Here is a 57302-nt window from a genome sequence, read left to right on the forward strand (position 1 = left end):
GCAAGGACTAGGTCGCGACAGCCTGTTGGCAGTGGAACTTGTAGTTTAATCGCACACAGGTCTCTGGAACAGAATTCAGTGAGCGGTTGTGCAATAATATTGTTAGTAGTTAGGATACATGCCCTAGGGACGGCATGTACCGCGGAGTAATAGAGCTTACCTTTCGTGTCGGAGAGCCCGCGTATGTGTCCGTTGCCCGTCCAGGGTTCTTGTAGGAGGGCAATGGCTGTTGGCAAACCTACCAGACAGCGTCTCAGTTGGGCCGTAGCGGCCACGCTGTGCTGGAGGTTTGCTTGGAGGACACTAGTCGGTGTCCATGTTGTTGTCGGTGGTGGGGGCGGCATCTTGCATCTCCCCTCCCTCCTTCAACATGTCGACCAGCCCCGACTCTATCCAAGCCGACAAGTCCTCACCCTCGGATGATGTCCCGGCTGGTCCCTCACCAGTGCCAAGGAGTTCATCCTCCGAGAGTTCGGGTATCGTCGGCTTGGGTAGAGCTGGGGGGGCAATTCTCTCCCCGGAGACAGACTTACTCTGCCCGGAGGTGCCCGCGGCCAGTTCACTGGGGACCTGTGCTCCCGTTACCCTTAGGGTGGAACCCTGCAGGGTGGGAGGCTGGTCCAGGTATTTGCCTCCGGGACCCCTGAACCTGAGGTAGACATTGCCCACTCCACAGTTCAGGGATCTGCCCCTCTCCATGAAGGCGGGGACGAGGTCTTCGGGGATTGTAAAGGCGACAAACCACCCCTGGTCTTGCCGCAGTATCTCGATTATGGACCAAGTGTCAACCTTGGCCCATTCGTTCTGGTACCTTAGACCGTCAGCTGCCTGACGGACGTCTTCCCAGGACGAGTTGTTGATGTTCGGTATTAGGAGCCCGCACTTAACTCTCCTTGCCATCTCCGACTGGCGAACCGCCTTGAGGGAGATGTCTGGCAAGGTTAGGGCCTGGACGCATCGCTGAGACCAGGCGGCCGAGTATTCGTCTTCTGCGAAGACCCTCAGCTGCCCTTCAGCGAAGACAGGCTTGCCCTTGAATTTAGGTGGCCTGACTCCTACCAGTTTGTTTCTCGCCTCCGCCACGATTGCTTGGTGCAACCCGCGGAGGATGGCGTTAGAGTGTTCAGCGGTGATCTTCCCCGACTTCGCGTCAGTAATGACGATCGTCATGTCAGATGCCGCTGTTTGTGCATACGACAGCGGTTGGCTTGGGCTCACTAGTCGCTGCTTTTTGTTATCTCCTTGCGGGGAGAAGGAATCGTCTCGCGTCCTTTTAGCAGCGGCTCGTGCGAACTTGCCGGGCCGTCGTTTGGGTGGAGCTGCGGCCGAACTCATAGGGCTACTGGCCGACGTTCCAGCCTTGGGGGGTAGGGTGGAACCTTTCCCCTTTGGCGGAGGCCTGCCAGCAGCATCCTGCTTGTTCGGCGCCGGTTTGGGTGCCGGCTTCTGGGAAGTCTGCGCGCCCACACCGGTTGCAGGGTGTGTTGGTGTTTGTGTGCTGCCCAGCTGCTGCTCTCGCGCTAGACGAGCTGCACGCCTCTGGTTCTTGTTTTTCTTCTTCTTCTTAGCTACCCCACCTTGACATTTAACAGGGGGGGGTGGGTTAGAAGAAGAGTTCGCAGGTCTGGCGGGGTGGGGCTTCCCAGCAGGGGGTCGCTTCTTGGACCTTCGGTCCACTACCTGCCAGTCCTGGAAGGAGTTTGGGCCAGTCTGTTCCCCAGATGAACTGGGTTGCGGACCGGCCGGGGTTTCGGTCTGACGCACTGTCACTGGAACAGCTTGTCTCGCCTGTGTGGCTTCACCATTAGCGATGGACGCTGCTGGATCAGCTTGGGGGTTTTCGTTAGACCTGTTATCCATAGTTCGTAACGATTTTCTTCATCCTCATCGGCTCCCACCCTACAAGGGCCCCACCTCTGGGAACGCCTACTCACACATATAAAAGGTGCTTTCAGTCGTTAGGACACCGACTCGGGTATAGAAGTGAGAAGTTGGCTAGTTGCGCGACATCGGAAATGTGTAAGGGTGGAACGTAGGGTCGTCCAGGTCAGACGCCCTCCGCCCGATTCACCTATACGCACTTCCTCAGCATGGCCTTTCACCACCGCATCAGCAGCCGAAACTGCCTCTGCGGCCCCCTCACTTCTCGCCGTGAGCCCACCTACGGTTCCTCACTAGACCATTTCCCGGACTGTGGCTAGTAGCCCGGGCTACCGTTTTGCCCGAAATTAGGGCCAAAGCAGACGTGTTGCCACGCGGGTTGGCTATGGCTCAATCGCCAGGATCCCGTCATCCTTGCTTACGGCGCTCAACTGTGCAGGTCCTAGCACAGGCAGGTTGTATATAGGTCGTCAGTAGTAACCTGCACCTACTGACAACACCAGTGTGGATGTTAGCCGCCACTAGAAAGAGGCACGAATGCCAGTCGCTAGTGGCGTTGCCCAGGGTGGACCGGGGGTGACAGACGGCCGGCAAACTTCCCCCTGTCTCCCGCTCGGGGAGGTCATCACACCACTCCACCCTGTTGACTCTTTACCTATATGTTCAAATAATTTGACGTTGTCATGGCAGTATGTAAATAAACATGTCAATGAAAAAGTGTGATCTTATTTGAGAATGATAATAATATAATACATAAATAGAATACCTCCGCTAAACGTATACTGTATCGTGTTACTGGGCGTCGGTAACATAGTGAGGTGAGTTTTCAGTTCTATCGGCACTCCCGGAGTGCAACCGTTGTTGCTTGTTTACATTTTGTTACAACATATCTAAAGAAATATACTAGGTACCTATAGATACGCCACTGATTATTGTTTTGCCCCATCAGACAAATTTCGACTCAAACTCAGTAACATTGTCACATCTTCACCACATTATGACTTCACCTAGATGCGGTCAGATGATTACTTTACACATAATGGCGTCTTCGGCGTGGCTGGCCTACGGGCGCGTAACACAATGCCTCATTACAGCGATTACGAAAAATACCGGCGTTTGAAAAAAAATACAATGAGGATGGCACGATTGTAAAATAACAAGCTATCTTAAGACCAGACCACACAACAAACCAGTAGTAAAGAATATACATTTTTGAAATGTTTTCATAATTCCACAGTAATACTATGAAAAGGAGTATTAATATTTCAATAAGTTACAGACGCGTTAGTACTAACGTATCGTACTTACGTAAATTACCTCTGCACATCCACACAATTATATGTGCATCAGGTACACAAAAAAGTGCCAATTCATATCCTATTCTAATGATAATTCAGGTGATTATGATAATGTTCTAATGAATCATTATACCTACAGATAAAAAAATCTGCAGCTGAAGTAATTATATATGTAGAGATATGAAATTTAGAATTTACATAATTATCAGTTAGTTTTTTTTTATGTTTTAAAAAATATGGACATAGATGGTAAAACATCAACAACAAATCACCTTAATACCTATGACTAAAGTCATCATCACAATTTAATCACAATCACAACTAACAGTAAATATTTCAAAAATCTTTATAAATATTTATGAGAAAAGAAAAGTTCCTTTTTTAACTGTAATGTTAATTTGTATCAATTTAGCACATATTTTAATAAATATTCGGCATAAAATCAAATGCTGGATTTGCTGGACAATTTTTACTCATGCTTATTATCATCATCTAAGTATGTTACAAAAAGAAAATGTATTTCTCTTCATTATTTTTCTAAGACCATTGGATATCTTCGGGATAGAACTTAAAACTGCCGCCTATGCTAAAACCAAAACAACACGGTATGTATTAGAACAAATTAAATTATTTTCAGAAAATGTTTTAATTTGTTTTTATTTCAAGTAGAAACACTACTATATAAATCATAAATTTTTTCTTAGTATAAAATGGTATGTCAGGTATGTTTTATAATTAAATTTTTTGAAAAAAGAATGGTTACATTTTGGTCCGCCATCCATAATAAAGTAGGTAACTGAAAGCCTTGGAGGATATAATCAAACGGAGACGCCATGTCTGTAATTTTCTGTACAAAACAGTCTGCCGATTTTTGCGGGGGAGGGGAACGTCAAATGTATGCGTAACGTAAAAATAGCCATGTCAGATAAACATCAGTCCATACATTGTGTATGACCGTTGGCCGCCTATTTTCGACAGAGGGGAAAGCCTGTTAATGGCTACTCCGTTTAGTTGTATCCTCCAAGCTGAAAGCATTTAAGAATCACACAAACTTGACTTATATCGACCGGGATATGAACCGTGATTACATTTTGTATTGTTTGTTAACTGCATAGAAATATCATATGCTCGAAAATAATACAACAGTTAATCACGGATCACATCCCGACCAATATAAGTCTAGTGAAGCTAACCGCGTATCATTCAAAACTGTCACACCTGTCCCACAAACTAAAAAGGGTGGCTTTTTAACCACAACACAATTAAAATTCCACTCTCATTTTAAAACAACATGCTTAAATATATCTATGTCAGGTACAGAGGTGGTGGTGGCGAGAAGTGGCGCCGCCTGGAGGAGGCCTATGTCAAAGACAGTCTGGCCTTAGAAGAAGAAACAGAAAAAGAGTAAAAACATAAATAAATAAATAAATGGATAACTTGCATAGTGTAAAAGAGAATGTAACAAAATGAATATGTCAGGAATAAAGGCAATTTCAATTCAATTCATGTCTGATACTAGTTTGTACCCCATTAGTACGTACAAAACGTTTTGCTGTTGCTTGATGGCTGGTAAAGGCTTCTATTTTATAAACAAAAAGTTTATAAAATTGACATTGAGTACCTAACACTGTCTAGTGTAACATTAAAAAGTATTTTTCTTTGTAATGCAGAGCCACCAGGTTTTTTTTATAAGAATAAGAAATATTTATTAGCACAAAAAGAACATAAAACATAAATAACTATCTATAAGTTAATGGTTGGTTTGCGTACCGTCCCCAGATGAGAACCTTTACTTGTTTTCAATAAAACTAAGGGAAATAAATACTAATAGGTAAAGTTATGCACTCACCTTATATGCAACACAAAACAGCACGAGTCCCGATGCTCCCAATCATAAAGTTTGTCACAGAACTCTCACGTTTTTAGACTCCTTTAAACAAGGTTAATCCAACTAACAACAAAAACACACACATTGTTTATTTATTATTAAACTTAACGTATTTTGAGATAAACACGTAAATAAATGCAGCTGCAGTTCAGCTTATGAACTGTCAAGTTGACACTTTGACAGTTGTGTCTGTTGTCACCATGGTGACAGCTAAAAGGAGTTTTTCAGACGCACTTAACCATCACTTAACTGACTTGGTGTTCGAATTTGTTCAAGACATAGAAAAAAATGTGTGTAGGTATTTCACTAAAATCTCAATTTTACACATTGACTTAAATAGCATGGAAATTTAGTTTCAGGGGTAACATTTAGATGGCGCTTTATTCAAATTAGCTATGAGTAAATTATATTACAGATATCTGCATAGTAAGTGCATAGTTGTTTTCTTTCGTATTTTCTCGGAAACGTTCGTATTTGTAATGCTACTTCCATCAACCTCAGTACTTTTTGTACCGAGACTGACTGAAATAGCAAGACACTTTCGTACGTTTCCGTGAAAATACGAAGGAAAATAATTATGCACTACATCTGTATGTTATTATGTTTTAATAATATTAATAGGTAACATTATTTTAATTCACAGCAAATATCTTTATGTTTAAATTATCTCGACATTGCTAATTTTTAATTTTAACTGTGTTTACCTAAGTACCTATATTATTTCTTGTAGGTACCTAACTGTTGCGACATGTTAGATAAGTTTAGGTATATATAATATGGATTTCACATGTATCAATACGTCTCCGGCCAACTAATTAACCGATAAGGATTATGTACCTAACTATTTTATCAAAATTAAAGGAGAGTGAAGTAAACACTGAGTGTTATTCTTTCACTGGACATAGTTTGAGCAGGATATAAAATGTAAGTCACTCACTTCACTTTCTTCACTTTAAATATTTTTGTAGGTGATATTGGCAGTGGTCAGGAGTCTAGTTTTCTTCCTGACCACGCTAACTTTGCACAAGCTTATATCCCTAATAAAGTTCATACTTGACTTGACGTAGCACTTGTCATGGAAACTTAGCGTGGTTGTCCGACTCTACTAACGTGTAGTGTACATAGTACGAACCTATTTAGTAAAAGTAGATACCTATATACAATATAGAATATGTTTTTGAGTGGGTTTGTTTGACGATCACAATCCGTTCGATTCGATACCCTGGTCGACAAAGTCCTATTCGATTCAACCAATAAGCAAATTTCTTTGTTTATGTTTACACACCATAGTGAGACTTAGTGAAATGCGTAGAGCGTAGGTCGGTATCATAAGTATTTTCTAATAAGATTAGTTCTAGTTTAAGTTAATTAGTTCAAATTAAAAAACCGGCCAAGTGCGAGGCGGACTCTCGCACGAAAGGTTCCGTACCGTAACGTAAAAACGGCAAAAAAATCACTGTGAATATTTGGTGTCTATTTTATAGGGGTACTCCACACTTTGTTACAGCAAAATCGGTGCTTAAAAAAGTTGGCTAAGATGGACTCTATCTACATAATATGTATTATATACTCGTATATATCAATTTTTCTTTTGTTTACAGGGCAGAGGAGCCAACAGTAATCACAGTCTGGCTACTGACAGTAGAGATTATAACGACTCTGTTTAGAATTGTTTTCGAGCTAGTTCGAGGCATTTATCTCTCATTCGTGCCACCTGCTCCGAAGGATGTTTCAGGAGAAATTATACTGGTATGTAACTATCTCCGTGATTGTTATGCTATTTAGGGTTCCAGCTAAATTGGACATTCCATAGCGTAAGTATGGAACAACCAATTTAGCTAGGACCCTAAATAGCGTAACAATCGCGAAGCGTGATGGTACCTACCATTCCATAAATTCAGTATGTAGCTACATCGCGTCATCTGACCATTACTGAACGGTGCTTTTTTAATTCAGAGGCAAAGAGGAATTACAAACTAATCTTAACCTACATAAGTAATTACGACAAACATACGTTAACGTTTATTATGTTATTAACGTTAGCTGTCGATGTCTTTATATTAGCTGTATTCGAGCCACAAAGCACAAATTTAGACTTTATGAATATTATCAAAGTATGTATCGTATCAATCGCAGGTGTCCGTACTGACATAGATTCAATCTTGATGATAACAATCGTATAAAAATATTTCAATGACACACACAGCATGTCATTGATCGACGAAGTCTTAAAGTAAGTACCGTTCGGATTCAGAGTACACCAGTTATTGCTGTAGTACCAGCACGAAGTTAGTGCCGACTGCATTGCTGCCGCAAATGTCAAATATCCGGGCAGCAACCAGTGGGGAGACACTCCTCGGGCAAACTCGGCTCCGTTCGGCACAGCATTGCTCTGAGCAATTATTAGGATTGACACAACTTGACGTCATGGCTTGAATTTTGATAAATAGCCGAAAGGGATAGTGCCATAAGTTATGAAAGGGATATCATGATTCGACCCTGAATCGCTGTGAAATTTCGGTTTTGTAGGAAGTGTCCTTTCTGTACGGTAGTACTATAACTTATTCTATGCAGCAACATCGATTTGACACCCTTTGGGGTGGTGATGCAGTCGGCAGCATTGCTGCACCAGTATCGACATTACTGGCGAGTGCATTGCTGCTACAAGCCAAAATCAATATTGCTGGCTAATGTATTATCGCGTTGCAATATTGCTGCAGTGGGTAGGTAATCTAGTGTAGTGTGAATCCGAACGATATCTTTATTTGTTTTTGATAGGTAACTTTGTTGTTTTGAGCTGACGCCAGACTTATCGCCAGACATTAGGCGGTCTAGCATGACTTGCGTTTTCACGCGCGAGTTTTACTTGAAGTCGCACTTGATGTAAGGACTCGCGCGCAACGGCTCAGGACCGCTTCGGCCTCAGTTTCATTTCGTCATCTCCATAAATCGTCCACAGTGCCATGTCGTCAGCCTACAATTCCTAAATCGTCACCTTCCTAACTTGCCTACTTTCTGATATCGTCAATACCCCATTTTGTCTAAATTCCTATTTTGACCATAGTGCCAACTCGTCCAATATCTGATATCGTCAATATACCATTTTTGTCTACGTTCCTATTTCGACCAAAGTGCCAACTCGTCCGCGTTCTTTTATTTGAATTGAGAATGTAGAATTAATACTGATTGTCACTTAAACTGTCAGAAGCAGCACACATTTTATTCAAATAAAATATTTTTTCTAGCTCAATAGGTATCTAAGAAAGACAGATAAATAGGTAGTTACAAGTGTTTTTTTTTTCAGAGATGGACAACGAATATAGCCAATCAATACTACTTGGATTTGTAGAGGAAGCTTATCAAGCTGAAACACAAGAGTTTTTCAGGTTGAGATCAACCGATTCTACACCTGACCTGTACGTACATCGTGGCACACAAACACTATGTAGTTGACGAGTTGGCACTGTGGTCTAAATAGGAATGTTGACGAGTAAGCACTATGGACGAATTAGGAGTGTTGACGAATCGGCACTGTAGTCTAATTAGGAATATAACCAAGTTACTACAGTGGCCCACGTAAGAAAGCGGGCGAGATAAGAAAGTGACGATATAGGAATGCTGGCGAATCGGAACAGTAGACCAAATGCGAATGAGAACTACTTAAGAAGTTGCCGAAATGAAACTGAGGCCGAAGCGGTCCTGAGCCGCGAGAACGCCAGTAACGTAACTGATGCTAGACCGCCAGGGTGCGTACTGCGTAGACAAGATGCCAATCGTTCACGCTCCGTAGCGTAGCGTAGTTATCTCTTTCTCTCTCTCTATCACTCCTCCTTATTGTTGCGAGAGAAACAGTTGCGTTTCGTTCGCCGTATCAAAGATTATTCACACTATAGTATACTTCATAACGTAATATACTTCATAACCTAGTATACACGTTACATACGCTATACTTAGGTACATAGGTACTGTATATCCGGGTCAACAAATTTTAGGCAAGTACCTACATTTAAATAAACATTTCATATGTGAACCTACAGAAACATGTGTAGGTATAACTACTGAAATTAAAAAACGCAAGGAAGTAAATAATAGAGATTAAAATTGTTTATAAAAATCTCCGATCAAATTTGAGTGTCCTATAACATAGATGGCGCTACTTGGGTAATTCTGCATATAAAGCCCATATAAGAGCCCAAAATCAAAACTTTATTTTGCGTTATTTTCATATTTAAGAAAAAACTTTGATCCCTACAGAATTCCCGTGGTTTGATGGTCGAACTACACTAATTAAAATTCCCAGCCCAAGACTTTTCGTACTAGACTGGCGAACCACGTGTCCCAAGTAATCTATTGTTTGAATAGTTCGGACTGAACTCGCAATTTTAACTGCATATTAAACCATTTTCCACAGATAACAGGCGCAGGACACGGCATGGGCCGCGAGGTGGCTATTAGGTTCGCCAAGCTGGGAGCTACCATCGTGTGTGTAGACATTAACAAGGAGGGCAACCAGGAAACTGTAGACTTGATCAAGGCGGCTAAGGGCGCTGCTCACAGATTCGAGTAAGTTGCGAAACCTGGCTTAGGTACTCTAGCGTTCAAGGCTAAGGGCACAGCTCACAGATTCGAGTAAGTTGCCGAACCTGGTTTAGGTACTCTGGCGTTCAAAAGTGCATGGACATGTTTCAACCGTACCGTACTAATATTAAGCATTACGGTCGACATCTATCCATGCACTTTTGAACGCCACCTGGCGGTTTAGCATGAGTTGCGTTCTCGCGCGCGTCTCCATACATCTTGCGCGACTTCAAGTATGGAGTCGCGCGCGAGAACGCAACTCATGCTAGACTGCCTGTTGCCACTGTACCTGTTATTTGTCTATATATTCGTAGTAGATAGATAGTGCGTCAAAGCTAACCCTGCACTTACTAATTTGGCAGCGACCAAAGGAAGGAACAAAGTAAAGGAGGGTTTTCTAGAAATTGTTCATATATAATGATAGTTTACATTTATGCCAACCGCAAAGTCGGTCAGTTAGCTTGGACGCACTGTTTTGGATTTTCTGTTTAAAATCAGCCAAAGGAGAAAGACTATCACATAAAAAACTCCTTCAGGGCAGATGTCACAGACCGCGACGCAGTATTTAAACTAGCCCAGCGAGTAACAATCGAAGTCGGTGACGTCACGATCCTGGTGAATAATGCCGGCATCATGCCCTGCAAGCCGCTGCTGCGGTGGTCGGAGCCGGAGGTGCGCTCCACCATGGATATTAACGTCAACGGGAACATTTGGGTGAGTTAACAGGTTGTTTTTCACACTGTACCCCGGGCCGGATCTAGGGTAGAGCGAGTGGAGCGGCCGCTCTAGGCGCCAAATGGTAGGGGGTTGCCAAAACGGCAAATACTGTGAAAACAAACATCTAGAAAAACGGACGGGTAACTACGGAACCGAATACAGAGCATGGAACGCCAAAACTTAATCTCGCTCTACCCTGATCGAGTGCTCGGGCCGGCGCTGGTACTGTACCTCCTCAACCTAAGCCTACCTAAGGGCGGTATTCCACCTGTACAATTTCTTGGTCCAATTTGCCTTGCGTCTCACTCTCTCATTAAGAAAAACGTGAGACGCAAATTCACATTGGACCAAGTAAATGGGCAGGTGGAATACTTCCCTAAGCCATGATACTAAGGTGAATATGGGCAATGAGCATTGTCAAAAAAAAAGTGAATGTACGAGTGTAGGTACTGCTTATATTTTTTATCGAAAGACTTTTGGGTTATCTTTACTTGGAATCACGAAAGCTATCGATAAACATGACCAAAACGAACAAAGTAACATGAAAGGAATACAGTTCCGTGACGTATTTTAATTTAACAGGCATTTTGAATGGACCTTTTCAAAATATAAATTAATACCTAAACAAATTGATAATCGAATTATGTAATAGTCAAATGAAAAATATAATCATTATTACTCCACGGTAAGGATGGTCTAAGGGCTAAATAGGTAAACAAATAACGATAAGAAATTATGTGTAAATAAGCAGTTACGTAAATTACTAAGGCAACTATGTCGGTAAACCTAATTAATATTAAATGACGATGATATCTTGTCTAGTCCTTATCAAGTTATTATTTGTTATCAAAGTTTTAAAGGGCGATTTAAATAGGATTTTGCTGAAAATCTGTTTTTTTGTTGAAGACGTTTTTTAAATCAGCCCGATTGTTTAATATTATTATTAACAAAATTTCCTTGTTTGTGAATATTTTTCAATAGATAATCGTGATTCCTTAGTAACTATTTGGTTATAGGGCGTAACTAATAAACTATGATGTAAATTAAGTATTTCCTGATCTCAGCAGACAAATACATGGGGCCACTGTATTATTTATTACAAAATCACGTTGACTGTAGGTTTTTCTGACAATACAGCATTACATAGGCACAGTCAAAATTGATGATCAAACGAACTTCTTGAAGTGAAGTTCGATCGAAATTATATGAGTCACTTCATTTGAAGATATAATTATATATTAACCATGTAGTTCCCCTATTGTACAGGTAGCATCGCACACATTTAAGAGTAACTATTTTGATTAAAACTGTCAAAGCAACTTCCGCCCACATCCGGTTACCGCTCACCGGCATGCCGCTCTTCATTATTTTTAGAGAAGGCAGAAACCAAAACTTATATCAGGGTTCTAGGGCGGGAGGGACCTTATATTATATCTTCAAATGAAGTGACTCATATAATTTCGATCGAACTTCACTTCAAGAAGTTCGTTTGATCATCAATTATATTTCGTCACTTCATTTTTCAGATATAATTATATATTAACCATGTAGATGTTTAGAGATATAAGTTTTGGTTGAAAAAAGATAAAAGTGTTGGTTGTCTTTTTCTTTTAACTTTTTTTTTTTTTGTCTAAGTTAGGAGATTCCTCCTGACTATCGCATGGGCGCCGGGGCGTCCCGATTGAATTTATTTTTCCTCAGTTTATATTCCACTGAACGCAGTATTTTTAAATACTGTTCGTTACGTACACAACGCACTGGCATTAGAAATATATTATTAAAAGTATAGTAAAACATTTAAAAACAGGTCCTAGGTTTATTTTATTTATAACAAAGGTTATTTATTTATTATTTATTAAAACGAGTCATTCAGGTGGAATGTGTTTGTTAACCGTGGTGCTAAACCGGAACGCCAATTCTTATTTGGCCCAAGTGTACGCAATATATTAGGCTGCTAGGTACTCATAAATAGTGTCATTGGTATGAGATAATTTATGCCTATTAAAGTTCAATATTTCAAAACATTCGTTTGTAAATTAATCGCCGTGCGTGTAGAATATTGACTTTTTTTTTTTTTTTAAATTTAATTTTTTATTCTTGAGATTTATTTTATTATGTTGTACCCATTTTGGATGTTATGTTTTTAACTTACAATTAGTGTCCCAAATATACCACATATGCCACCAAGTAAGTTATATGATTTAAAACCGTATTTTAGTAGTCGTTTAACTTTAAGTTAAAATAATACGATCTGATGATCCTTTTTCATGAAGCCATGATACTACCTTTTCTGATTTATTTACTGCTATCCTAAAGGAATCCAGAAGCACGAGAAACTAAACTGAACCAAAATTAAATCAATGCTTTAGCAAACAACTGTATTAACGGGTTGTGTTTTTAACTTTTTAGGCAATCAAGTACCCAATTTATTATCTAAATATTTATCTATTACTATAATATCGAACGCCGTGTACTGCACACCAAGTTCAGGACATAATATGTGTACATTATACACAAGTTTACTGTGCAAATTGAGTCATAAAGCATTGTTAAAAAGCACAAAGGAAGTTTAGTGATGCAGGTTCAACAAAGGTCCATATTAGGTATAGCTAGGTTAAATTTTTTGAACACATTACGATGTTAGAACAAATCCTAATAATCCCGTTTCAATTTGTTGATAAAACGTAGGTAATTGATAAGAATTCTACTAATAATTTGTGGTCAACTTTACATTTAATTTAATTTGATTTGAAAAGGTGTTATAAACTCTTAAAATGTCCCTTTGTGAAAAAAGGTTTTAAAGTTCGCTAGCGGTCCTTGTCCGCGATGTGGAATTAGAGGCTCCGAGCGGTACTACTTGATATCAAAAACAGGCTCGTCTAAGAGTCATAACGTAATTTAGGCTAACGATACAACCATACAACCCAGCGTTACCTCCATGCAGGACGGGATACGCTGTGGCTGTGATATCGTTCCCCGCGTCTTGACGCGTCGGCCGTGTGATGTTTGAGCAGACAGCGACACTGAGAAAATTTAGTTATGCACACGCATGTCAACTTATAGCAGCTCCTGCTGAACAAATTGTGACACAACGGACATTCTAAAGACTCACGCGGCCTAGCGCGTTTCAAGACTGTCAACTTCAAACTAAGTTTTTTTTTTTTTTTTTTTTTACATATATAACGTGTCTAATATCGTTAGGTCCTCTGGATCTATCCAAGAAAAAAAAAATATAAATTTTATTTTAACCAAATTTCAAAATCCATCATGTTTGCGATCTATAACAAATACCGATATGAACGTGCATAATTATGCTTTCGGTTCAATCATGCGCTATCACATGTGTAGCATTACCAAAAGGTATATTAAACAAAAATCATTTATAAGACTATACTGCTACTCAACTTTCGTAGTAATCTTTCAAATAATTTGCTCAAACTCGAATGGTTATTATTGCGCTCATATTACATATATATAAAAGATGATCCAAGGGCCAAGGTCCATTAATGGCACCAGAATAAGTATATGTATGATCCAATTTTATAAACTTAATGTATACTGTTCGAGTTACTGAAAGTGCAATTGTGCATAGTACTTACCTAATAACCAGTTAAAACCCGAGTAGGTAAAGTCAGCGTACCTACTCAACAAACATCATTTGTAATTAGCTTACTGTACATTTGTACATAACTCCATGTGACGAGTCTTTACATTTGAATAAAGATATATTATAGGGGATGAACCTCTGTTTATCATTTTATAATATTATTGACAACAAGGAATGAATGGCCATATTTGCATAGATATCGGTGTTGCAACTGTTGCAGCTTCTATTCCCGCAGCGCGAACTAAACAGGTACCTATTTACAGCAATCAACTACGAGAGCAATCCGCAGAATTTGAGGTAAGTAATAAGCAACAAAACTCAAACTTATGCCTTCTATTTTTATCCAAATATTCGCTCTGTCGGAAATAAAATATTGTTGGCATAATAAAAATATTGTATTTGCTGTATTGCTACTGTGGTTGTATTGTGAGTTTAGAAAACAAATATTATGTTTAGTGATTTCATCTTGACGCCATGACATATATTATGAATGTGCTATATTAATAACATATGCTGTATTAATGACATAGTGGTATGGTTAGATAGCAAAAGAAGTATAAGTGGTGGGTCCCACCAACTACGGATAATACATTTATGATATGAAGGTAGGTACCTACATATATTTTAAACTTGGCAAAAGCGTATTGCATAGTAGGTACCATCGTATTGTCAGCATTGTATTGACAATGGCTGGAGGGGTACCGTGACCGACACATGAAACTTATTGAACCATACCATACATTCATTTGTTTATGTTTTACGGTTTCTATTACCTATTTAATTATTTATATTTTTAAGGGCATACTCTGAGGGTAATCCTTTAAAGGATAATCGTTTTGAAAAATGGAATATTATAATATGAATAGGTTACCTAGTTAGGTACCTAGTTACCCATTATTTAAAACAATAAATATCTGTGACATATGTGAACAAATATCTTCATAGTGCAACTCGCCAAAATGTACAGAAAACCGTTTTTATTATTATTCTCAGATGGATGGTCATGGTACCTACTCTAAATGACGCTTGACACTTTGTCAGCTTCGACATGAACTGATGTATTAATGATGAAAAAGGCGTAAAAAGTGTTTCGTATTCAGTACTCACAAATTGTTCAAGTGGGTTTATTAGATAAATTATGATGAATAAACTCATGTTCCTCTAATTCAATTGAATTAGGTGTACTCCTTATAGTTGGATGACTCAAATGAATAAATCATTTTATTTCACTTTAAAACAATATCTCAATCAGACAATAAGTAATACTTATTTACTGACTTCGCCTATAAGCGATCTTGACATTATAAATATATTTTTATGTACTCATTTGGTTGACTCTTTTTTATGCAGTTTAATGTAAGAGTAAACCGAAGTTGTTAAAGTTTCATCGTCACCAAAATGTATGCACCACTGTCAGCGCACCACTTCATTTGTTTAATTGCAAATTGTATGTCAGAAAAAATTACTATAAAGTAATAATGTGACGTGATGTAGGTACATCTAGCAATTCCCACTTTTAGAGACAAGTTATAACTACCTCCTGTATTAATATTATTTATGTGGGTACATGTAAGCAATGTACTACTGTGTTAATTATAAAATATGTGAGATAGTCTTTATTGTTGATTCACATTAGACCTCTGGGCGCATTAGGGTTTCTGTTTATTATACTTTGAGGGTTCATACTATTTCTTAAATACCGTTCTATGGGTTAGGTGTGAGTAAAATTTATTATGTCAAACATAATTGGATATTAGAAATTCAAATATATTTTTATATGTTAGGCCATCTAAAAACAAGTAAAAAGAAAGCCTCCCTCGGCTCTATAATAAAGCATATTTACCATTTTAAAGGCAATACATTTTTCACATAACATAATTCGTAATTCTTTATTGCAACCATGGTACCATGGGTACCTACTATGAAAAATGCGCCAATATGAATATCTATAGGCCCTCTGTTTCGTTGTGCGATCTTATGCCTTCGTGTTGGTTCACGACCAACCCCCAGGCGAAATCGGTGTTCGAAATATGAACAGACTTTCCTTCGTGTTGGTTCACGACCAACCCCCAGGCGAAATCGGTGTTCGAAATACGAACAGACTTTCCTTTGTGTTGGTTCACGACCAACCCCTAGGATGATTTATTCCTTCGTGTTAGTTCTCGACTAACCCCCAGGATTTATGTATGTCCTTCAAGTTGAAGGATTGCCCAACTATATTAATAACAAATATTTTTTATATTGCACAACGAATAAAATGTAATCTCACAGCTAACACCATAGTACGAAACGAAGATCGTTATTAAAAAAGCAATGTGGTCTTGTGTCGAATATTTCGGCAACTAGACCGACGACGTGTGAACGCTACCACGCACAAATAAAGAATGAAGAGCGGCATGCCGGTGAGCGGTAACCGGATGTGGGCGGAAGTTGCTTTGACAGTTTTAATCAAAATAGTTACTCTTAAATGTGTGCGATGCTACCTGTACAATAGGGGAACTACATGGTTAATATATAATTATATCTGAAAAATGAAGTGACGAAATATAATTAAGATAGTGGCGACCAAAGCGGCCAAATTTACTGTACGCTATTCTTTATTTCCATAGAAATAAGGATGTTTACCTACTGATTATATTTGGCCACTTTGGCCGACGTTATTTTGTATGTCGAATTATATAGGTATCCCCATCAAAATCCATATACTTACCTAAGGTTAATGTGGGAAGACTGGCATATAACATTTTTGGTAGGGAAGACCGCCGTCAACGTCATAGGACCGTTTGGACACGTACTTCGCTCAGACACAGTCACAAAGGAGCAGCGTCGCTCCTTATGTGGTCTACCGACCTTCTGGAGTGGGGTATGTGAACAAACGCAAAAGTAAGAAGCGACGAAAAAGCTTGTAAACGATCTTACCTGATAGACGATTTTCCTCACATCGACCTTTACCAAACCAATTCAAGACCACGGTTTTTTAAAGTACTTACAACCCGAATATGCTTCCAGATGCTCCAAGCCTTCCTTCCCACCATGCTGGAGCGTAACTACGGCCACATCGTAGCCATGTCGTCCATGGCCGGCATGATGCCCGTGCCCAACCTGGTGCCCTACTGCGGCTCCAAGTTCGCTGTCCGAGCCATCATGGACACACTGGCTCTGGAGCTTCAGAGCCAGCCGAGGGATGCTAGTGGAGTAAGTCGCTTATTCCACAATTTCCACAATATATGCTCATAGACTTTAGAACTTTCCCCGCTAGTACTGCTTGCCTCATACTTGAACGCAATCACGGCAAATACTTTTCTATTACTCAATGACGCGATATCTTAATCTCGCCTTTATATTGTTAGTATGGATTTACAAAGCAACACAATTTTGTCAGCATTGACGTTCCTGTTAATTCCAGCAAAGGTACGTCTTATGGGTTGAAATGTTAAGTCAAGAGGTGTTAATTATATTACGTAGGTATTCATCTAGCGTTTATCCAGATGACATACCTAGATACTCACTGACTCAGTTACTGTACTCCTTGCAACCCAAAAAAAAATCTAATGTTACTCTGGTGAAATTACAAAATCGTGTAACAATATCGTGGAGCGTATACGATTTGGAATAGTTTTCAAAAAAAATCAAGAGTTGGTTGATCATTAAACTTAATTTTAAACTCCCTTTAATTATGTTCCAGCTCAAGTTCACCACCATCTGCCCCTTCGTAGTCAACACGGGTCTCTGCCACCGGCCGAAGTCTCGCTTCCCCGCGCTCGTGACAACCGTGGAGACTGCCGATGCTGCTGACAAAATCGTGGACGCTGTCCGACGGGAGATTAGAGAAATATCCATACCTGGCCACCTGCATTACCTTGCTAGGGTAAGATATTCATAACCTATTCTGAAAGTCGTAGGTGCTTTCTAAAGAACAAAGTCTTGCTTTCCCTCGTTCATTAAAACTGTGGAGATCGCAGACCAGGGCCGTAGCCAGAGTTGAGCAGCCGTAATTATAGGTAGGGAGCAATACCTATATTATCAAAGTGGATGGTATTTCTTAAGGTAGGGAATGGGATTTTATGGTAGGGCAATGCCCCATAATGCCCCCCTGTCTGATTCTATATCCGTCAAGAGATTACAGAGACATCCAAACCTGGTGACCTGTTTTACCTCGTGATGGTAAGGACAGTTATAGCGTAGAGGATTCTAAATATCATAGGTGTCTGAAAAGACCAATGTCCTGTTTTTCCTCACTAATCAAAACTGTAGAGACCGCAGGAGATGCTGATAAAATCTTAAATTGCTGTACGACGAGAGATATATCTGGATAATCTGCATTATCCCTTCCCTTCAGGATAAGGATAGAGAGATCTCACGCACAGACTCTACACGCAGCGCGGTCACTCTGGCTAAAATATCTTTTTCTACTCCAGCACTTAAATGTGTCAATTAAATGACTGACAGTGATATCTAAAGCAATGTCATTTGAATGCTTTGTCTATAGGCTCATAAGATGACTGCTAGCAGTCATCTTATGAGTATAATACAACTGCTTTATTTTTTTTAAAGATACAAGTTCCGATCATCTTGATTGAAAGAGGTATGTTTTCATTTACAATAATAACTCTTTTTTTTTTAATAATAACTTTTTTTTTTTAAATAATAACTCAATTTTTTTTAAATAATAACTCTTTTTTTTTAATAATAACTTTTTTTTAATAATAACTTTTTTTAATAATAACTTTTTTTTTTTTTTTTTTTTTTTTTTTTTTTTTTTTTTTTTTTGCTGCAGCTGTCATAGAAAAAGTAATGTATGCAACAGCTCATAATTGGTTCTTAAAATTCTCGGGTCTTTTTTTACAAAACTCGACTACGTCTCGTTTTGTAACTTCGACCCTTGAATTTTAAGAACCCTTATTATATCACTGTTGCATAAACTACTATTATAAGACTAGCAAAAGTCATTTGTTAAAAAAACCTTTTTTTTTCAGTACTTCATGTGGCTCGTGCCATTCCCTGTCATCAAGATCATCAATTCGTTTATAGACGCTGGCGTCAACCCGCACGACTAGAAGAGTAACTAATTAAAAAAAAGAAAGACTGGAAAGGCTAGTTCAGACTACGTTAGTATAGCTGGTCAACCAAATCTTGTCAGTAAAAAAAGGCGCGAAATTCAAATTTTCTATGGGACGATATCCCTTCGCGCCTACATTTTTCAAATTTGCCGCCTTTTTCTACTGTCAAGATCTGGTTGACCAAGTATAATTTAGTCGAGTGGCGGGTATTTGATTTGTCACTTTGCATTCCTAAAGGGTATACTTATGCTGCACATGGAGCATATGTATACCCTTTACTTTACTCTTTACTTTAGGCATGCAAAGTCACAAACACTCGCCACTCGACTAAATTACTAATGTAGTCCGAACTAGCCTTAACAATCGCGGTAACCAAAGTTTAGAAGAAAGTCAAGCAAGTCAAGAGCCAACCGATCCCACTACCTCGAGTTACCAAAGCCGACCAAAGCTTACCTGACTAATAATGCCTAGCGACATCTATTTTAATGTAAGAGTACTAGACTATTTTAACGAAACAGAAGTCACAAATTAGCACTTTTTTTAAGTTAGAAAAAACTTCTAGATACTAGATTGTAACTTGTACCGGTAGCCATGGTAACCCCAGATTTAACCGGTTAACCCCGGGTTAGTGGAATGGTGCAAGTGGCGCTAAGTAGATTTCATAAGTAATTTAGACTTTACAGTACCATTCGTGTTTAAAGTAGGTACATTTGCATATCGCTCGCGGCTTTTTAGTGAAAAGAAATTACAAATATCTTTATTCACATGCCCGTTTATTATTATTTTTAAACTATGCTAGTTCTATGTACCAAAGAGAATTTATATACATAATGCGAGTAGACTTCTTACGAACAGCCATGTACATATTTTGTTTCCATTTATGTAGTAGATCTAGGTAAAACCAATAAATATTATGATTAACTTATTCGTAGTTTTTTTATTATTATTCCAATAGCTGTGTGGAGCAGACTACAAAAGTACACATTACGGGAAGTTTCCAAAAAGATGTGAATTATGATTAAGTTATTCGTAGTTTTTTTATTATTATTCCAATAGCTGTGTGGAGCAGACTACAAAAGTACACATTACGGGAAGTTTCCAAAAAGATGTGAATTTATTGGAATTATGGTTTTATTTTTAAAATAAAGAATAGAAGTTTATAATTTTCAAAGAGTACCTAATTTGGGAACCAAAAAGATTTTTTTTAAGTCAGGATTTAGGGGTAGAATTTTAAGTAATAATTTCGTCATGAACTATAAGTTATAAATGAATCAAAAAAAATAAGTATGTCATATACAGGGTGCTTCCTGTAACAGGAGCAATAAATTATACTGTAGGCTGTACTCCTCAAACTGACCAACATTTGTTCAGCAACTTTTGAAAATAACTCATGTTTTGATTTTTATTACACTTTAAAGTTTATTCTAAGACGCAATGTATCGCAAATTTTGTTATGTTTAAAGCGTGACAAGCAACGTCAAACAAACTGATGTCAGCGTACATTGTAGGCAATATTTATTTTGTATGAAAAGGAGGAAGTCTAAAGGATGCATACTTTTTAAAGGTTGCTGAACAAATGTTGGTCAGTTTGAGGAGTACAGCCTTTAGTTTAATTTATTGCTCCTGTTGCAGGAAGCACCCTGTAGATAGTCAAGCAGATCTTGTCAGTAGAAAAAGGCGCGAAATTCAAATTTTCTATGGGACGATAGCCCTTCGCGCCTACATTTTTCAAGCCGTCTTTTTCTACTGTCAAGATCTACTTGACCATCTATATGTCTTTGATTTGGATAAAGATAGTACCTAATACTTACCTATTACGAGTCGTAGGTAAGAAGGTAGTCGTAGGCTACGACTAATCTTGCCCAAAGCGGTGAACTTTTAAATTATTCCGTTTATTTAATAAATTATCACTATTTATCACATCTTTATCAAGTTATCGCTTTTCCAACTCACTATCACTTTTACGCTATAAGGCATATGATCATCCGTCAGAAATTAATTCTATGCGAGATAATAAGGTACGAGTAAAAGGCACGCCACGATCATATAGAAGAATTTTCAACACAAACATGTACTATGTACCTACCTAGTCCTGGGTATGGCCACCGTATTGCAACTTTGTTAGTTATGAAATTTTGCGATAAAATTGTGTTTGTTTTAAATCCATTACGTCAAGTGCCACTTCAAGTATGTATTAGTCACGTACCTACTTAGGCCATCTGCTCTTTGGTCTGCCTGAACCTCGGCCTGCACCATCAATGCTGTTCCGTGGGTCCCACTCGGTAACCATTTTGGCCCACCTTTCAGGGTGCATGCGGCAGACATGTCCCGCCCAGTGTGGGTTAAGCTTAGCGGTCTTGGCACCTACAACTACAACTCGAGTTCTGGAGCGCAGTTCCGTGTTTCTGATTCGATCAGTTCTGCGAACACCTAGTATACTGCGCTCCATCGCTCGCTGGCATACCTTGAGTTTGGACTTAAGAGCCTCCGTTAATGACCAAGTTTGAGCGCCATAGGTTAGGATAGGCAGAATACACATGTCGATGAGTATTAAGTCCCGAAATTTACATTAAGTACCATCGCCCACACTGTTAACTGACAGTTCGTAAACCTTATTACCGATGGACAGTTAAGAGTGTTGCTGTGTACAAAAAGCACTACTACTAATAAATACTACACAATAAACTTACATTTCACAAGATGCCCTAAGTTTCCATCCTGTGATTATCTACTTTACACTGTAGGTAGGTTTTTTTAGGATTATGGATGTCTTTTCAAATATATTACGGTAAACGATAACACGCAGAATTTACATTCGGAGTTTGTACTATGCACATACCTGACGCTCATTAAGTGTAAGGCCTGAGTGGACGCTCGAGTTGGGCGTGCAGCGGGGCGGGGCGTGCGGCGTGCATGTTAAACAAATGCAAGCGTATAGGAGCGGCCTTAGTGCACGCTGCGCCAAATCACGTCGGAGCCCGACGCCACGCTGTACGCCCCGCCGAACGCTCCGCTTCGAGCGTCCACTCAGGCCTTACACTAGGCATATCTTTTTTGAACTCTGCTTATCAGTATTATCGTACAAGCATTGCTTAGGCACAGTAGTGTATTTAGACCGGCTACATAAAAATACGGAAATGTAAGTACTTGTTTATTTATTATTTTTTAATCCGAAAGACTAAGCTATTCTATACTCGCCGACTTAGGTTATCTCAGGTATTTATTATATGATGGCATACCAGGTAAGTTGGTAACTATAAAAAATAACCGGAAACAAAGAAAAACACTAACTTAACTTAATGGTATTTGACTACTAGCAAAGATAATAGAGTGTATAGAGAATTATTGTCATAGTAAATTTGTTGTCACAGTAAATTTACTGCCATCTTTCGACACAGGTTTAAAACTAAAAATGAAAAAGATTAAAAATATAAAAATATGTATATATTTATGTTTAAATCTTTTTTCATTTATTTATTATTTTTAGAACGCCATATTATTATGACTTTGACTCATATTCTTTCACTGATATGCGTTAAAATGGTTAAATATCAAACGGTATCGCCATTTACACGAGTAAAGGCCAAAGGTATGGCGCCATCTATTCGAGCATAAGTTTTTCTTGATTTTCTGAGGCAGGTTTTTTTTAATTTCTTAGACTTTACTTATCTAATTCTGAGTTACATAATACATATAGGTACATATATACCTTCAGGTTAACGTCCTTATTATCTATGTAGGCAACCGATATCTCTGAAGAACATACTAATCAACCTCATCAAGTTATTACTTATCTTTTCACCAAACATAGATTATAACTTTTCGTTTTTTATTATTTAAGTTCTTTTCTTTTTTCCTTTTTTTGCGCCGTTGGTACAGTACCGATGTCTACCGTCTCCAATTCTCCCTCAATTGCTCAAAGGTTAACTGCAAGAGATCCCTTAAAGGGATAAGTTCGCCTTTGTACTAATGACGAATGTTATTTTTCCTGTTGTGTTCTGATTTTTGTACAATAAAGTGTTTTACTACTACTACTATATTCTGCATTTAGCGAATTCCAATCTAAGTCGGTAATGAGTGGAAACTCTAGGTCCATCCATGGGGTCCCAGCGTGTACAACCGTCTGGTTGATGTACCTAACTGTTGTATAATACTGGCTAATCAATATTTTGAATTTATACTTCTTCTACACATTATGTATTCCATTGATGTATGTTGTCACTTCAATAAACAAAGTCAACAAACAACATTCGTTATCAGCACGAATTTATATTTTAAATATATTTACACGTTTAAAACTGCGTATTCTAACATTTAAAAGTGAATCGGCAAGTTTTTACAATATGTGCGTGTATATTTTGTGAAAATCCGTGAAGATTTAACAGTTCACAAATTTTCCAATATTTTCTGTTTTGACATTGGAACAGCTGTAATCATGTCAAATAATACTTTTAGTGCAATAAAACCACTAATAAACAGAGAGGGATATTCATCATGGAAGTTTAAAATCCGTATGTACCTCATACATGAAGATTTATGGGAGACCGTCATCGGATACCCTGAAGGTAATCATATCTCAGCTGAGAAGAAGTTGCGTAACGATCAAAAGGCGTTATCAAAAATATGTCTCACTGTAGATGGTATGGCTATTACCCATGTAAGGTCATGTAAGACAGCTAAAGAAGCTTGGGATGCCCTGGCGTCCGCTTACGAGGACAAAGGCTTAGGGCGGCGTATAAGCCTCGAACGGAAGCTGTACAGGTACTGCCTTGATGATTTTGACTCTAATATAGAGACTTACATAAATGCTGTCATGTCAACTGTGCAAGATTTAGCCGATATAGGCAAAACTATGGAAGATGCTTCAATAGCTGCAATTCTTCTCGGAGGCTTTGTCCTCAATATGCACCTTTAGTAATGGCTTTAGAAAACTCTAATATAGACATTACTGTAGACCTTATTAAGACGAAATTATTGAATGAATTGAATAAGCCAGCCTTAGATAACCCTAGTACTGCTCTTCGAACCCGAATGAACCCGATCAAGCCTCAATCGAAACAAAAGAAGCCGATAGTCTGTTATGATTGTATGGAGCCAGGACATAAGCGGCCAGATTGTCCACATAAGAAGGATAAGAGAAAACCCGTTAATCATAAGAATTCTCTATGTGCGCTGAGTGTTAATGACGGCTTTCAAGATGATAAATTCTTTATTGACTCTGGTGCTTCGGCGCATATGTCGTCAAGAGTAGATTGGATGGAAAACGTAAGAGGTTCTTCAACTGGGACCGTGACTATTGCAAATGGTGAAGTATTACCCAGCAAAGGCGTCGGAGATATTTCTATTACCAGTTGCGGTCACAATACTGATATAAAGAAGATTACGGATGTAGTTCACGTACCGAACTTGAAGTCTAATCTTATTTCAGTTAAGAAGGCGGTTGATAAAGGCTTTAGCGTAGTTTTTGATAAAACTGGTTGTAACTTTTATGATTCTGATGCTTTTTCCTGTAAAGGTGATGTAATTTTACATGGTTCTGATTGTGGTGGACTGTATTCATTAGACTGTACAGTCAACCCACCTCGTCAATTATCCGCATTTGAGACACACTCCGATGTTTCTAGCTTTAAGCTTTGGCATAGACGTTTAGGTCACCTGTGCCGCATTGGAATGGATCAGCTAAAAAAGGGAAACGCAGTAGGCGTCGACTACACAGCGGTAGACAAGGAACCATGCATCTCATGCATTGAAGGTAAGCAAAGTCGAAAACCCTTTAAAAAGGTTTCACACAAAAAGTCAACCTCAGTTTTGGAACTTATTCATTCAGATGTCTGTGGTCCCCTGCCTGAAACTTCATTTCAAGGCAATAAATATATTTTATTCTTTATAGACGATTTTACTCGTATGACTTTTGTGTTCTTTATTTCTTCAAAAGCTGAAGTAAAGAATAAGTTTCGTATTTTTCAGTTATCTGTGGAGCGGGAAACTGGAGCCAAAATCAAGACACTGAAGAGTGACAATGGAAAAGAATATGTTAATGGTAAATTCTCGAACTATTTAGAAAGTCAAGGAATTCAACACCAAACTACAGTTCCATATAGCCCGCAGCAAAACTCGATTGCAGAGAGAACGAATCGTTCTATTGTAGAGAAGGCCAGATCTATGCTTTCTGAAAGTTCTCTTTCTAAGGCCTATTGGCAAGATGCTGTAGAGATGGCGGTGTATCTCAAAAATAGATCACCCCATCGTGCTCTCGAAGGCAAGACGGCGTACGAGAAGTGGTATGGTAAGATACCAAATTTGTCTCATCTACGCGTTTTTGGATGTAGAGCTTTTATTCAGGTCCCCGAGTGCCATCGGAAGAAATTGGACATGAAAGCGTCTGAACATATTTTCGTCGGATATTCAGAAGATCCACGAAGCTATTATTTCAGGGACGTGAGATATCCCAGAAAAATTGTGAAAAGCAGAGATGTCACTTTCTTTGAAAATCATTTTCGCGATTTAAAAGGTAATAAGTCTGGTGTTGATTTAAATGAACCATCACCTATACCTCTTCTTCTAAGTTCAGAAGTGAACTCGTCAAATAGTTCAAATGAACCTACACCTCAGGCAAGTACTGTCACAAGTGTATCAGAAAATATTGACTCTGACTCTGAAGTTGCAGAACCGTGGTACAACGCTACTAATGAAGTTAAACAAATTGAAAATGATTCTGCACATTCATCAGAAGATGAAGAGTATGATACTGAAGCTGCGGAACCAAGGTATAATTTGAGGCCCAGAAACGCTAAACCTGCTGCCAATTGTGTATGCATGCAGTCTTCATCCCTTAATACGATGAATGAACCTACAAGCTATTCGCAGGCTATGAATGCAGAAGATAGTGATATGTGGTATCGAGCTATGCAAGATGAATACCAATCACTCCTTGAGAAAGAAACGTGGGTTCTCGTTAACAGACCAGATAAAAAGGTCATACCTTGCAAATGGGTCTATAAGCTGAAGAAAAATGCACATGGTGACGTAATAAAATATAAAGCAAGGCTTGTAGCCAAAGGCTTTAATCAAACTTATGGTGTTGATTATTCTGAAACTTTCTCTCCAGTCGTTCGTAATTCTTCACTGCGCATGCTTTTCGCGTTGGCTGCTGAAAAAGGTATGAAGATGCATCATTTAGATGTGGATACGGCATTTTTAAACGGAGATTTGGAGGAAGAGGTGTACATGAGTCAGCCAGAGGGATTTGCTAAACCTGGACAAGAAGGTAAAGTATGCCTACTAAAGCGTTCGCTTTATGGCCTCAAACAAGCACCGAGGGCATGGTTTAAAAAATTAACCGAAATTTTAAATCGTTTAGGTTTTAAACAAACTCCTTCTGAAGCATGCGTTTACACTAAGAAGGTTGGTACCGAGTCTATAATACTCGCCTTCCATGTCGATGACATTGTCATATTCTATAGAGAAAATAAAACGTTAGACAACGTCATAACTGACTTAAAGAATTATTTTAGCTTAAAAGTGCTAGGCCCGTTGAGCTATTATTTAGGTTTGAATATTAGTAGCAAACCTAATGAGATTAAATTATCTCAAGAAACTTACATTAAGGATTTGTTGCGAAAGTTTAATATGTCGGATTGCAAGTCTGTACCTACGCCATTGGAAGCAAAAAAGTTGTTGCCGTGTGAAGATGGTAATGTAAACAATTCGTCGTTATATCCATATCAGCAATTAATTGGATCACTGATGTTTTTGGCTGTAAATACGAGACCAGATATCGCTTATGCGACATCGTATTTAAGTCAATTTAACACTAAATATGACAAAAGTCATTGGATTGCCGCAAAGCGACTGTTGCAGTATTTAAAAGGCACTATCGATTTGGGCATTATTTACAGGAAATGCGGTGGATGTCTACACGGTTATGCAGATGCAGATTGGGCCAATTGTCCTGTAGATCGTCGTTCCTACACAGGATTTTTCTTCACCATGGCCGGTGGCGCTATTTCTTGGGAGAGTAAGAAGCAGTCCACCATAGCGCTTTCATCAAGTGAAGCGGAATTTATGAGCTTGTCAAGTGCGGCGAAGGATGCTGTGTTTCTGAGGCGGTTGATGTTTGAACTTACTGGTAAGTTGACTACTATACCAATTTATAATGATTCACAGTCTGCGCAAAAACTGGCACTGAATCCAGTTCACCATAACAGAACCAAGCACATAGATACAAGATTTTATTTCATACGTGATTTATTAAATGACAATATTGTTAATGTCATTTACACTCCTACTTTGGAGATGTGGGCTGATGTGCTAACTAAGCCGTTAGCTCGTACAAAGCATCAGAATTGTGTGAAAGGTATAGGTTTATGTTTATAATCATAATTTTGATTACGGGGGAGTATGTTGTATAATACTGGCTAATCAATATTTTGAATTTATACTTCTTCTACACATTATGTATTCCATTGATGTATGTTGTCACTTCAATAAACAAAGTCAACAAACAACTCTAACTGGTCACTGTGCACTGTATATCCTCCTAAGGCCCCGCCATACAAACGAAACATCCAAAATTTGCCACTGAAATTTGAACCTATATTGTAGGAAAGAGAGTTGATTTTGCGTTGTTTGAAAATTGAACGAAACAAAACAAAAGCGACTCTGCACTGTTCCAATTGAACATGGTTTAAATTACATCGAACTGAATAGGTACTATAGGTAGGACCTTGGGCCTTAGGAGGATATATAATTATATATCTTTCATGTAAACTAGAACTTGTAAATTAGTGGGTAGGTAATTCAAATTCAATAAGATTCTAAAATCTTCACGATTTAACCGAAAACCACATACATAAAGACCACTTTTGTTTATTAAACAATGGGCATTTAAAGTACCTACTAGGCACTAGGCCTACATGTGTCCAAAGTTTTACCTAATCATATGATAATACCTATCTTACTCATAAGCTAACTAACAGCATTGATTATCGAATTGATTATGATAAGTTTATTATTATTGCGAAATTCAGTTTTTTTGAATAAAATTGGCCTCTGTCCATTGGTATAATTTAGCCACTAAGTTCTTTCAGTAAGTATAATACCTAGTTATAGTAAAGTTGTGTACCTACTGTTGTTCAGGGCCGACTTGGTAGAGGTCGCGATGCTAGTCTTCGAGCTGATCTGGACGCTGATCAAGATGAACGCAGAGAACATCCGCTGCATCTACAGGACGTTCGTGCCTCTTGAACCTAAGGACATTCATGGAGAAATCACTCTTGTAAGTGTCAGTTTCAAAAGTAAATCCCCTCCTGATATGTAAGGGGTACCTACACCGCTGCTGCTGCCCTGCCCGTATCATGACTATTATGAGAAGTACCCAAATGCTAATTATATATTACCTCACTAAAAAAATCCGACAGACGGCGAGTCGCCTCTACAAAATGCGACATCTACTTGTAGGGTCATGAGCAACACCGGTGGGGTAAAAATTCTTGAGAGGTGTCACTGGACTTTAATTTAAACATATCCCCTCGTATGCTAAGACACGGATGCTTGCGCAAGAATTTAAATCTATTGTTTATAGTACTCATCATTTCGCTAACCAATTTCACTTAATAGCCTGACAGCCAACTCATGAACTCACCACTTACATTTTCACATCTACCTTCGAGAACGCAGCTCTCGCGACTCAACTGTGGACGGCCAGAGGTAAAGGAACCTTCTGGTGATGGTTTCTATTTTGCACAGTTCAATTATCTTTAAGTGTAAGCAATCTAGACTTGTGGTTCTGACTGGTTTTTCAGATCACCGGCGCCGGTCACGGGATGGGCCGAGAGATGGCGCTACGGTTCGCCAAATTGGGCGCTATAGTAGTGTGTGTGGATATCAACGCCAAAGGCAACGAGGAGACTGTTCAGGCAATCAAGGATGATGGAGGGAAGGCGCATAGATACGAGTAAGTTCATCATTTACTCGGATTTGCAAAACAGAAGTTACTCTTGAGATAAGACCCGACCCCCGGATTCTTTACAATATAACTACTTATCTCAGAGGAGTGCTGCTACCTTGCGGAGAATTATGTGGCTTCGTATTCAACTGCAAAAATAGGCAGTATCAGCAATTATTAGATAAACTTTCAATAAAAAAATGTAGCCATATGGCCGAATGCTGCTTGGAGATAATAATAAGTTGGGGTCGGCTATACGCGAATTTTCTACAAATAATCCTATCTATCTACTAAAAAAGTCTGAACAATGTGTGTGGTACATAGGTCCTAGAATTTATAATCGTTTGCCAAATAATTTGAAGTCAGCAGAATTATCAGACAATATGTTTATTAGAAAGCTAAAGGAATATTTAATAGATAAGGCGTTCTACTCATTCGATGAATTTATGAATCCAAACAATGTTATATGTTATATGTTATGTTCCAAATTAATTATGTTATTTCAGATGTGACGTGACAGACCGCGCCGCGGTCTTCAGCTTGGCCGAGAAAATCACTAAAGAGGTTGGAGAGGTCACCATTCTGGTGAACAACGCCGGCATCATGCCCAGCAAACCCATACTGGAGTGGACAGAACAAAAGATTCGCTCCACTATTGATGTTAACATTACTGCTAACCTCTGGGTAAGAGAATTGGTCAAACACACTCGATAAAAACCCATTTAATTATCAATCCATTATTGTTTACAAAACAGATGTCTACCTAGAGGAAAACAGCTGGACAGCCGGATACCTACTCGAAAGCATTTTTGTCCAAGCTGAAATGGAGGCGCTTCGCGCACGGTCTGCATAGGCGTACGCACGGTGGGGCAAGGTGATGGGGCTGTTGTCCCACCCTGGTTTCTGACCAAAAGCTAACAATTATTAGGCACATTTATGTAAATATCTGGGAGACCACGGAAAACATATGTAACCTATGTAAACCTGTGTTGTGTACAATAAAGTGATTACTACTACTACTACATATTTTAAAACGCAAAAATGCGCGTTTTCCCAGAGACAAGATCTATATGGATTTTTCGCCCCGGAAAACCTCCATGTAGCAAATTTCATCGAAATCGTTAGAGCCGTTTCAACCGTACCAGGGTACGTAACAGGTTACAACGTACCCAGTCTCCCCTACTTCTGCCCCACCCCTTAAAAATGCTAAAAAATTCCAGATGATCCAAGCCTTCCTGCCAGCGATGAAGAAGCGCAACCACGGGCACATAGTGGCCATGTCGTCCATGGCCGGCCTCATGGGCTGTAAGAACCTGGTCCCGTACTGCGGGACCAAGTATGCGGTTCGAGGGATCATGGAGGCTTTGGAAAATGAGTTGCATGATGAAAGCGATGGCAAGAGCAATGTAAGTTCCTTGTTTATTGATGTATAGTTACAGCCTTCATATGACATTAAAACCAAGGCTCGGAACCAGTTTTTTCTTCATACAAAAAATACCGGTATTATTACGTTCTTTTTCGTTCTTTGGGTTATTATTTCATTTTTAATGGTACAATCTAATAATACGAAGTTGTCACCTAAATACATGATTCAGTCCTACGTATAGAGCATAAAAAAATTAAAAATATTGGGCTATTTTGGGTTTTACAAAAAAACCGGTTCCGAGCCCTGATTAAAACTCTGTCTAGTTATAGCCTTCATATGACATTAAAATTACCTTTTATGGGTGATGGCATTCCTTTATAATTTTCTTTCTTCAATTTGTGAATGTTCCAATTATAAAACAACAAACAAGTCAGCGTATACAAAAAGTTCAAAACTCTTGTGCAAGATTTAGTGAGCGGCTTGGGCGTCGCGATCGTATAACTCCAGCGCTCAATCAACTAAATTCGCTGAAAATGTCCGCGCGACGGCGGGTCCACCTCGCGTGCGCGACGTTCCGCGTGTTAGCACAGCAAACGTCGCGCGCGCTGGCCGACAAGCTGCGGCGCGCGGCCGACTCCGCGCGCCCGCGCCGGGCCCTCCACGCGCTGCTGCTGGTACCGCCCGAGTATCGTGCGGCCGCGTTCAGGGGGTCATTTCGCTACGCTGCCACCAAATGTTGGAACGATATCCCCCCTCCTGTGCGTGAGACAAAGAGTATCCAACAGTTCAAATCTAGACTTAAAAAGTTGTACATGAATTATCAAAAAGAGTTTGAGAATATACACGTGACCAGCCCCGTGAGGGATGCGTTCATAAAGTTAACTTTTAGGTAAATACTAACCACACGAAACATATGCTATACTGTTCCTGTATTAAGTACCCCGTAAGGAAACTATTGTTACATACTAAAGTTTTGGTTTTTATTGTGAATTTCATAATTTAAAAAATATTTAATCTTAATACCATTCCAATTAGCTGACCAAGGGCGGGTTTAAATTCAGCAAGCTGTACCCGCACCTTTTTCATTACTCACACAATTTGTTGCACAATGTTTAGATAAATACTGTACTTACTTCATGTACCTAAGATGGACTAATTACCTACCTAACCCTTATATTATACCTAAGAACTGATGTAAAAAGTAATGAAATAAATGCATTTGTATTGTATTGTATTGTATTGTATTGTAAAAGTTTACTCCACTATTCAAATTCTTCCAGATCAAATTCACCACCATCTGCCCCTACATGGTGAACACGGGTCTATGCAAGGTCCCCCGCATCCGCTTCCAGAACCTGATGAAGATGGTGGAGCCAGGCGAAGCTGCGGACATGATCATCGACGCTGTACGACGGGATAAAAATGAAGTCACATTACCTAACAGCATGCATTATGGTAATAGGGTAAGTATCCTTAGACCCACTTGCACCATTTCACTAACCCCGGGTTAACCAGTTAAACCTGGAGTTACCATGGTTACCAGTACAATTTGACACTGGTTTTACGGTTTAACCGGTTAACCCCGGGTTAGTGGAATGATGCAAGTGGGCTTTAGAGGTTAGAGGGGCATCTATCCCAGTACCTGAAAAAAGGAAATTAGGTCGCCCTCGCACGTAGCGTGAAGTTGAAGTTCGCCACGCAGGACTGTGACCAATGGAAGTTCCCTTTGAGAGCTCTGCCTCTGATGATGGATAAAATAGGACAACGTCATCATCTTCGAGGTTACACAGTCGTGCATTGGCTCACTTGCAAGCGTGATGGTTGACACAGAACTATGCAAGAACCTGTCGAAGATGATGGAGTCAGGCGAAGCCGAGAAAATAAAATTAGGTCGCCCTCGCACATAGCCAGAAGTTGAAGTTGGCACCGCAGAACTGTAACCAATAGGAGATCTTTTTGAGAGCTCTATGCCCCTCATGATGGATAATACTCATTGAATTCTATTTATAGATGTCACGGGTAGAAGTTAGTAATTTATATAAATTATCCAAAAACTTCGATTCATGCGTATCTTTAGTAATTATTTATATTAGCTCTTTTTAGGGTTCCGTAGCCAAATGGCAAAAAACGGAACCCTTATAGATTCGTCATGTCTGTCTGTCTGTCTGTCTGTCCGTCTGTCCGTGTATGTCACAGTCACTTTTCTCCGAAACTATAAGAACTATACTGTTGAAACTTGGTAAATAGATGTATTCTGTGAACCGCATTAAGATTTTCACACAAAAATAGAAAAAAAACAATAAATTTTTGGGGTTCCCTATACTTAGAACTGAAACTCAAAATTTTTTTTTCATCAAATCTATACGTGTCGGGTATCTATGGATAGGTCTTTAAAAATGATATTGAGGTTTCTAATATCATTTTTTTCTAAACTGAATAGTTTGCGCGAGAGACACTTCCAAAGTGGTAAAATGTGTGTAACACCTGTAACTTCTAAAATAACAGAATGATAAAACTAAAAAAAATATATGATGTACATTACCGTGTAAACTTCCACCGAAAATTGGTTTGAACGAGATCTAGTAAGTAGTTTTTTTTTAATACGTCATAAATCGCCTAAATACGGAACCCTTCATGGGCGAGTCCGACTCGCACTTGGCCGCTTTTTTGTTTTCAGTTCCTTATCCGCCTGATCTCCCCTTCCGCCGCCAGAATCACCAACAAATTCTTCGGCGTCGCCGTGGAGCCTCATGACTGATTCGTTGATTACTTTAATATTTATTTACTCTAAGATGTGATATTGGAATGAAGTATTTTTTTATGGTTTCAATATACTTTTAATTTAATCATACCTTTATATTTACAACCCATATTTTTGCACATTATGTGATGTTAAAAAAACTGGTTAGAAATTAAAATTTACATGAACATGTACGTATGTGAATTGTGCATTTAACGTAGGTATTCAATTAATATCCAAATCAGATTATTTTGACCACTTCACCCGCTTTGCTTCTTCTAATGCTGAAGGTGTTAGTGCAATTTTATCTGGTTCTATTTAAGCATACCTATTCATAATTTCTGAAATTATGTCGCCTTATCACCTGTGCGCTATCTTGTGTCAAATAGGGCCTGATGTAATTTTTATTTTTTATCTGTATTGTTGATAGCGAGAATGTAAAAACTCAATAATTATTTACGATGATTACCTTATTACTTATTACCTTAGATTACAAAATCAATTAACGCCTTCTGAAGACATTTCATGCCATTACACAAAGTTTTATCAAATACGTACGGTATAATTTAATAGTGGTAATAGTCAGGTATAAATTATTAATATCTAAGAGACCGAGCTTTGCTCGGAAAACATATAAAAACTCAAAAATGAGCGTTTTCCCAGAGATAAGCTAGATCGATTTTTTGCCCCCGAAAACCCCCATATACCAAATTTCATCGAAATCGTTAGAGCAGTTTCCGAGATCCCCGAAATATATATATAAATAAATAAACAAAGAAGAATTGCTCGTTTAAAGGTATAAGATACTTTCGTGTGGTCTGCTGTGGATTGTTATTAAAATGTAAGTATAATAAAGCATTATTATTAATTATTATATACATATAAGTAGCCTATTTTATTCAAGTCCTTATTCTATTATTTCACTTAGTGACTAGTGTTCTAAGAAAGGCGGCCGAATGTCGCTTCGACGGCAGGCACTGGCCGAACGCTTCTAGCAGCAAGGGCTCTTGTTCCACTGCTTGTCTGAAAATAATAACATTAATCTTTGGCTAGCTCGGCTCCTGATCCCAAGATTTAGTGCAGATACCCTGGTATTTATCGACTGACGCCCTGATCTCCCAGCCCAGGTGGGTAACTTAGGACATATCAAGATTAGTCGGGGAAACAAGTTTCAAATTAACCTCCTAAGGCCCAAGGTCCTACCTATAGTATCTATTCAGTTCGATATAATTTAAACCATGTTTAATTGGAACAGAGTAGCTTTTGCTTTGTTTCGTTCAATTTTCAAACAACGCAAAATTGACTCTATTTTCTACAATTTAGGTTCAAATTTCAGTGTCAAATTTTGGATATTTCGTTTGTATGGCTGAGAGAGCTCGAGCTTGTGCAAAAACACTCTAGGAATAGGCAAGTCCACGCGGATAGTGGAAGTAATTGTTTACTTACTACTCTTAGCAACCAGACCGCTTAGAAACCAGCTTGGTCTCTTTATATGTTGGTACCAGGAAGTCTTCGGAAATGTACTCCCAATTTAATTTACATATCTGATCTCTCCGTATAAGATAATTATTAGACAACTAACTTGTAATCTTCGAAGGAAACCCTGCCGTCTCTGTCAACGTCCAGTTTCTTAAGAACCAGCTCCACAAGGTCTCTCACTCCCTCGTCCGGGTCTTCGTCCCCTGGCTGCTTCAAGAGTGAGTTCCTGAAATATCAATATCAAATACTTATGTTCCCGGAACATAAGCATAAGGCGGATTACTTATCACTTGATACCAGTTCAACGAGCTCAACGAGGGTGCGGAGGGTTTGGAGTTGCAGGCGTCAATAGACTACGGAGACTGCTTACTATCAGGCGGGCCATATGCTTATTTGCCACCGACGTAGTATAAAAAATATAAAAAGTTTATACGAAAGCGACTGTCATATGATCTTCCAAACAAGAGGACAGACAAGACTGCGTGGATAGTTATATGCGGTCGGATTTTGTAACAAACATCTAAGTATGTATTTCAAGCAAATGACGATAGCATCCTCATCTTAACGCCCTCCTGGTCGCATCCTAAAGAAGCCCGGGGCAACAACCCGAAGCTAAAAATATATCAGGAATGAGCTCATAAATTCTTACTTCAACAGTAAAAACATCTCGTCCTTCGTAATCCATCCGTCCCCATTAAGATCATAAACCGCGAAGCAGTGCATTCTCCTCTCATCCTCAGTCCCCTTCAGCAGTTGGCTCAAGCCTTTAGCCCAGGCTTCAAATTTAATGGCGCCCTCGCCCCCAGAAGGGCGCTCCCACGTCACCCAGATTCTCTCCAAGATCGCTTCTTCGGTGACCAGGTCGAAGGTGTTGTGCATTACGTCGCGGAAGGTGCTCTGGTCTATGCCCTGTAATATAACAGTTATTTACGATATAAGTGGAAAAAATAGGAAACCTATTCGTTTACCTACCCATACGTTTTACCGTGGTTTTACCTTTTGAATTTTCGACGTAGTTACGTATGTCACAACCACAGTCACAACCTATCAGATCTGCCCCAGCACAACTTTTACCTATACATATGTATAATAGCGGGATATGGTGTATTTGGTAATATGCATAGCTGAGAGCGGGTTATATTTATGGAGATGGTCCTTTAGTCATCCAACTTTTTTTTTTCGAAGTCAACAATGTACTGAGAGCTGTTTCTTTTCGTCTATAGGTATATACTCGTATCGCTGGTTGGTTAGTATTAGCAATACCAATTGGTTAAATTGAAATCAAGTAGGTAACGCTATTCCATTAACGAAATTGCTACCATTACTTCATTGGTACGTATTACAATGAAATACATATGTAAGTCGATACGATATTAAAACGTGAGGATCGGGGTTCTAATGAAACGAGCAACGTCGCCTCACGCGATTGGCACAGTTTTTAGGGATCCGTACCCAAAGGGTAAAAAACGGGACCCTATTACTAAGACTTCGCTGTCCGTCCGTCCGTCCGTCTGTCACCAGGCTGTATCTCAAGAACCGCGATAGCTAGACAGTTGAAATCTTCACAAATGATGTAGGTATCTCTGTTAATTGCCGCTATAACAACAAATACTAAAATTAAAATAAAATAAATATTTAAGGGGGGCTCCCATACAACAAACACGATGTTTTTCTCTATTTTTTGTTGATGGTGCGGAACCCTCCGTGCGCCAGTCCGACTCGCAGTTAGCCGGTTTTTAGTTTTTTTGTTTAGGGGCTTCAATGCGCAGCGTAGCCCTAGCACGTTGCGGTCTATTATACCACTTATACCTATAATATATTTTTTCTACTCCAGCACTTAAATGTGTCAATTAAATGACTGACAGTGATATCTAAAGCAATGTCATTTGAATGCTTTGTCTATAGGCTCATAAGATGACTGCTAGCAGTCATCTTATGAGTATAATACAACTGCTTTATTTTTTTTAAAGATACAAGTTCCGATCATCTTGATTGAAAGAGGTATGTTTTCATTTACAATAATAACTCTTTTTTTTTTTAAATAATAACTCAATTTTTTTTAAATAATAACTCTTTTTTTTAATAATAACTCTTTTTTTTTTTAATAATAACTCTTTTTTTTAATAATAACTCTTTTTTTTTAATAATAACTCTTTTTTTTTTTTTTTTTTTTTTTTTTTTTTTTTTTTTTTTTTTTTTTTTTTTTTTTTTTTTTGCTGCAGCTGTCATAGAAAAAGTAATGTATGCAACAGCTCATAATTGGTTCTTAAAATTCTCGGGTCTTTTTTTACAAAACTCGACTTTTTTTTTTTTTTTTTGCTGCAGCTGTCATAGAAAAAGTAATGTATGCAACAGCTCATAATTGGTTCTTAAAATTCTCGGGTCTTTTTTTACAAAACTCGACTACGTCTCGTTTTGTAACTTCGACCCTTGAATTTTAAGAACCCTTATTATATCACTGTTGCATAAACTACTATTTTTCTACTCCAGCACTTAAATGTGTCAATTAAATGACTGACAGTGATATCTAAAGCAATGTCATTTGAATGCTTTGTCTATAGGCTCATAAGATGACTGCTAGCAGTCATCTTATGAGTATAATACAACTGCTTTATTTTTTTTAAAGATACAAGTTCCGATCATCTTGATTGAAAGAGGTATGTTTTCATTTACAATAATAACTCTTTTTTTTTTTAAATAATAACTCAATTTTTTTTAAATAATAACTCTTTTTTTTAATAATAACTCTTTTTTTTTTTAATAATAACTCTTTTTTTTAATAATAACTCTTTTTTTTTAATAATAACTCTTTTTTTTTTTTTTTTTTTTTTTTTTTTTTTTGCTGCAGCTGTCATAGAAAAAGTAATGTATGCAACAGCTCATAATTGGTTCTTAAAATTCTCGGGTCTTTTTTTACAAAACTCGACTTTTTTTTTTTTTTTTGCTGCAGCTGTCATAGAAAAAGTAATGTATGCAACAGCTCATAATTGGTTCTTAAAATTCTCGGGTCTTTTTTTACAAAACTCGACTACGTCTCGTTTTGTAACTTCGACCCTTGAATTTTAAGAACCCTTATTATATCACTGTTGCATAAACTACTATTTCTCGTTAGAAATGCATTATCCTAACGGGTGACGTTGATAAAATCGTTAAGGGGCATTAGAACATTTAGAACTTTAAAAATCTCGAAATTTTTAAGCACTTCACGAAGCCTGCGTCGTAAATTGTATTTGGAAATAACAGATCAAGTTAAGCTTTTCTAAGTTAGAATAGTCCTCCGGCTTACTACAGATTTGCAATGAAGTCCAAGTCTCGTTCCAAACGAAATCCTGCACACGCGTACCTACCTAGAAATTGCAGGCCGCGTAGCCAACGTGCCAGTCGCTTACGCTCCTTAGCGATCGAAACGCAATTGTCACTGTCGCACTAATATGGAAGAGTGATAGAGAGACACAAAGCGTTTCGTTGTTGAAGCGATAGCGATTGTCAGCTTGGCTAGGCCGGCAGGTCAGACCTGGGTGTCTACCGCGAAAATCGAAGTTCGCAAATTGCGGGCATTTTTCTCTATCACTCTAATTATGCCTTCATTGGAGTAAAACAGAAAGATCCCCGCAATTTGCGAATTTCCGTTTTCGCGGTAGCCCCTCTGCTTGCTCACACCACAGCACTAACTCCCTACCATGGCTCACTCTAAATCTTCCCACTCATAATCTAGCTTTTGCTCATAAGCCCTAAGCTCTGACCTAGGTTGCGTGCCAGAATCGAGGTCACCATATAAATAGGGGGCAATAAGATCATAGGCAAATTGCCGTTTCAAATTTGGTTTTTCCTGTAACGATACAACGTTTTATTGGCTAGTTACTTGTTCCAAAAGATCAGCTTCAATGTTTTTAGGGTTCCGTACCTCAAAAGGAAAAAAACGGAACCCTTATAGGACCACTCGTGCGTCTGTCTGTCCGTCCGTCTGTTACAGCCTATTTTCTCTTAAACTACTGGACCAATTAAGTTGGAAATTGGCACACATATGTAAGTTTGTGACCCAAAGACGGACATGTAACGTAAACAAATAAAATTTAAATATGCAGGCCACTTTTGGGGGGTAAATGAGCAAATTAAAAATAGAAGTTTGTCAAACTATATCGTGTTACATATCAAATGAAAGAGCTCATTGTAAGAATCTCAAATATTTTTTTCTATAATTTTAAGATAAATAGTTTAGCAGTTATTCAAGAAAATAGGCAAAAAAATTACCATTCCCCACCCTGTATCTCTGAAACTACCGGGTCTAAAATTTTGAAATAAATACATAAAATAGTTCTTTACCTATAGATGACAGAAAAACCTATTAGAAATATGCAGTCAAGCGTGAGTCGGACTTAAGTACTTAGATTTTGATCTGACCCCTACGGGTTTTTAAAGACATTTTACTCACTTTTCATTAAAAAAAAAAATTTTGTAATGTACGGAACCCTTGGTACGCGAGTCCGACTCGCACTTGGCCGGTTTTTTTGTTTTCATTTTGTTATTTGCAGTTTTTGATTTCGAATTTACAATTTAACCTCCTGACGATCGGGTTTTTATATAATATTAAGTTGTATGGGAGGTATGGTAAAACGTAGGTATTATTAATAAATTTAAAACTTGCTTACAAGTAATAAAAGTTCAATGTGCTATAGAGAGTATTTTCGTTAAGGTGAATGATGTCAACTGCAACTGAATTAGTGTTGCGGCGTCGTTGTTTGACAAAATGAGTGACGGAATGAACTTCATAATCACGGCAGTAATGCGGCTGCGAAAATACCTCATTTTATCAAGGAAATTGACAGATACAGCGCTTACCACCGCAACAGGGGTACTAACATTCCATTTCTGACCGCAGCTGCACTAACTGGTACTGAACGCGTCGCTGTTACTGTCAATTTCCATAGTAAAATGAACAGTAGTGCAGCTGCGGTTGCAGGAAATGGACTGTCACCTTATGCAGCTGCTGCTGACATTCGAACGTCACCTTTATTAGGCACTAGCTGTGCCCGCGGCTCCGCCCGCGTGGAATTCGGTCTGTGTCAGTAAGCTAATTCATCCCTAATTTCTCTTTCTCTCCCCTGGAGGCGGAACTTGAAGTAAAGTTGACAGATGGATACGATTAGCGGACTGAAGTCCAGATAAAATATTTTACAATTAGGTAGGTACTTACCACTAAACAAAACTACACTCCAAAACCAATAGTTTTTTTCGCCCTTATTCCAATATTAGACGTGATTTAAACGACACAGAGTTATAGTAGGTGTATAACGGACCCCTGCGTGGGCGGGCGCGATGTGTAGCCAACGCGCCCAATGAGGTGAAGGGGTGATTTCCCCAAGAGTCGGGTCCGAGTCCGGACGGCCGCTGGTGAGGTTGCGGAAGAGTACTTCGGCGTTCCTGGGACCTCGCCTTATAGCAGCGAGGCGGCAACAGAGGGGTTTTAGTGGGTAAACCTGGGGTCTCATTAGCTCACAACAGGGAGTCCCACATAACCATCCCGGCCCGTCCCCGCGCCGGGTGGTATGCTTAAAGCATTTCCCCTCTTAAAAAAAAAAAAAAAAAGGTGTATAACGGACAATACAGTACTACTTTTGTATTTTTACGTTCTTGAGTGTACCTATCCAAAACATGTCCATAGCAAATATCATCCAATTCTGTCCTCCAGTCAAATCATTCTGAGCATGAAAAATTAAGATTTATACACATAGAAATCCATACTTCCTAACAAACTTTCGAATTTAGGTCTAATATTATATTAGTTAGAAGTAAGATTACAGGAAAGGAGAATATTATAAATATCAAAAACTTGAGGCCGAGTATTTACACTTTATTTACAGTTATGTTTATGTATGCACAACTAAATATCTACATATATGTATGTACCGGGGATTACTTTTAACAGTGTAAAAAAATGTAATTATAAATTGGCCTAAGTCGTAGTCGCTTGGTAGGGTGCCCAGAATGCCATCTTTATTAAAGTAGGGCTTAACCCTTAAAATCGTATTAAAAACGCGAGCGCAGCGAGCGCGAATTTTTTTTTATAGAAAAAAAATTGAGAGATGGGAGTAATGTTGTCAGGGACACAGCCGCAATGGTTTACGTGAAACGTTGGTGTGGATATCTAATGCGAAAGCCGAAGGCCGAGCTCCATGTAGGGCCGAAGGCCCGAAGCGTCCAGGCTGTCAGTACTTAAGCACAGAACAATAGTATCAGTGTCTAAATGCGAAGGCCGAAGGCCGAGCTCCACGTAGGGCCAAAGGCCCGAAGCGTCCAGGATGTAAGTGTTTAAGTCGTAGTAGTAGTCGCTCGATAGGGTGCCCAGAATGCCACCTTTATCAAATTAGGCTTAACCTTTAAAATCGTATTAAAAACGCGAGCGTAGCGAGCGCGAATTTTTTTTGATAGAAAAAAAATTAGAGAGGCTATGTCAGGGACATAGCCGCAGTGGTTTACGTGAAATTTTGGTGTGGATATCTAATGCGAAAGCCGAAGGCCGAGCTCCGCGTAGGGCCAAAGGCCCGAAGCGTCCAGGATGTCAGTGCTTAAGTCGTAGTAGTAGTCGCTCGGTAGGGTGCCCAGAATGCCATCTTTATCAGATTAGGCTTAACCTTTAAAATTGTATTAAAAACGCGAGCGAAGCGAGCGCGAATTTTTTTTGATAGAAAAAAAATTAGAGAGGCTATGTCAGGGACATAGTCGCAGTGGTTTACGTGAAATTTTGGTGTGGATATCTAATGCGAAAGCCGAAGGCCGAGCTCCATGTAGGGCCGAAGGCCCGAAGCGTCCAGGATGTCAGTGCTTAATCACAGAACAATGGTATCAGTGTCTAAATGCGAAAGCCGAAGGCCGAGCTCCGCTTAGAGCCGAAGGCCCGAAGTGTCCGTCGTAGTAGTAGTCGCTCGGTAGGATGCCCAGAATGCCACCTTTATCAAAGTAGGCTTAACCTTAAAAGTTAAAAACGCGAGCGTAGCGAGCGCGAATTTTTTTGATGGAAAAAATTGAGAGAGGCTATGTCAGGGACACCGCCGCAATGGTTGAATTTTGGTGTGGATATCTAATGCGAAAGCCGAAGGCCGAGCTCCGCGTAGGGCCGAAGGCCCGAAGCGTCCTGGATGTCAGTGCTTAATCACAGAACAATAGTATAACTGTCTAAGTGCGAAGGCCGAAGGCCGAGCTCCGCGTAGGGAGGAAGGCCCGAAGCGTCCAGGCTGTCAGTGCTTAAACACAGAACAATAGTATTAATGTAGGTTAATGTGTGTGCAGGACTCTCCAGTACCCGCTGATGCACCGCAGTACTTACCGTCGAGCGCGTCTGTCGTGCGAATCCGCTGAGCGGTCAACCGTTCTTCGCACTGCGTGAACGTCTCCGATTCTTCCTCAGATTCCTGAGACCGTGCTACCTTGTAACCTCAATACGTTGCGAGAATTTCGCGAAAAATTCGTTTTTTTCGGATAGGTATGGTAACGCGTTTAAAATGCAAGTCCCAAATTGTTTGACATTTACAATTACTTAATACCTATTTAAAAACTTTCGCGTTTCGAACACATATTAACTCACATTTATAGACGGGCCTATCTCGAAATTTATTTTATTACCTTTATTTACCGACGTTTCGACACAGGTTTCACTGGTCATGGTCGCGGCTAACTGATGTCCCAACAAAATTTCAAAACAGAGATTTGTGCAACTACCCGACGAAAAGTGTATGAAAAAGTTTGGGGTAGACATCATATTTTCAAACCACCCACTTCACATAATGTTAATTATTGTCAATAAACCCGCGATAGACCCGTCTATAAATGTGATTTAATATGTATTTGCAAAGACGTTTGACATTGACTAAGAAAAATGTTGTTTTTTTTACAAAGTACATTCACAAAAAAAAAGTGTGCACCACTTTCTTAAGTTAGCGCCATAAGATTCAGGTGCAAACATAACTTAATTGAGTGTAGTGGCCACCCCCCCTTTTAGGGGTTGAATTTTTCTAGCCTAAAATAGGGCCAGGCAGTTTCTTGACAGATTAGTAAAGTTTGCATCAAAATCCGTTCAGCCGTTTTCACGTGATGCGCGGTCAAATAAACAGACAAACAGATAAACAGATAAACAGACAAACAGACAAACAGACAAAAATTCTAAAAACTGTTAGAACGTGTTCTGTTATCGATTCTAAGTATCCCCAACCAACTTTTTTTCGAATATCTTCCATGTACAGACTTTCGACCCTCTTCAGCTTTATTATATGTATAGATAGATAGATTGACATATATCCCAGACTGCACGATTGGCTCGAATTCGTGAGTGACACCACTGAACTATTTAGCACCATCGGAGCACCATTCTTAGTGCCCGTAAGCGTCCTTAGATATATATGTCAATGCTTTTAGGTTCTACCGAATTTATTATTACAACTTACGTCGGTCTTGGGAGCTGGCTGGCCAATGCCAGCCGGGGCGGCCGACTGCGCGGCCGTTACCAAGTTTCGATACATCGTGTACAGCGCTTCTAGCTCGTACCTGCATCAAACAAACATCAAACATCAACATTTATTCAGCAAATAGGCCACGAGGGCACTTTTACACGTCAACATGGCTGCTTTCTGAAGAATTAAAACCATAACAGCTAGGGCATTACTTACAATTTAAAGTTATAGTTACCTAGAATTTTTGTGTTAGAATCGAGAATTTTTATATTAATTCTTACTTAAAATCAGGAGCTTTTTTCATTTTTAGTAAGAAAAAGAATGCCTTAAATTTGTTTTGGTCGGTTTGGCTACAAACCGAAATAAATGTCAATTGTATGAAATTCTGGAGACTGTTTTTTGGATCAAAGAGTAAAATGCAAGTTGGTTAGAACTTTTAATAGAAATGCCCAACACCTAATTTTAAGTAAGTAGGTAACTAAGTTAAACTACCTACATTATATGTTATACTTCGAAAATTATTTTTATATTTTGTATACTTAGATAAATTTTATTTTTCAGTTTTTACAACCACAGCAAACACGTGCTGATAAAGAATTTTTCGCAGACGGATTTGGCCGCATTGTTCTTATATGCGTGACTTATCCTTTCTGTGCGATGCTCATAAAATATAAGTGCACTCACTTGTTAAAATTCGTACACTTGTGCAAAGTTTCGAGCGTCTTGTCATTAAGTTTCCGGTGAGGCATGGCGCGAGCGACCGGCTCGAGTCGCTAGGATCAACTGAAGTGCTACAAGTGAGGTGCTGAAATGCGAGGGAAAAGTGCTAGGTGTACTTTAAATATGAAAGAAGTGGAGCGGGTCATAAAGCTTTTTAATATGAGTTAAGTTCGAGTCGCCAGGATCAACTGAAGCGCTATAAGTGAGGTGCTGAAATGCGAGGGAAAAGTGCTAGGTGTACTATAAATATGAAAGAAGTGGACCGGGCAGTGTTGCCAGAGCGCTTCCAGCTTATGTACAGTCGTACGTCAAAAAAGGTACGATTTTGATGAAAAAGGTACGGTTTTTTTATTAGTAAAATTATCTTACAGAAACAATATTTCTATGTGGGGGGGGGGGGGGGGGTATGGTGGGTGGATGAGTATAGTTTTCCTGATTGTTACTGACTGACAAATTGGTTTGACCAACTATAAGTGTAGTGTCACGTCATAGTTAACCAATTTTGTTTGCATTGATATAGGTACATGAAAAATAAAATTTGTCAAGCCATTTCCGTCAGTTGAAAAAAGCGGCAAATCTAAAAAAAATGGTGCGAAGGGTTATGGTCCAATAGAAAACTTAAATTTCGCGCCATTTTATACTGACTAAGTTGTTTGACCGGCTATAAATGGCTGGCTGAATTTTGACTACCTGAGTTTTGTAATCTGGATAATAATGCCAAATAAAACGAAATACACTCAGATGACTATTAGCTGGTCAAGCAAATCTTGTCAGTAAAAAAAAGCGCGCAATTAAAATTTTCTATGAGACGATATCCATTCGCGCCTACATTTTTCAAATTTGCCGCCTTTTTCTACTGACAAGATCTGCTTGACCAAGTATAAGTAACTTTTTACTGGATATGCAAATGTACATAAGTATATAAATTAAAAAGAAATGCATTTGAATAAGATTGGTGAGATAAACAAGTTGGCAGATAAGTAACAATAATTATGTAACTTCCCTTTTTATTAATAAAAGTAGGATTTAGGTACCTGACAGCCCGAGAACAAATTCTTTATCATTTTTTTAACTTCTTTTAGCGTTTTTATTATTCCTCGAGCAACTGTATTAGAAGCAATCACAAAGCAATATGAATAATATTACACATAAATTATTTAATGTAGTTTTATGGATAATTGCCAATAACCTATCAGGGTGCCATGTCATCTTTTTCCATTGTAACATCTATTCTATTGTACTGTATTGGTTTGCAATAAACGATATTACTATTACTATTAGCAAAGCACAGGTAAGAAAGACACAACTGCCGACTGCAACTAAAGAAACGTGTATTTTCTATAGTACATGGTACTTTTTAGGGTTCCGTAGCCAAATGGCAAAAAACGGAACCCTTATAGATTCGTCATGTCTGTCTGTCTGTCCGTCTGTCCGTCTGTCCGTCTGTCCGTCTGTCCGTCCGTATGTCACAGCCACTTTTCTCCGAAACTATAAGAACTATACTGTTGAAACTTGGTAAGTAGATGTATTCTGTGAACCGCATTAAGATTTTCACACAAAAATAGAAAAAAAACAATAAATGTTTGGGGTTCCCCATACTTCGAACTGAAACTCAAAAAATTTTTTTTCATCAAACCCATACGTGTGGGGTATCTATGGATAGGTCTTCAAAAATGATATTGAGGTTTCTAATATCATTTTTTTCTAAACTGAATAGTTTGCGCGAGAGACACTTCCAAAGTGGTAAAATGTGTGTCCCCCCCCCTGTAACTTCTAAAATAAGAGAATGATAAAACTAAAAAAAATATATGATGTACATTACCATGTAAACTTCCACCGAAAATTGGTTTGAACGAGATCTAGTAAGTAGTTTTTTTTTAATACGTCATAAATCGCCTAAATACGGAACCCTTCATGGGCGAGTCCGACTCGCACTTGGCCGCTTTTTATGGTGGCTATTGTTGTCAGATTAGATATTTTGCCCTGAACAAACCATCCTGAACCAATATAACGAAAAAAAAAGTTGATAAACAATTGTACATCAAAAAGTACGGTTTTAGTACGATGTACGCTGCGTACAAAAAAGGTACGCAAGGTCAAAAAATAGTACGTAAAACCGTACTAAAAGGTACGATCTGGCAACACTGGGACCGGGTCATAAAGCTTTTTAATATGAGTTAACATCGAGTCGCCAGGATCAACTGAAATGCTACAAGTGAGGTGCTGAAATGCGAGGGAAAAGATTTTTAATATGAGTTAAGTTTATGCGACTTTTCTGTGCCTTACTTACTTTACGTCAAGAAGCCTTCCTTGCCGCCGCGGCTCCTGTGCCTGGTGGTTTAGGCTTGAGTCTCACTATTGGAGGCGAAGTCTTTCTTGTCGCTTAGCAGATTCTTAGAAGAAACTTACTTGTTAAACTTAGTGCTCTTAAGCAGAGCATCGAATACTTTCTGCGGTGGCTTAGCTCCGGCTACAGGCAGTTTAGGCTTGCGCCTTACTTACTGGACGTCAGGAAGCCTTCCTTGCCGGCGCGCCTCCTGTGCCTGGTGGTTTAGGCTTGAGTCTCAGCCTAAACCACCAGGCACAGGAGGTGGTTTAAGCTTGAGTCTCACTATTGGAGGCGAAGTCTTTTCCGCTTGGCTGATTCTTAGAAGAAACTTACTTGTTAAACTTAGTGCTCTTAAGCAGAGTATCGAATACTTTCTGCGGTGGCTTAGCTCCGGGTACAGGCAGTTTAGGCTTGCGCCTTACTTACTGGACGTCAAGAAGCCTTCCTTGCCGGCGCGCCTCCTGTGTGCCTGGTGGTTTAGGCTTGAGTCTCAGCCTAAACCACCAGGCACAGGAGGTGGTTTAAGCTTGAGTCTCACTATTGGAGGCGAAGTCTTTTCCGCTTGGCTGATTCTTAGAAGAAACTTACTTGTTAAACTTAGTGCTCTTAATCAGAGTATCGAATACTTTCTGCGGCGGCTTAGCCCCGGGTACAGGCGGTTTAGGCTTGCGTCTCACTACTGGGGGTGAGGAAGCCTTCCTTGCCGCCGCGGCTCGGCCTGCGTTCAGGAAGATCTTCACGCCGCGGAGCGCGATGCAGCTCGCGGCCATGCTTATTTGCTTGTTTTCTGTCATTTTCTGGAAGAAACATGCCTTTTTAGGGTTCCGTAGCCAAATGGCAAAAAACGGAACCCTTATAGATTCGTCATGTCTGTCTGTCTGTCTGTCTGTCTGTCTGTCTGTCTGTCCGTCTGTCCGTCTGTCCGTCTGTCCGTCTGTCTGTCCGTCCGTATGTCACAGCCACTTTTCTCCGAAACTATAAGAACTATACTGTTGAAACTTGGTAAGTAGATGTATTCTGAGAACCGCATTAAGATTTTCACACAAAAATAGAAAAAAAACAATAAATTTTTGGGGTTCCCCATACTTCGAACTGAAACTCAAAAATTTTTTTTTCATCAAACCCATACGTGTGGGGTATCTATGGATAGGTCTTCAAAAATGATATTGAGGTTTCTAATATCATTTTTAGGGTTCCGTAGCCAAATGGCAAAAAACGGAACCCTTATAGATTCGTCATGTCTGTCTGTCTGTCCGTCTGTCCGTCTGTCCGTCTGTCCGTCTGTCCGTCCGTATGTCACAGCCACTTTTCTCCGAAACTATAAGAACTATACTGTTGAAACTTGGTAAGTAGATGTATTCTGTGAACCGCATTAAGATTTTCACACAAAAATAGAAAAAAAACAATAAATGTTTGGGGTTCCCCATACTTCGAACTGAAACTCAAAAAATTTTTTTTCATCAAACCCATACGTGTGGGGTATCTATGGATAGGTCTTCAAAAATGATATTGAGGTTTCTAATATCATTTTTTTCTAAACTGAATAGTTTGCGCGAGAGACACTTCCAAAGTGGTAAAATGTGTGTCCCCCCCCCTGTAACTTCTAAAATAAGAGAATGATAAAACTAAAAAAAATATATGATGTACATTACCATGTAAACTTCCACCGAAAATTGGTTTGAACGAGATCTAGTAAGTAGTTTTTTTTTAATACGTCATAAATCGCCTAAATACGGAACCCTTCATGGGCGAGTCCGACTCGCACTTGGCCGCTTTTTTTTTCTAAACTGAATAGTTTGCGCGAGAGACACTTCCAAAGTGGTAAAATGTGTGTCCCCCCCCCCGTAACTTCTAAAATAAGAGAATGATAAAACTAAAAAAAATATATGATGTACATTACCATGTAAACTTCCACCGAAAATTAGTTTGAACGAGATCTAGTAAGTAGTTTTTTTTTATACGTCATAAATCGCCTAAATACGGAACCCTTCATGGGCGAGTCCGACTCGCACTTGGCCGCTTTTTTTGTCTACTGTTAGTGCAATTCAGAGGCGAGCATAGAAATTTCTCTTCGATTGAACTTTCCTTCAATTTTAGATGTTCGCGGTAGGCGCCAAAGAGTAAAGTAGGTAAGTATAATAAGGTAGGCGCTCAGGCCTAGCCAAGATGACAACCGCACATTGACAAACGCTAAACTAAAAGATAAAATATGTAATGATGACAGATGCTATGAAAAACCACGTGACTATTTCCAAACATGCCTCCAGGTTTCCCAGCGCAGTTCCCCCCTTCACAAAGCTTGAGGGCTTGAGGGCTTGTATTGACTTTAAGGCCGTTCCATATTGCTCCAACTAGGCCTCTTCGTGCATGAGCCCATGGCATCGGTAGAGAATGCAAAGTTCATAATGAAGACAAACGTCGGAGATTAGCAACTTCATAATTAAGGGAAGCGAGCTTGGCGGTACGAGGTACGGTCAGGTCGGGAAATTTGTTAGGCGATTTTGAATCTTAAAGCTTCTGCATAAAGCATAAATACACTGCTTTGATACTGAGTGATCTATCTGATCTATTATCTAGTTGGTATACGCAATTAAGCACTAATTTAGTGCAGGAAGTTTAATTAAGGTGAAACTATGTTGGTTAAAACCAAAAGCGTGCGTATTTTTTCACCAAAGCGAAAATAACAGACATTGCGATGCATAAGGGGTCTTAAAGTTAAGAACATAAATAGATTTTTTATTTAATGTTTAAAAGTATTCTTAAGAAGGAACGATTACCTAAATCAATATATAAAAGATTTAAATTGAAGGAAGTTACTGACACAAGATTATAAGCACCCTATTGTTAATGGTTAAAAAAATTGGCAACAAAATAAAATACGAAACTTAAATCGGTTAAGTATTTTAGAAGCTCGAATAACAAATTTCTGTAGCAGTACGTCATCATATTTGCAAACAAAAAATAGGCAGCTATTTATACTAGGACATACGTATATTGTGCTCAGCGGGGCTTTTACTAGCATTTAAACTGTAAGCGGGGAACTGAAGTAATTTATTAACGTCAAAAAGTTTATTAATTCGCCTACTATTAGTGTCGCATGGAGTACGGAGTTCGGATATGGCATTTATTGCTCAGAGTTTTTAAATGGGCGTTGCTTAAGTATCTGTTCAATAATTTAAATTAGCAATCACGATTTATTTAGAGTTTAAAATATGTATTATGAATTATGAAGCTTATATCTTCTAATCTCCTAAACCCCTGTCCCCATTTTCCCATCTCGTCTTATTTTATTACTGCATTTTCAGTCCCGAAGTTTCAGCTGAGTTGCATCCCATCTTTCCGTTGAAACGTCAGAATTTAAGGTAAAACAAACTATATCGCGGTAGACCCTTTTGTGTAATTAAATATGTGTAAAAAATGCGAGACTTTAAATTGTTATTTCACATTGAATTACCAATAACAAAGTATTTTGATAGGTACCTACTCTAAACTAATGTACGTAGATTGGCAAATCTTTTTACTGTCGCATATTGCTTCGGAAAATCGGAACGTATATTATGGCGAATACGAGTAAGATGCTATCGGCCGTGCATGGTGGAATTTACATGGGAATGTGAATGGGGGCAAATGCACGCGATTTCACGTACCTACTTACGAATTACAAAGTTTGGGAACAGTATGGAATTATGAGCAGTAGGTACGGCTGTGGCAGTGGGGAGACACCCCTGACTTTGGGCAAACTCGGCTCCGTTCGGATCAGCATTACCTTTGCGTGCATGACCACAGATAAGAAAATTACTTGAATTTTGACAACCCTAAATAGCCGAAAGGGATAGTGCCATAGGTTAGAAAGGGATATCATGATTCGACCCTGAATCGCTGTCAAACTTCGGTTTTGTAGGAAGTGTCCTTTCTGTACGGTAGTACTACTCATTCGGTGGCTGTGGCAACTTGACTTTAATAAATAAATGAAAAAAAAAAACGTTTACAATAGCTTATCCCATTTTTAGAGTTCCGTACCCAAAGGGTAAAAACGGGATCCTATTACTAAGACAGCGACATCGGTGCCGAGTCCGACTCGCACTTGTCCGGTTTTTTATTTTATCTTTTCGTAAGCGTAATTTAAATGTAATTCGGTTATCTATTCCTAAGGGTCACCTGAGTTTAGGCGTTGACGAAGATAATACTGTATATGTATGGTGATTGGTAACCCTTCTATTAGGGTTCCTTATTGACTACGAAACCCTAAAAAGGGGGGAAAATTACTGCGTGCGTATAAAACAAGGTTTACTGCGGAAATTTATCTACTGTGGCCGAATTCCACGTTCCACATACAGGGCACTTTAGAAACAGCCTTGTTATATATTACGAATACGGAATACCTACCTACATAAGTTATTAATAAGCGAGCTTATACGTAAAAACCTAACTGGCAGGCAGTTTGACTTGAAGCTTAATAGATAACAAGTTACGTAATACTCTAGTCTAGTAAAAAGCTGCAATCCTTTAGTACAGCGGTTCTCAATCTTTTTTTTTGACGGAACCCTTTTGGAAAGCGAAATACTTGATGGAACCCTACAATAAAACAATAGTTTTTAGAAGTATATTTTTTTATTAAATAAGCATAATTCTAAATTCTTACTCTCTCTCTACTCTCAGGGGTGTCGCGGAACCCTTTGAGTATGGCTGCTTTAGTATACCTAGCTACTTTTAAATGAAAATAGCAACTGTAGAAACTTAGTACCTACACTACCTGCCTATCAACATAAATACGACTGCTTTTAGTCAATATCTCGGTAAAAATGTATGTCATGACTTGCTATGGCATTAGGTTGATTGCTGATCACATTGTACGACTTTCGTATACCTACTTACAATTAGTTATTTCTATTGTATGAAATGACTCTTAATTAAAAAAAGCTAAAAAAAAGCTCTTAAAAGTATTAAGGTTGACTTTCCCGAATGAAGGTTGAGGGAGGCGATGGCTGAGATACGCGTCGTACTCGTGAACGGGTGCTGTTTGTGGAGACGGGTCTGTTTAAGCTAACACGAATATATTTAGTAACTTTATTTTTTAATTTAATTGCAGTGAGACGCCTCATTCGGTTCTCGTATGTTTTTTTTTTCTCGTAATGTGTTAATCATACAGGATTGTGACTCTTGGAGACCCTATACATCTCTAAGGATAATTTGATAAACTATGTTATTTTTTAGTTCTGACACTTAGAGACATTTACACCTCTAAATAAGTTTAGATTTTTTTTTCCATGTATCTGTTTTGTTTTTATTTTAATATTATTATTATAGTTTTTTTATGTAATTCGACATTAAGAGACCTTATACATCTCTAAGTAATTGTATTACGTTAGTTTGATTTGGTAGTTGTAGTTGTATTTAATAATTGTTGATGTATAATTATTACTATTTTGCTTGTATGTAAATTCAATGTTGACGTGTAAAAGTGCCCTTGTGGCCTATTTGCTGAATAAATGTTGAAGTTGAAGTTGAAGTTGAAATTAGGTAGTTAATAGTTAGGTATGTTTTATGCCATTTACAAATAGTGCAATAGTGTTAAGTAAATGCATTTTCGTAGGTACGTTATTTTCTATTGGTAGGTATACAAAAACCTACCTAATCAATAAGACAAGTAGAAATGAAGAAACAAATGAAAGACGAAGTTGCCACGAAAACCATCGATTTCGCCGCGAACTTCCCTCTATCATACATCCAAGTTTTAACCTTAAATGGCCACGATACTTACATAGATTTATGCACGCAAGTCACTATACAACACACATACACATGTATAATGGTGGTCTATGATTTATAACTGGGAATCGGTGATCGACAACGTTTTGTCGTTGCTTGGTTACGGTGGTATCGAATTTTTTCGGCGCGAGGCGACTTTGGCGAAAATGGGTCGACGGGGTTCAATAAACGAAAATACTTTTCATCGCTAGTTCTTTGTGGAATAAAATAAAAAACCTTTAGTAACTTAATCATCACTAGTACTTCGCCCCAGACTGAGTTCTGGCGATTTGCGAAATAATTATGTGCCATAGTAAAATGTATGTCTAATTTTCGTGATGAAAACAAAGATATACTTACCGGGTCCCACGAGCAAAAAATTAAACTGTAGGGTGTACTCAAACTGACCAACATCAGTTCAGCGACTTTTGACAACTAACATACAACTAAAAATGTGGTCCATAGCCGCCAGCAGATTCTATGTATTGGCCATGTACGAAAAAAGGTTGTGGGGGAATTACAAGCGCAAGCGCCGATGTAACGTATGTTTCACGAAAAACCTTTTGGAATCACATGTCTATACTATTCGACAGCTCTGAAACGTCAGATTAAAGTAGGTAATGTGTCCCTAACCCGCCAGGGCGGCGCCACAGTCACAAAGCGAATACACGGTCAGTGCTTGACAAGCCAATGTGTTGAAAGATGCCCGTGCAAGGTGAACCACTGGTCGCGCAGGTTTGAACTATTTTGTCTGGTGAGTTGCGTGTTTTGCGACCATTTTGTGTCATGACTTAGGTACTTGTAGCTTCAGTAAATGAAAGGTTGAGGGTCATTTTCATTGGGGTTAGGTGAGCCAAGCTTCAAAAGTTTATACGGACAGAATAACTCAAAAGCATTACAAAACACAAAAAAACTGTCATTTTATTCTTATTTTATTCGTAAGTTCGTGAGCTTCTCTCATTCTAACTGAGCGAAAGCGAGATAAAAGTGCGTGCCCGGGAGCGCGGATATCATGTTTTTTAATTTAAAATTTTTGTACGTTTAAAGTAATCGATACGTTTCCCCTCAAACATGATATTGCCGATGTTGAGAAGCAATTTTCATATTCTTAGCTTGTGTGCATTGTAGTATCTTCAATAAAACACCTGTTAGACTTGTTCTTGTGTTTATTTTAGTAATAACTTTCTTCTTAATATTAATTACAATGATCTTGTTATACAGCACATCCGTCTGTCGTTATTAGATAGGTAAGGGGGAGAGCTGTCAAAGTGACAGCTATAGATAACATAAATTTAGGAGTGCGTTCCTAAATGTCACTCCGCTACATCATCCCCTTTTTAAAAGAAACTTGGAAGTTATAAAAGAAAGTTAAAGTTATACAGCACTACAATATAAGTTTGTCGCCAAAGGGATACAGTTACCGAAAATTACAAGGAGATTGTGTTACACAGAATTACTATTTTCCACAGTAAATAATTTGTTACAAGTTACTGATATCTTTATATTAGTGTGATACAGAATTACAATTTAAATAAATATATGTTACAAAGTAACCGAGATCTACATTTCATATTTGTACCAGTCTAATATCTTACACTAATAGACTCCCTTCATCCCCTTTTTAACGGAATGTCTTCCTAACTAATACTGAATTATCACAAGAAATCGCAAAATGCCCATAAGTATTGGGAATTTTAATGTACATACTTCACATTCGACCGATGGTGGTAGACCCAACTGTAGAGTCCGGTGAGGCACCTAGCCCTGCTAAGGGGGTCTAATATGAAAAGAGGTTCTGTCATAGATTACATTATTCTTATCAGCTATAGTATATGCTCTATTACCATTATCGCTAACAATTTTTCCCTCAAGCCAAACACTCTTATTGGGATCTTTCTTAAACCAAATAGGTTGTCCAACTACAAATGGGCTTTTAAACCTACTTGTTTTATTATAATTTCTAATATTTCTAATCCTAGTCCTGTCAAACTCTTGCTGTACATCAGCATTCACCTTTGGCTGCAAGTATTGGGTATTTACTATTAACTTAGTCTTCAAATTTCTATTTAACATTAGCTCAGATGGGGACAAGTTTGTACCAGAAACTGGTGAGGCCCGGTAATTAAGTAATGCTAATCTATAATCCGTGTTATCTTCGTGACACTTAGTTAAAATCTTTTTTGCTATTTGTACTCCTTTTTCCGCCATTCCATTTGACTGGGGATACCTGGGGCTCGTATACGTGAATATAAATCCATTGTCCCTAGCGAAGTCTCTACATTCTTTGGAGTCAAAAGGTACATGATCTGAAACGATTTCTTTAGGAAAACCAAAGTTGGAAAATATGTCTGTTAAGGCCTCAATAACGTTCTTCGCACTTTTACTACGTATGTATTTAATGTCTAGCCATTTAGAGTAATAATCATAAACTACAAGGTAACTTTTGGTTCTGAAATCCATAATGTCTGTGGCTATCTTTGCAAAAGGCAATTTAGGTATTTCATGTGGCAGTAAAGGCTCCTTTATATTATTATTCTGATGTGTCTGACAAGGGAAACATCGTTTAACAAACTCTTCAATATGTGAATCAATATGTGGCCAGTAATACAATTTCCTAGCAAGTTGTTTCATTTTTGTCATACCAATGTGGCCTTCATGTAATGTTTTAATAAATGATAATCTTAAATTTTTTGGAACAATTAATCTGTCATTAAAGAATACTAAATTGTTATCTACTGAAAGTTCACCTCTTAATTTATGATAGTCGTGCAAACCATTAGGAATATTTTTATTATTAGTAGGCCAACCCTTTTTTATAAAGTTTCTTAATATGCTTAATTCACTATCAACAGAGCTTTCATTAATTAACAATGTTTTTTGTTCTTCAGTACATTCTAAATTGTGGGCTAAACCAACACTGTGAATAACCTCATACATGTAAGATTCATCTGTGTTATCATTGGAAGTCAAATACGAGCGTGACAAAAGATCAGCTATAAACATTAATTTTCCTTGTAAATATTTGAAATCCAAGTCATATTTTAAGAGTTTAAGTTTTAATCTTTGCAGTCGAGGTGAAGGAACTTCATGAATATGTTTTTTCAATAGACTCTCCAGCGGTTTGTGATCATTTAAGACTGTGACTTTACGACCGTAGATAAAATAATGAAACTTATGTGTGCTCCATACTACACTCAGTAATTCCTTTTCTATTTGTGAAAAATTCCGTTCGGCAGGTGTTAGGCTTCTTGAAGCAAAGCAAACAGGTTTGCCTTGCTGCAATAGGCAACATCCAAGGCCATCTTTTGACGCATCACATTGGATGGTAATTGAGAGATTATCATCGAAATTTTGTAAGACTGGAGCTTCACTAATTTTATTTTTAATATTAACATATACATTTTCATGAACCTCCGTCCACAGCCATTCCACATCTTTTTTTAATAATAACTGCAGCGGGGATGCAATATCAGCCAAGTGCGGTATGAATTTTCTTAAGTAATTAACCATGCCGAGAAAGATTTGTAATTCTTTTTTATTATTAGGACTTTTCATATTAATGATGGCAGTGACTCTATCTGGATCAATATGCATGCCTTTGTCTGAGAAAATATGGCCAAAATATTTGACTTGATTCAATTTATACTGAAATTTCTCTTTGTTAAAGCGAACATTATGCTCTGTAGCTCTACTAAATACCTTGTCTAATATTGCATCATGTTCCTGCTCTGTGTTCGCACATATTAAGAGGTCATCGCAATAAACAATAACACCAGGAATGTCACCAAAGGCAGACTCGCTGTATCTTTGGAAAACCTCCGGGGCTACTGAAATGCCAAAAGGGCACCTTAGAAACTTGTAACAACCAAATGGGCTGTTAAACGTGCATAAATCGCTCGAGCTGTCTGTTAATTTAATATTGTAAAAGCCGTCTGATAAGTCTAATACAGAAAATACTTTTTTATTACTTAATTTAGGAACAATTTCATCCAATGTCGGTATTAAATGGTGCTCTCTTATTAGTACTTGATTTAAATCTTTTGGGTCTAGGCATATTCTGAGTGAGCCGTTCTTTTTCTCAATAACAACTAAGTTACTAACAAAATTTTTAGGGTGCTCCACCTTAGCAATGACTTTGTGCCTCACCAGCGCCTCCAGCTTCTCTGCAAGACGTGTGAGGAGCGCGTTGGGCACTCTGCGCGGGGGTCGCACCACGGGCTCCACTCCCGGTCGAATGCGTAGCTGCAGCTCTTTCTTAAACTCTCCAACACCCTGGAACAGTTCGATATGTTTATTAATTACATGCTCTTTATTATTAATATTAGTTTTGGCCCTGACACTTACATCATTAATTTTTTTACTATTAATCTCCTCAATATTTATTAATTCAAGTTGTACCATGGAGGGTAAACCCAAAATGGGGCGTACGTTTTTGTTAATAATTATAAATTTAGTTTCAAAAACTTTTTCTTCATTTTTAGAGTATAGTTTCAGTGTAACTTGGCCTAATGGAACTATCTTGCTACCTCCATAGACTTCAAGTAAAGTTCTTGTCTCAGACATTTTAATATTAGCATCATCATTGACAATTTTCTTGAGAGCGTTAAGGCTCATCACATTAATTTGAGCACCAGTGTCACATTTAAAGGAAACTCTCTTATTTTCTACCCTAAATGATTCTGACCACTCAATATTATCATCAAGATTGATCGTGTATACTTTATATACTAGTCACAAATTCTGAACATCATTGCAGGCAACATCGCCTTCATCCTGAGTTACATAATGAACCCTTTGTTTAGAAAAGGTACAACCCACACTAAAGTGATTTGGTTTGTTACACTTAGAGCAAATTTTGCCGAAGGCTGGGCACTGGCGTGGCCCATGTTCAGTATTACATTTTCTACACTTATAAAATGAGCTGTTATAATTAGTGGTGTTATTATGTTTGACATTTGCAGATTGAGACCAACTTTTGCTGTTGTTATTATTAAAATACTTAGCTTTACTGAGCTGTTGCCCGCGGAACGCTGGCCTGCCAGACTGGACCGCATGCACCTCCGGGTTGTTGAGTGTCTTGACAAACTCCTTGGACAGCTCGGTAGACCGACAGATATCAACCGCCTTGTCCAGTGTGAGGTCCTTGACTTCCAACAGCTTCTGTTGCACCCTCTGGTCCCGCACTCCGATAGCAATCTTGTCTCTAATCATCCTGTCCTTCTTGTCGTCAAAGTTACAGTTTTCCGCTAATTTTCTAATTGCCGTGTAGTATGCGTCGAAAGATTCGCCCTCTTCTTGATTTCGTTTGTTGAAATTATATGTGTTAATGACTTCGTTTTGTTTAGGTTTGAAGTAGTCATCAAATATTTGAATGACCTCGTCCAGCTTATCTTTGTCTTCTTTCTTCAATACGTTGAAGTACAGCTCTTGTGCTTCCGGCCCTATGCAATTTATTAATATAGCTGCTTTCCTGGCCTCCGACAACTTGTCGAAACCGGCCG

The 57302-nt window shown here is 38.7% G+C and overlaps 3 protein-coding genes across 3 annotated transcripts; 2 read left to right on the forward strand and 1 right to left on the reverse strand.

The window, feature by feature from the left end:
• The first annotated feature begins 5947 nt into the window (after positions 1–5947).
• LOC134663075 (17-beta-hydroxysteroid dehydrogenase 13-like) lies at positions 5948–19034 on the forward strand. The gene is made up of 7 exons (XM_063519396.1): positions 5948–5991; positions 6669–6816; positions 9479–9630; positions 10182–10359; positions 16979–17164; positions 17655–17837; positions 18946–19034. Coding segments are annotated over exons 1-7 (930 nt in total). The 5' UTR covers positions 5948–5989; the 3' UTR covers positions 19027–19034.
• A 3085-nt stretch (positions 19035–22119) lies between these two features.
• On the forward strand, positions 22120–33121 carry LOC134663077 (17-beta-hydroxysteroid dehydrogenase 13-like). Its single transcript, XM_063519397.1, has 7 exons — positions 22120–22168; positions 28168–28306; positions 28833–28984; positions 29482–29659; positions 30196–30381; positions 31622–31804; positions 33019–33121. Coding segments are annotated over exons 1-7 (921 nt in total). The 5' UTR covers positions 22120–22166; the 3' UTR covers positions 33100–33121.
• An 872-nt stretch (positions 33122–33993) lies between these two features.
• LOC134647574 (calaxin) lies at positions 33994–46857 on the reverse strand. Its single transcript, XM_063501928.1, has 5 exons — positions 46642–46857; positions 42999–43098; positions 35210–35469; positions 34664–34786; positions 33994–34104 (listed from the first exon to the last, which is right to left on the reverse strand). The coding sequence occupies exons 1-5, from the start codon at positions 46845–46847 to the stop codon at positions 34002–34004; spliced, it is 792 nt and encodes a 263-aa protein (XP_063357998.1). The 5' UTR covers positions 46848–46857; the 3' UTR covers positions 33994–34001.
• Positions 46858–57302: the final 10445 nt, after the last annotated feature.

Source organism: Cydia amplana, chromosome 4 (assembly GCF_948474715.1).
Source record: "Cydia amplana chromosome 4, ilCydAmpl1.1, whole genome shotgun sequence".
Classification (NCBI taxonomy): Eukaryota; Metazoa; Arthropoda; class Insecta; order Lepidoptera; family Tortricidae; genus Cydia; species Cydia amplana.

Coding starts and splice junctions, on each gene's coding strand:
- LOC134647574 (XM_063501928.1), bottom strand. CDS start 46,847: ATGACAGAAAACAAGCAAATAAGCATGGCCGCGAGCTGCATCGCGCTC. Junction 43,099..46,641: donor AAGAGCACTAAGTTTAACAA/GTAAGTTTCTTC, acceptor TGTTTGATGCAG/GTACGAGCTAGAAGCGCTGT. Junction 35,470..42,998: donor AGCCAGCTCCCAAGACCGAC/GTAAGTTGTAAT, acceptor GTTATATTACAG/GGCATAGACCAGAGCACCTT.
- LOC134663075 (XM_063519396.1), top strand. Junction 9,631..10,181: donor GGCGCTGCTCACAGATTCGA/GTAAGTTGCGAA, acceptor AAACTCCTTCAG/GGCAGATGTCACAGACCGCG. Junction 17,838..18,945: donor ACCTGCATTACCTTGCTAGG/GTAAGATATTCA, acceptor TTTTTTTTTCAG/TACTTCATGTGGCTCGTGCC.
- LOC134663077 (XM_063519397.1), top strand. Junction 28,985..29,481: donor GGGAAGGCGCATAGATACGA/GTAAGTTCATCA, acceptor ATGTTATTTCAG/ATGTGACGTGACAGACCGCG. Junction 31,805..33,018: donor GCATGCATTATGGTAATAGG/GTAAGTATCCTT, acceptor TTTTGTTTTCAG/TTCCTTATCCGCCTGATCTC.